General features: G+C 31.5%; 2 protein-coding genes across 2 annotated transcripts in view; both read left to right on the plus strand.

The window, feature by feature from the left end:
* Positions 1–14,696: 14,696 nt before the first annotated feature.
* Positions 14,697–46,888, plus strand: LOC127735931 (kinesin-like protein KIF2A). The gene is made up of 21 exons (XM_052246378.1): positions 14,697–14,860; positions 19,539–19,633; positions 21,684–21,767; positions 22,213–22,270; positions 24,164–24,274; positions 24,894–25,041; positions 25,663–25,766; positions 26,201–26,363; positions 28,046–28,136; positions 28,504–28,570; positions 32,802–32,890; positions 33,960–34,177; positions 34,655–34,701; positions 34,957–35,045; positions 36,305–36,415; positions 37,506–37,573; positions 38,747–38,873; positions 40,103–40,204; positions 41,313–41,385; positions 42,167–42,229; positions 42,596–46,888. Exons 1-21 carry the CDS (start codon positions 14,803–14,805, stop codon positions 42,670–42,672), a joined length of 2,043 nt encoding a protein of 680 aa, XP_052102338.1. The 5' UTR covers positions 14,697–14,802; the 3' UTR covers positions 42,673–46,888.
* Positions 46,889–67,603: 20,715 nt separating this feature from the next.
* The window catches only part of LOC127736100 (transcription factor 21-like), a 19,783-nt gene continuing 15,297 nt past the window's right edge, over positions 67,604–72,089 (plus strand). The window contains exon 1 of the mRNA XM_052246646.1: positions 67,604–68,193. Coding sequence (XP_052102606.1) covers positions 67,882–68,193 — 312 coding nt within the window. The 5' untranslated portion in view covers positions 67,604–67,881. The remainder of the gene's footprint in view (positions 68,194–72,089) is intronic.

Here is a 72,089-nt window from a genome sequence, read left to right on the forward strand (position 1 = left end):
TGCATATTTGTCCCCAAAGAAACCCCTTTCAGTGCGTTGGGTATTCTTGTAAATTAATGATTTGCTCTTATATATACTGATACTCATTCTTCCCCCTCTTTCTACAAAAAGGACGAAATATGGTATATTCGGAACGATGTAACTAGTTGTTCTGTTCCGCCAGAACTATTCAACTAGCTACATTGTTCCGGGACTTTTTAACTAGCTACTTTTTTCCGGAACTTTTCGACTGCACTCGAAATAAAACAACTACGTAGTTGGAAAGTTCCATCGGAACGAAATAACTAGTTGAAAAGTTCCGCCGGAACAAAGTAACTGACGGAACATAGTGGCTGTTACATTTTTGTGTGCCTAATTAGTTTTTTTTTCTCCCCATCAAGGGCATATATTCGAAATGTAATTCTTTGAATACACGTCACAAATGAAATAAAACCAACCAAAAACAAAAGCCGACTTAAATTCTTAGTTGGTCGTAATTATCAAACTCAATATTCAAACACACCCTTGATGGCAATTGCTCAAATTAATATAAAAGTTTCCATATATATTTAAACAGGTGAATTTTACTACATGATTTAATTTCACGCTTCACTGCGTAATCGCATAAATTGATAATAAAGAATGAATTTTTAAAAGACTACATTCTAGAATAAAATTTCTTTCTTTTTTTTTTTCTTTTTTCTTTCTTTCTTCAAATATTTAAACGTTTTAATCAAAAATGCTCGACAACGCTTTCAAGCCTCTAGGCGCTGTTCATATAAATGTAACTTGTTCCCTTAGCGACGACGCTATTACATACTTTCAGTACATGTATATATATATATATACATATTCATAGTCAAATCAAAAATGTTCCTGCACTGAAAGAGAACCTGTCGCAGTAATAGGTATACGAGTATAATTGTTAGACTTTGTTGTTTTTTCGTTTTTTCAAACTTGCCTAATTTATTTTTGTGGACTAGAGTATGTTATTCAAATTTATGTTATAATCGTATCTATTGTTATACATGAATAATCATACAACATTTTTAGTACTAGTATTTAATACAACGAAAATTAATGTCTATTAAATGATAAGGTAACACTCGGAAGTTCTATCTGAATAGCCTATCTTCACGAACTTTCGAAAACCATTTCCATAATGAGCTTTGGACTTACATCAATACCATATGAGTGTTGAAATTTGTATATAATAGTACGATTAATATATCTATGTATTTGTATGTTTGTACGTCTGAATGTGAGTATGTATTCAATGTGGATGAATGTATGCATGTTTATATGTAAGTTTGTAAATTTATGTGATTGAACTCCTGCTATTTTCTTTTGTAAATAACCTCTTTTTTTCTGTTATACACATACTATTGTATCGTAAGTAAAACTTAACTAAAATGATTATATCCCATTTATCAAAAACACCTGATTCCATACCAAATGGTATTAAATTTTCTTTCAACTTTTTGTAGATTTACTTGTAAAGTTTACATAGTTCACTTACTTACGTTTTGTTCATACTTTATTCTTTTTTACGACTGTGGACACGATGGCTTGTTTATCACTGCACTGAAAATGAAACAGAACTTTGGTCGCTCAAGATGTTTAGTCATAGTCTTGTTACCGAATGGGTAACAGCCTAGAGACATATAGAGCGGCCATAGGAATGTTTCATGCTCATACGAGGAAATCAAGAAGATTTGTAAATCACCCTCCTTCTTCATATACAGATATACTATTAACTAACCTGCGTTGCTCGTTCCTCTTTGCTGCCCTGCTCTGTCTACAAAGCTTAAATCCAAATGTAAATGCAGTATTTCTTCTCTTCGTATTGAATTTCATACTTATGGTAGGTAACATTGAAACTAATCCGGGTCCAGAAAGATCAAGTTCGTGCAGTTCACTAAATAATACTTTAGACAATACAATCTCACTTTGTAATCTTAACATTCGAAGTATAAGGAACAAAATAGACTTTCTCCATGACTTTGCTGAAGATATTGATATTCTATTGTTAACCGAGACACATCTTGACGAACGGATTGACGATTGTACTATTTTTCTAGAATGCTTTTCAAATATAATACAGCGAAAAGATAGAACAAATGCGGGTGGTGGTCTACTTATATATGCCAAAGACGAGATTCGAATGGTACGAAAACATGAACTAGAAAATTCCATTGACGAAACTATTTGGGTTGAAATAAATGCCAAAGGCAAGTCTTTCTTACTATGCAACTCATATCGAGCACAATGGACTGACCCAGATTATTGGCACAGATTAACATATGCAATCGAGTTGGCCACCCAGATAAACGAAAATATCGTGCTGGTCGGTGACTTTAATTCTAACTTATTTTGTGAAAACAATAACAAACTCGTTGATATATTGAATTCCTTTTGTTTTCTAAATGTTATTGATAAGCCTACTAGAGTGACGGAAAATTCAAGCACTTTATTAGATCCTATTATATTGAGTGAAAATCTTGTATGCGCTTATTCTGATGTTATAAAAATCTCAAAAGATATAAGTGACCACGATGCAGCTATTGCATACATTAACTGCCCAAAGGGAACATCAACTACATTCAAAAGAGAAATATGGCAATATGACAAAATAGATTTGGTTAAATTTAATAACAATCTGGACGAAACTAACTGGAGTGACAAGATAGGAAATTTTGAGGACGTCGATGATATGTGTGATGAATTTACAAAAATATTTTTGGAAATAGCTAGGGAATGTATACCCACAAAGAAAATAACAATAAGATGTAATGACAAACCTTGGTTCAATAATCAATTAAGAAAGGAAATTAGAATTCGCGATAGGTTACGGAAAACAGTTCTAAAAAATAATAAAGAAAGTGATAAAATAAGATTTAAAAAACAAAGAAATAAGGTAAATAATATGAAAAAAACTGCCCGAGAAAATTTTGAAAAAAATTTGGATAATTCTTTACTGGATAATTCCAATCCTAAAAATTACTGGAAAATAATGAAGATGTTAATAAAATCTAATAAGGGGAATAACGCAATTCCACCAATTCAAAATATAAATAATGAGCCAAATTTTGACCATATTGTATATGACGATACTGACAAATGTGAACTAATGAATAAATACTTCGCGTCAATATCAAAACTTGAGGAACAAAATGTTGAGATGCCCCCATTTGAGAATAGAACGGAAAGTATAATTAGTGATATTCAAATAACAGAGAGTGAAATTGTCGATATACTTCTTACACTTGATCCTAAAAAAGCATCTGGGCCAGACAAAATCAGTCACAGGATGCTTAAAATATCCCCCCAAAAAATTGAAAAACCCCTTAAAATTATATTTAATAAATCCCTGTCCCAAGGTAAATACCCTTCTTCATGGAAAATAGCCAATGTAATTGCCATATTTAAGAAAGCAGATGCATCCCTACCATCTAATTATCGACCGATATCCCTAATTAGCTGTGTAGGAAAAGTAATGGAGAGGGTAGTCTACAAACATATTTATAACCATCTACATAGGAACAAACTTATTTATATGTATCAGTCAGGATTTTTACCTAAACATTCAGCTGTACATCAACTTATTGAACTTTATAACACAATATTAAATTCTCTTGAAAAAAAAGAATTCAGTTGCTTCGTTTTCTGTGATTTTTCCAAAGCATTTGATAAAGTATGGCATAATGGACTTATATATAAAATGAATTCTTATGGAATAAAGGGAAATTTACTTGCTTGGACTAAAAATTATCTTTTTCAAAGAAAACAAAAAGTAGTTATTAGAGATTCGTCTTCGTCATTGTCCATTGTTTCTGCGGGGGTTCCCCAAGGCTCTGTTCTCGGTCCCCTTTTATTTTTGCTGTATATAAATGATATTGGCGAAAATTTAATTTCACTGACTAGACTTTTTGCTGATGATACGTCGCTGGGATATTCCACCGCAAGCATTACAGACTTAGAGGTAGTAGTTAATCATGATTTAAACAAACTCAATGATTGGTCAAAAAATTGGTTAATGTCCTTTAACCCAGATAAAACGGAAATAATGATTTGCTCAAATACTAAGATTCCAAGTAATTTAAGTTTTTCTTTCAATGGAAGATCAATATCTAACACATCAAGTCATAAACACTTAGGTGTAACTCTCTCCCAGGACGCAAAGTGGAATGAGCACGTAGAAAATATTTCCAAAAATATTACAAAGCATTTAGGAGTCTTAAGAAAATTAAAATTTAAGATGAAAAGACAGAACTTAGAAAAAATGTATCTGGTATATATTCGTCCTATATTTGAGTATGCTTGCGAAGTGTGGGACAATTGTGGTATTTGCTATTCAAACAAATTAGAAAAACTTCAACTGCAAGCTGCGAGGATTGTAACAGGACTGCCAATCTTTACTAAAACCGAATATTTATATTTAGAGACTGGCTGGGAACCCCTTCACAGTAGGAGGCACAGAAGAAAACTCCAATTATTTTATAATATGTACAATGGTCTCGCTCCACAATATTTATGTGATTTAATTCCCCCAACTATACAAAGTACAACTGTTTATCCACTGCGTAATGGCAATGACTTAATAGTCCCCTTTTGTCGACTCTCCTTAACAAATTCTGCATTTATTCCCTCGTCCATCAGAGAATGGAACAAACTTGATAATTCTATCCGTACACTTGATACCCTATCTAAGTTCAAACGCTATTTGTTGAATAATACATACGAAGCAAAGACTGTACCTAAGCATTTTATGTATGGTCCGCGGAAATTGAGTGTAATTTTAACACAGCTGCGATGTTCAGCCTCATTTCTAAATAACGACCTATTTGAATCAAATATAATACAAAGTCCATATTGTGCTTGTGGCGCTCTGCGTGAGGATTCATTTCATTTCTTCTTTAATTGCAATAAATACGCCGATATAAGGAACGATCTATTAACCAACATTCATCGTCTACAAGTGACAACAAATCTACAGTTGCTCACTGAGGGTAGCCAAACTTTAACATACGAGGAAAACTGTGAAATCTTTAAAGAAGTCTTTAGATATATAAAAAAATCAAAAAGATTCCTTGTAGTATAATCAAATAAGATATGACTGAACAAAAAACATCGTGTCCACAGAATTTCATTTATTTTTTTTTCTTTATATTTGTATTATTTAATATTTTTTCTTTTTTTTTTTCTTTTATTTATATTTTTTCTTTTCTTTTCTTTTTCTCAATTCTCTATCCTTTTCCTTGTTAATTGCGTTAGGCTTTTTTTTTTTTTTTTCTTTCTTTTTCTTCTCTGACTGTGCAAATGCTTCATTTTACTATTACCTTTAATATATATATACTGAACTGTGCATGCTCTGTATAATTGTTATTGTAATATTATGTAAAGGAGAAGACTTCATAAGTTGGTTAAACTTGTGTCCGATCCTTTTTGTATCTATGAGCAAATAAAATCGTTATAAACTTTAAACACGTAACTTGGAGGATATGTTTATCTCTATGTATAGTTTTCAGTAAACAATAAACAAGATATCTTCAGTTATGAGATACATTTTATAAGTCATATTTTATAAGAACCATTAGTAAAATAATGTTATATGTTGGGCATAACAAAAGTATCCTCCGGTAATGTTCTTTTCACATCTCTCAATTTTGTGTTCTTTCCATCACAATTTTTCTTTTCTTGTATTCAAGCTGATACACTATGTTAAAAGTTATTTCACTTAAAACTAGATATAACAAATTTAATTTCGAGATGTCTCCATTAAACGACTTCGTAAAACAGTTTACTACTTAAAGAGTTAACAATGTTAGGGAGTTGACTTAAGTCAAATAATGTCATCAACAGTATCCTCAAAATTCAATATTTCCACTTGAACCGCAGTGTTTGATTTTGAAGGATTGATGTAAATTAACCCATCATAGATACCAGGAATCAAATTTTGTACGCCACATTCGCGTGTCGTTTACAAAAGACTCATCAGTGACACAGAAATTAGCTCATACTTTGTATGCACCGCTGACATATTTCTTTAGTACTTGTAAGCCCTGTCGTGAATGTTTGTTGACAGTTTGTTTCTTGTGCTGAGTTGAAACGTAAAAAAAGTTTGTAACAGTTTCGCGTATTTATTCTTGCGATAATTTCTTGCGTGTGTGTTATTTCATATTCTCGCTTTCGGTCAGATACATGCCAAGAAATTGCCTCCGTTGAAATTTTGCAAACATCCCATAGAGCAAATTAAAACGGATGATTAATATTGACCATTTGGTATATGGCTGTGTTCTAAGCGACACGTATATGCAGGTAATAAATTAATTTGTTGAATGAAATCAAATCTTTAACTACTAATGGGTGCCGTAAGAGGTCGACCGGAATTTTTAGCGAGGATTTCTTGGCATGGTTTATTAGAATTGGTATGCAGCCCATCCGAATTATTTGACCGGTTCATACGTAATTTCTTGCCATGTTATCTAACATACACTTGTATCTTGATGCGTGGGTGTCTTAATATTTGTACTGTTTCTGTGTGCTACTGTTCGATTGTTGAGCAATGTATGACAGAATCTGTAAGATTTCTTGCCAGAAATAATTTATAATTTGTTGATATTACCCCACAGCTGTGACCAACATTTAGCAAAGAATTCAGCTCAAACAGGTGTAATGGACCATCTTGAACTTGCGTTGAGATGAAAGTTTTTGCTCATTATTCAATTTAGTCCGAGATGGCTCTGACGTCTGACTGCCTTTTTTAGGATTTGCCGGGGCCTAAAAAAACCATCAGATGTCAATGGAACCACGGACTACTAGTATACTAAAGGCCTCAATGTGACTTCTAGATGAAGGACAGCAATAAAGACACTGCTCCTTTGCTATCGTGTTTATGTGATGTCGTATGCTCTTGTATCATAGATTGGTACATCATATCCTTTCTTTTCCGTTTTTTTTACGTAGTTTGTTGAATTTATTCTGAAAATCTTACAAAATACGATATTTTATCGCATTTAAATGGAACACAGATATATTTTTTGTACTTTACTGAATGTTAAAAAAGTAGGCGTCCGGTTTTCAAAAATCTACTCGCCACGTAGAGGCATATACCAAACTTTATCTTTAACGGGAAGCTTAATACCAAAATTTATGATAAAAGAGACTTAACGGGAAGCTTAATACCAAAATTTATGATAAAAGAGATGATTTTTCATTTCCTATTGTTAATTATCCATTTTTAGATGACGTTCCCTTGTCGCCATCTTATGGTGTTTATATATCTCAACTTGTTCGATTCGCTCGTGTATGTAATAACGTATTTGATTTCAACGAAAGAAATCTCTGTATTACTGAAAAATTATTACACCAGGGTTTTCGATATCACAAACTAGTCAAAACATTTACTAAATTTTATCATCGGTACAAGGACATCATTCGTAAATATAAATCAACATGCAGACATCTTATACGTTCAGGTATTTCACATCCAATATTTTATGGTAATATTCTTTACAAAGCACAAAAATGTCGGCATTCACCTCAAAAGCTAACAAAACCTTTAAACAGACTTATTCGGAAAGGATATATTTACGATACTGTTGTCAAGTCATTAAGGATTGCATATTTTGGTATTAATATTGATTCACTCACAGGGTCTTTGCATCGGAAATAAACACATTTATTCTAAAACCAGTTGTTGGCATGATATGGGTTATGTTCTTCTCATATATCTTATGATGGTATGATACTAAACCCCTAACGGGAGGGATTGTACTTGATTTTCATATGATGAAGACATAATCTTTCACTCAGTTTAATTGAGGCCTTGAGCTGGCATGTCAGTAACTGTTAGTAGTCCTTTGTTCATTTATGTATCATTGTCATTTTGCTTAGTTTCTTTTGTTACCTATTCTGACATCGGGCTCGGACTTCTTTTAAACAGAGTTTTACTGTGCGTATTGCTATATGTTTCTTTATTCTACATTGGCTAGAGGTATAGAGGGAGGGTTGAGATCTCACAAAACATGTTTAACCCCGCTGCATTTTTGCGCCTGTCCCAAGTCAGGAGCCTCTGACCTTTGTTAGTCTTGTATGTTTTTTAATTTTAGTTCATTTATATGTTTTGGAGTTTAGTATGACGTCCATTTTCACTGAACTAGTACACAATTTTATTTAATGGCCAGCTGAGGACCACCTCCGGATGCGGGATTTTCTCGCTGCGTTGAAGACCCATTGGTGGCCTTCGGCTGTTGTCTCTTTGACATATTCCCCATTTCCATTCTCAATTTTATGTGCTTAAGTTACAATTCCATCGGCTATATTTGAAGACAGGAACATAAGAGATGTAGTTTCTTTGATAGATTGTTGCTTCGATCGAAACTTTCTACTCTATGCTCCTCAGTATGATATAGTATACTTACTCCCTTTCGTTGTTAAAAAAAATATATATCCTTTATAATTTTCACTCGTGTCGAATTCGCCACAACAGCAAAGATAAGATCATTAGCGTTTGGTATAACAGAGCTTACTCTAATATTATTGTGGTTTTCCAACGTTGTTTTCTCACTTACACTGGACATTTCATATTGAACCAGACCATACAGTTTTTCTGTCCGATTTTGACATATTTTCGCTTTTGTTGTTGTTGTTGTTGTACTAATTGATGTGAAATAACATGAGGCGGCTGCAGTTGAAAACGAGAATTAGAAAACTCCAGTTAACGTCACTTGCAAGAACACAATCATATGTTTTAGATGTCTCACAACCGATGTTACACGAAAAATATACCTGCAGAGGGTTTGATTGTATTACTTTGTGAACTGCTTACTGAAGTTTTGTGAACTGCTTACTGAAGTATGTCAATATTTATTGGTTTCTTGTGGTTCGCAGATTTTACTGTTTTACTGGAGTGAACCATGTGAAGTATGTTAATACCATTGGTTTCATATGGTTCACGTATTTTGATTGTATTACCGTTGGGAACCATCGGCTCTTTTCACACAAAAAAACATGATCATTTGAATCGTAAGATTTTTTTGTGAAAATGGTCGCATTTTCTCTGGTATGTAAATTTTCTTGGTTTTATATGGTTCAGGGAATCGATAGTATTACAGGTGGGAACCATTTTCTCAGGTTTGTCCATGTCATTGGTTTCATGAGGTCCACGGCATTGAATGTATTACCGGTGTAACAATTTTCTCAGATTTGTTAATTTCATTAGTTTCATGTGGTTCACGGAATTGGAATTGAATGAATTACCGGTTGGAACCATTTTTTTCAGATTTGTTTAATTTCATTGGTTTCATGTGGTTTGCGGAATTGAATGTATTAGCTGTATTAGCGATGGGAACCATTTTCTCAGGTTTGTCAATTTCATTGGTTTCATGTTGATCATGGACTTGAATGTATTACCGGTGGGAACCTTTTTTTCCAGGTTTGTCAATTTCATCGATTACATATGGTTCACGGAATTGAATGTATTAATTAGCGATGGGAACCAGGAGGTTTGTCAATTTCATTGGTTTCGTGTGGTTCACGGAATTGAACGTATTACCGGTGGAAACCATTGTCTTAGGTATTCCAATTTCATCGGTTTCAAGTGATTCACGGTAATGATTGTAGTACTTTTGGAAACCGTTTTCTCAGATATGCGATTTCAATTGTTTCGTGTGGCTTTGAAAAATGTTCCGACTATCCATCTTAATTTAATTGAAGTTTGGGTTTACAAGGTTCGAAATGTGTAACCATCGACTGCTGCCCTGAATACTCATACGAATCCTCGTTTACACTAAATGTTGATCTTCATTTGATAAAAATTGCGGTGGATTTTAAAAGCCTGAATCGATACATTGATATGTATGCTGTCACTTCTCCGTCGATGTTAGTTGGTATAACCTTGTATCTGCCTTCTCCTCCTTAAAATTTAACGAACTGAAGTATCTGTTGTCCTAGTTATTGGAAGAGGTCATGGCATTCACAGACAGAAATTGTCGTCCCTTTTTGTTTGTTTTTTGTATATAGAGGAAATTTAATATATGTATTGAGTTGTATACCACAATATGTGTTTCTATAAAACATAAAAAGGATAACATGAACTTCCAGAAACATTGGACTGTCTAACACAAAAAACAACTTCCAAAAAAAACGTCCAAAACAATTACATAAAACAACGGGGAACGCATGGTCCTGATAGAATGAAAGACATGCACAAAGTGATGTTAGCTCTCGGGTTTTAAAAATTGTAATAAATAGTTTCACGGAAATATATCTGTCAAAAAAGAATATATTTTTTTTTCATTCATGATTAGTTTAACATTTTGTACACTTGTTGGAAGAGTTCCTTAGTAAGTGTTAGTGCTTCTTGATTAAATAGGGTTGGAAACAAAGATGGCTATTTTATCAACATTTGTAGAAAAAATTCAGATTCTATAAGATGTCTATCGTAGGTTTATATACTAAGTCTAGATTAGGAAAATTCATGTCGCAAAAACGCAACTGTTTCGAAGTATAAAAATAAATAAGAATATCATTTTCTTAAGACATTGTATTGTGTATGTATAATTCAAGCACAACATTTTAAACTATGTGACAACACATGCATTTGCAGACAATATAAATACAATGAAATTGACCACTTAAATTGTAAAATTAGTGTCTAATTCTCTTTTCTTCTTCCTTATTCTTTCTGTTTCGGTGTTTTTCGTCTGTTCTTTTTTCTGTTGTTTTCCCTTCTCCCTCTTTTCCATAAACCGATCTCGGATTTTTGTCAGAGCATGTCCAAGTAAGTTCTTTCCTTTCCAAGTTTCCTTATTTAAAGCTCTAGGGTCGTCAGCTGATAGTCCTATACCCCATATCCTATCAAATGGACTGGCCTCGGCTAGTGTTTTAGGGAACGTTTTTAAAATAGTTCTCATTAGGTCTTTGTTCTGTTCGAACTGTAAGTAAAAAAAGTATAATGCTGTAAATCGATCATTTATAAATTACTATCAAAGTAAATATGACAAGATATTTGATAGCTAGAATAGTATACCAAATAAGATCAAAAGTAATCCCAAAAATTCTGGATAACTAGAATAGTATAAAAACAGATAACAGTCCTCAAAACCCTGGATAACTAGAATAGTATAAAAACAGATAACAGTAATCCTCAAAACCCTGGATAACTAGAATAGTTTAAAAACAGATAACAGTAATCCTCAAAATCCTGGATAACTAGAATAATACCAAAAAAGGATACCAGTACACGATCAATTAAAATGGAGTTTGTGTAAATAATGTAATGGTTCGCTTTAGTTTATGCACGTTAATAAAATTCATCTTATGCGGCAGTTGAGAATGTTTGGTAGTGCTTAACCAGATCTCTAAACAATAAACTATACCTTGGCTATGTTCCCACATATAACTATATCCATACAGTTGTCGTCCCATGTGTGCTGGTCGAAGTTTTTCACCTTACGACCCAGTTTCTTATGTTCACGGGGATCGTGTTCTGCTAGAATCTTAGATGCTGTGTCTTTATCTTTGAACAAAACTGAAATAAAGCTTTTATTGATCAGTTCAAAACATTTAATTTGCAAAATAATACATATCAATACCCAAGGATTTTTATAGTACTATCTTATAACATATTTTCTTTCGTGTGATTTACAATCTTTTAAACTAAAAAAATGTTTACATTAAAAGGTTTTCGAGATGTACTTACGAAAAGGTGAAAATATCCTATAGAAAGATTTGTTCATCTGCAGGAAACTGTCTGATTAATGTATTAAAAGGGTTTAAGCACACGAAGATTCAAAATATTATAGTATGTTGGCCTCTGCCAAAATCATGGACATATGGGTAATTAACGTAATTATTTATGGTAGTTTTTCCTTACTTGCTTTACTGTACATCATGTATTGTTCTGTGCAATTAAACGTGATTCCATCGACTGTGAAATTACTTAGATACCACTGACTGTACGGAGAGTGTGATTTCCAAAAGAATTCAAATTCAGTGTCATTCGCTGTGTCATATCTCCTTGGTGTCTGGTTGTCTTTGCTGGTTGGCCAGCTACTACGTTCTGATGTTCTCCTACTTGCCGGGTTCCATTTGTTGTCTGACCAGTTGTGGACACATCTTTCTGTCTTCTTAGGTGGCTGAATGTCTATTCTAGCTGACCAACTGTCATGTCCTCCTGAATTTCTACGTGTATGTTTGTCTTTACTAGATGACCAGCTGCAAAATTTTCTGGGACTTCTACGTGTGTCTTTATATTTACTTGCTGACCAGCTGTCACCTCTTTCTGCTCTTCTAAGTGACTGACTATTTTTGCTGGCAGACCAACTGCCATGTATTTCTGAACTTCTACGTGACTGTTTGTCTTTGCTGGCAGACAAGCTACCATGTCTTTCTGTACTTCTAGGTGACTGTTTGTCTTGACGTGTTGACCAGTTGTCATCTGTTTCTGTATTCTTAGTACTATGGTTGTTTTTAATGGATGGGCAGCTGTCGCGTCTTTTAAGTGTATGACTGTCTTCACCGAATGACCAGCTGTCATGTCTTTTTGTATTTGTAGATGCCTGATTGTCTGCATAGGCTGACCAACTGTTAAATCTTTCTGTTCTCCCAGAGATTTGATTGTCTTCAAAGCCTGCCCAGCTGTTTCGTCCTTCTGACCTTTCATGTCTGTGATGTCGGTTTTGTTCTTGTTGGTCTTTCCTGTGCCTTTTGGCCGGAGTATAAACATCGGCAGAATAAGAATTTTCTCGTTTCCCTGTGGTATTCCGTTTCTTCGCTTCTTGTGGTTCCATTCTTTATTTACTGTAAACAAAGATACATAGACAGTAAGGTAAAATGTTTTAAAAAATAACGTGTTTATATTCATAGCACTTTTGTTAAATAACAATGGATTTATCAATTTCATGTGAAGCCGGATTATTTATATTTACGCATATGTATATTCTAAACATGTATGCTCCGTGTTGAAGGCCGTACCTTGACCTATAATGGTTTACTTTTATAAATTGTAACTTGGATGGAGAGTTGTCTCATTGGCACTCATACTACATCTTCCTATATCTATGTGTAGCTGAATAAAACATCAATGTTACCAATGTTATTGCACCAGACGCGCATTCGACAATTAAAGTCTCTTGATGCTCCCGCTAATGCATTTTCTAATGTGGTTGAAAGTAAAATAACAAAAATACCGAACTCCAAGGAAAATTCAAAACGGAAATTAAGTCCTAAATCAAATAGCAAAATCAAAAGCTCAAACACATCAAACGAACGGAAAACAACTGTCATATTCCTGACTTGGTACAGGCATACAGCAGTTAAAGTATCGGTAAATATCGACGCCTAAGTAGTCGCTTGGATATGTGAGTAGTTCGAACTTTAATATTCCAGTAGCTGTTTAATAAGCATGAAGAACAAGAATAAAAACGCTGTTTCTTATGTGAATGGTGACTTCCCAGTTTTCCATGAGCTATTGATGTCATGAGCTAGATGTCTCGCTTAAAACTACCCAATATTAATGTGTCCTCTCATTTTACTTGTGGGCACTGCCTTGTCAGTTACAGCCATTGGCAATCTTTCCCTTATTGTGTTATTATGTGTGGAATACCGAAAATACAAACCGAGAAAAAAAAATTGATTGACTGTTGAGTTCTACAGTAAATTGTGTTATTAATTATAACGATGAAAAAAAAGTCATCTACTATTTTTTTTGTTTTCTAAATGTGTTCATACCATTCAAACAAACCTTGAATGACGGTATTAATCCACTCAAATTTATCGACTTCTATTCTTTCTCTTTCAAACTGATATATATATATATATATATATCCGCATATGTTTAATGACACCATGCGATACAAAGCTTTATATGTTTTTATCAAGAGTAATTAAGTCAATGGCTTGAGACATTGTGAGTTCATTACTCGACATCCAAGCTCAAGACAACTTCGTCACTTGTCATTTCATTTCAGTAATTATTTGATTGTTCTCAAAGCGTAAAGGATGTATCAAATATTTCAAATTAATTATTTGTTTAATAACTAACACGTTGTCAGTTTATTTTCAACTTATGAGTTTCATCATGGATGTCCCTATGGTATATCATAGTTTCGCCTTCGGTCTCAAGTTTACACAATGATCAAATAATATTCAAATTTAAACTCTTGAATCTGAAATCCAATTCTAATAAAACATGTATGTCTTAAGCATTTGGTTCTGACATGTGAGTAGCCAAATGCAAACTTTAGACTTCTACAATGAAAAATACATGAAGACTTGTATGTTGACATACGAATAAACCACTTTCAATGTGAACAATTCATTTGAATAGTATTCTTGCAGATGTATCACGATCTCTGATTCTTGTGAGAAAATGGCCAGGTTGCATGTTACAGTATTTATTTATTTTTTCTTTCTTTTTGAAGGTATCTGGGCAAATGGATGTCAAATGAAAGGTGAAAAAACCTCCCATTTTCATCAGAATTAACATAAAATAAGTTTTATATGAAGCCATTTGGTGAAGACGTTACTTAGTTGATCCAATTGTCCTTTTGAACAATAAGATATGTTTAAACGATCAGTGGTTATCTCTTTCCACTATTTGTCCGTTTTTGTTCTGTATTGGTTTTCTCTAACATCGATACGTAGAGGATAGCCGGAGACCAACCGTTCTGTTCATGCCTTTACCGGATATGTGTTTGGTACCAAAACAATGCGCATGCGTACATGCCTTTCAAATTTTTTAACGGATGACCTGAAAAAATATGAAATTTTGATTTAATTTAAAATCTTTCTTGGATAATATATGAGCTTGAACTAGCCATGGATGAAATGGGAAAACTGAAAGTCGGTGTAAATGTCGACATCCAGAGAACTGACGGTAAACAATCAATATAATATGACCCAAATCGGTTGCTAATAAATAACTATTTATGACTGGTCCTGGTCACAAAAACTTTTGTAAACTTAATCAAGATTATAAAAATTCAATTTTTTGAAATTTAAAGATTTAATTAGTCGCTAAGTTGACACTTTATTCTAACTTAACCGAGTTTAAAATGTGCGTGTATGGTATGTGTTAATTTTTCAACTCGGCTCAGTAATGCATTTTATTTGGATATGCATGTTTTAACATCACAATTTATAACAATTTTATTTTTACAGAAGGGATTTGTATTAACATGATAACACTTTAGGTAGTCTATGAACCCAATGCAGACGATAATCCTTAATGAGAAATTGTGATTGTCACAGTTGCAGGAAATGATTGTTTCCCGTATTTTTTTCTTATTGTTGCGTCTCTAACTGAAAGGTCGTAGGCTCTCTCTCCAAGTACTCTAGCTTTCTCCACCATTAAAACATGCGGCCACCATATAGCCAAGAGTGCTGAACAGGGTTTATGCTGACGGTTCGCCATTTTCGCATTTTGCAAAAAAAAAAAGATGTAGCGATTAAAATTCATATATGGTGAAAGAAATATAACTGTTCGACTTCGTCCATCTTGTCTACTTTTTTTTTTTTAGGTTTTTCGTACTTTTTCACTGATCAGACAATTGGGAATTCACATTGAACTTGTTACGATTTTGAAAGAAATCAATAATCAGCTGATTGCATTTTATAGCTTTCGACAACAAATTGAACAATGGACTAATTAATAAAGGTGTTGATTGTATTGTTTAATGAAATGGTATCACATGTCACATAAAGGATTTATTTACAAGTCAACTTTGATAGAAATATTTGTTTTGAAGTGGGTACTTCACAATCGTTGTAGCAACGCACATTTGAAGCATAGTTTTAACGTCTCCTCTTTTTGTCGAGCCTTCGACTTTTGTCGAAAAAGCGAGACATTGCAATCCTACATTCCGTCGTCGTCGGCGGCGTCCACAAATATTCACTCTGTGGTTAAAGTTTTTGAAATTTTAATAACTTTCTTAAACTATCCTGGATTTCTACCAAACTTGGACAGAAGCTTGATTATGATCATAAGATAATATTCAAAAGTAAATTTTGTAAAAAAAAAAATCCATTTTTTCCGTATTTTACTTATAAATGGACTTAGTTTTTCTGCCAGGAAACATTACATTCACTCTGTGGTTAAAGTTTTTGAAATTTTAATAACTTTCTTAAACTATCCTGGATTTCTACCAAACTTGGAAAGAAGCTTGTTTATGATCATAAGATAGTATCCAGAAGTAAATTTTGTAAAAAAAAAAATCCATTTTTTCCGTATTTTACTTATAAATGGACTTAGTTTTTCTGCCAGTTAACATTACATTCACTCTGTGGTTAAAGTTTTTAAAATTTGAACAACTTTCTTAAACTATCCTGGATTTGTACCAAACTTAGACAGAAGCTTGTTTATGATTAAAAGCTAGTATCAAGAAGGAAATTTTGTTCCATTTTTTCCGTATTTTACTTATAAATGGACTTAGTTTTTCTTCCAGTTAACATTACATACAGTCTGCAGTTTAAGTTTTTAAAACATTTATTAGATTCATAAACTATCCTGGATTTTTACCAAATTTGGACAGAAGCTACTTACAATCAAAAGATAGTATAGAGAGGAATATTTTTATTATTTTTTTTCCTCATTTTTGCTGAGCCTGTGATTAACAGCAAAAAGTAGGCGAGACACTGGGTTCCGCGGAACCCTTACGAATTTTTTCTTTTTACGATGGTCTGGAAAATAAAACTTTTTATGACGAAAAAATGTTCTAGAGTAAGAAAAATCTCTGACTTTAAATTTTATCCCTTAACATTAATAGAAATAACTGTTTTGAAGTGGGTACTTTACAATCATTTTAGTGTTGCATGTGTTAGAAGCATAGTTTTATGTCTCGACTTTTTTCTTTTGACAATGGTTTAGAAAACAAAACTTGTTGTCATGAAGAAATATATTCAAAAGTAAGAAAAATCTCTGACTTTAGTCTTTATCCTTTTATATGTAGAATTATAATAGACAAAAATGTAACAAACTGATTATTTTTTTGTTGGAAGGAATTTCTAACGAAAAATGTGTTTTTTTATTTGGCGCAAAAGAAAATTGATCCAGGGAGAACCCTGGTGCTGAAAGTAGGGTTACATACCAACAATCAATTCTTGCGTCAGACATATCTTGTATGACAACAAAATATGTGAATGCCTGAAGGCCAGAAATGGATGACAAATAGCGATACAGTGTATCATATTCCCAATGAAAAGCATTGATACCTCAAGTCCTCGAAATTCCCGGAATAACCTTTGATATTGGCAAAAAACCAAAATGTATATTGCAAGAATGGGTTTGATATTCAGACCATAATGTAAGGAGGGGTACATGCATGTATCTTTTTACTTATTTATTTTTGTTTGAGAATATGAAAGCAGTGATATTGTTTGCCTCAAATTACCTCCGAGATACAGCTTTTTCGCCTAGAGAAAATTCCCAATTACTAAAAAAAATGGCATAAAATTCCTCCCAAAAAGTTATACATTTTCCCCAAACGGTGATGGCATTGGTAGTAATGGACGTAAATTTCGTAATCATGTTAATTTTTTGATATTATAAGCGCTTTTGAGATCCGGGGTTTCTTATTAGAATCATTGCAGTGTTTTCGATGTATTAAGTACCGTCAATATCTTCGTTTCCTTCCCCTCCCCAAAAAGTTCCTTTCCGTAAAATATCTCACAATTCAAAATGTTACGTGAAAAAAACTGTTTTAAAAAATTCCCAATTTCCCTAATTTTCCCAAAATAAAAGGGTCGAGGTAGTTTTGAAAAAAGACAACAATATCACTGGAAAGTTAAGGTATTGGGTCCGTTTGCCCTAGGTTTGCTTTGCCCATATAGAGTCTTTCCCCCTATTACAAATATATATATCAATAGTAATGGTATTAAGGTTTATATATACATGTACCTCTGCCCATATTTATTTGAAAAATATTAAAGAAAATTCATTAATATTAAAAAATCGTGTACAAAACATGGAAATATTTAAAAGTTAATTGCTTGTTTTCTCGTAATGATTGGCATCATTGTTACAGTCGTTTTTTATTTGGAATTAATTTTAATGATTTCATTGATTGTCAACGAATTGAATTGTCTTTGGTGTTGTTACAAGAAAGCTGAGAATGAGTAAAAACAAAGCATATACAAATTGTAATGAAATTTATTTTCACAGCTTGTCTCCTTTAATCTCAAGTGTGTTTTCAGTGACAAATTTGTTATATATGGAAGTGGATTGTGGAATCAATCATTCTTTTATAAACTATATACATACAGATAACTTGGTAAAACATGTAAAAAGAAAAGAAAAAAGAGGAAAAAACAACAACAAAAACAAATAACTTGCATTTGGTCTTCAGTTGTTTTAAATACCTTGCATTCCTTCTCACTTCAGTGCAAACCAAAGGAAAATAATTATCTGGTAGCAGCAATACAACATAGATATACTCAATTTTCAACACACACTTGAACATACATTATTCCAATAATATGTTGTAGCATAATATTATAACAAGACAATAAAATAAAATAAAACTCAGGGTGAACGGACCCATGTCGAGCAGGTTCTAGGGCGAACGGACCTGGATTTGAAAGTTACCTAGCTATGCCATTTTGATCAGCCAGATAAAACCAAATAACTAAAATTGTCATCTTGTTGGAGTTATTTTCTTAAATAACAATATTTAGCCTTTTTCATCATGCCTCAATCATGTGTCATTGGATTTTAATACAACTTTAGGCAAAATATTGGCATCAACAGGATATTGTTGAGTCTAGCATGTCCTAATTAAAAAGGCTGTTACATCTCAGACTAGCTAGTTATATATATAGGTTCTTTGGTTGAGTTTCAGGTATGTTTATATGTTATAATTTCAGGTTGATGTGATTAGTAGTGAACCGTTTTGAGTATTGTAACTATGGTGTGTTTAATGTAACTATCATGTGTTTAAAGACTTAAAGAGGGAATGGGATATACCTAATGCTTTGAATTGTAGAATTGATAAAATTAGTTGTATTTGGTATTCCGATGGATTTTAGACAGAAAACTGTCAAGTGCCAAAAAAATCTGTATTTACATGTCATGTCTGTGTCTATATACATGAAATTTAAAATATTAATTGAAAATATTATTCCTGTAACATGGTTAAACATACTTTTTAATAACTTCTACCTGTCTTGAAATAAATTTTCCTTTCTCCTCTTCTAAGATTTTATTTCTCTTATTTGTATCAGCTAGCAGTTGTTTTGACAATTATCATAAAATTCCAACAGTTTTACAGTACATTTTGAAGTTGATGAAGTTTATTGTCACACATGACATGCCTTTGGTATTATATAATTATATGACTATGCTGTTGACTGACACATGATTGATTACACAAATGTTAAATTAATAATTAACTGAAAATACAAAACAGTTGGTAATTACCAGAAATTGAGTGATATTTATTCTAATATACCAAGAATTGAAGTGTCAAATAAAAGGTACTGAGTCAAATAACTATTCTTTATCAAAATGCATAACATACTTTTTTATTGAATTTCTTCATTGACAAGATGTGTTTTTACAGGAAGAATACATTCAGCTGTAATCAGTGGAACCAATCCAGAGTCTAAGAGTGTCACTGTAGAATGGTTTGAGAAAGGAGAGACGAAAGGAAAAGAAGTACGATTTTAAGTACAACTGTCAGAAAGTTCATTCTGATCGGTTAAATCCTTATTCTTTATATAAGGATAATTTATTTTATTAAAGTGTCACATATTTGTCCACAAAGTTATATACACATTATATAATATACATCGTACATTAATAAAATAAGACAAATACTCAACCAAAGTTGTCTTATGAGGCACTATATATATATACATTTTCTAAACTATTTAAAAAAAATAATTATGAAATCTAGTTAAATGTCAATGATATTAATTATCAGAATTTTATCGCATAAAATAAGTAAGAATTTAAATAAAAATTTGAAAGGGGTTCAGCGGAACCCTGTGTCTCACCTGCGATTGCTGCAGTCAGTGTAAAAGTGTAATGTTGACTTAAAGAGTGAGTCCATTTATCAGTAAACTGCAGAATAAAAAAAATATTCAAACTTTTCTTTAGATGCTATTTCATGGACTTGAAGATTAGCTTCTGTCCAAGTTTCATATAAGGTTTACAAATTTATCATGTCAAAAAAGTTTAATCCCAGACTGTCATGACTGTCTGTAAATGTTAACTGTAAAAAAACTAAGTCCATTCATCAGAATAATACTGAAAATGAATATATTTTCAAAAGTTTGCTTCAGACATTATCTCTTAATCATAAAAAAGCTGCCATTGAAAGTTTCATAAAATCCTATGAAGGTTTGATGAAGTAATTGATGTGTATCAATTTTTAAGCCTAGACTGTATCTATTTGTTTAGATAAAAAACTAAGTCCATTATCGGATACGGAAAAATGAAAACAAATATTTTCAAAATTTTGCTCTGAATACTGTATTTTGGTCATAACTAAGCTTCTGTCCAAATTTCATAAAATTCCATGAAGGTTTGACAAAGTTATTGATGACTGAAAAACTTTAACCTCAGACTATATCTACTTGTTAACTGTAAAAAAACAAAGTCCATTTATCAGTAAAATACGGAAAATGAAAATAAATATTTTCAAAATTTTGCTCTGGATACTGTATTTTGGTCATAAACCAGCTTCTTTCCAAATTTCCTAAAATTCCATGAATGTTTGACAAAGTTATTGATGTCTAAAAAAAACTTGAACAACAGACTACAACCTTAATGTTAATACTGCCACCACTGACGGAATTTAGGATCTCTATGTATGGCTTTCGCTACAAATGTTGCAGGCTCAACAAAAATGACACAATTGAGTCTGGTGTAAAAAATAAAGAAATATGATGAATATAAAAGAGGTATATACATGTACCAATAACAATTCAATCTTTCTATACTTTGTTAAATGTCATTGTAACAGGTCTTGAAATGTTTGTATTATTACATGTACATGTATAAATCTGTATTCCTCAGTTTGTAAGATAGCATAAATCACAATTATAAATCATATGTGAAAAATAGACAGCTCATGCAAATACACTTATTGCTTAGAGAGGAAATAACAGGGTTGTAGAAAACACATCTACAAATGATTATGATAAAAGGAGATGTTGGGAGGCAGCAACCCAACACTGTTCCCTTAAGAAGCAAGAATTTTAACCATTCAAATTAATTTCTACAGATGATTAATATGGGTAAACAGATAGTAAGTCACAATTAATTAGTTTATAATTGATAAGATTCATAAGAGAATTTTATTGAAACAATTTGTTTTGGATACAATATTTCAATAAATTTATTGTACAGTTTATATGGGAATGACATAGTTAAAATGAAATTTATCTAATTTTAATCTTGCAAAGAATATGTTTTCTTGCACCACAAATTCAGTCTATAGATAAGACACTGACTGGAACTGTTTTTCATAATAATAGCTTGATAATTATTGAATTTTTGACAAAAAAAATTTTAATTAAAAAGTTGTTAAATAAATAACTAGAATATTAAAATACAAAAATGGTTTTAGAAATGCTATTCTTTTGTTAAGCAAAGTGCACAGAATAAATTTATCTTGAAACTGAATTACTATTTTTGGACTTTCTACCCTACATTAAATTATATGTTTTCATTGCATTATGTGATTATCTTGTTATTTTAGATTGAAATAGAGGCTATATTTCTACTGAATCCAGATTTAGCCTCTGTCCCTGCACCTATAGGGAGGGAAAGCAAATCATCTAAGGTAGATTATTATTAACAATTTAATCTGTGTGCTCAGGATATATATCATATCCATGAAGAATCTTAATTATTTCATCAAGTTGCTTAGTATGTAAAAATTTAAAAAAGGTAAAGCATTTTTATATTATTTTTCATTCATATTAATAGCTTCCAAATGAAAACAAAAGGGAATATTATTGTATTGTCATGGTTGTAACTATAAGTCTAATTAGTAAATCTGAACTTGAATGTATATTTAATTATCCTGAATGCCATGGGAAAACTCTTTATTGATTATTAGTTACACTTAACAGTACTTGGATAACTATTTGACATAATGAACTGTTCTGTGTCAGACAAACGTGTTCTTATTCTTAAACTGTTCTTATGAAAGGACCAAAATCTTGTGTGTAAAGTTATACATATTATTGTTGTTAGTAATGAGTACTATGAGGAACTCCTTTCAGGGAACTAAACCTGATGGTGATGGACCAACAGCTAGACAGCTTAATGTTGTAAAGAAAGGTAGGTTATTTGTTTTCACCTGGTGTCATTCTGTAGAGAAATGGAAGATCTACTAAATATGGATGGACAGTTTCAATCTATAAGCTTTCCATGTATGAACTGGGGGGGAAATGTTAAAATATTGTAACTGATATCTTATTTATTGTCCATCCAGTCTTGTTAGCACCCCCACGTGTACAGTTCTTGCCAGATTTTTATGAAACTTATATCATTGGTTTATATCAGCAATGTCTTGGACGAGTTCTAAAATCATTGTCAATTAATTTTTTTGAAAGAGTAATGCCCCTTGGAAACATTAATTATATGGAAATTTCCATTGTTAGCGCTGTCAATTGTACAATTCTTGCCTGAATTTTATGAAACTTATATCAGGTTTACATCAGCAATGTCTTGGACAAGTCTGAAAATCTGTGTCGACGAATTATTTATAAAAAAGTTGTGCCCCTTGGAAACATCAATTATATGGAAAATTGCATCGTTAGTGCTCTCATTTGTACAATTCTTGTTAGATTTTTATGAAACTTTTATCATAGGTTTATATTAGCAATATGTTTGAAGAGTTCGAAAATCAGTTCCAATCAATTATTTTTAAAAGAATAATGCCCCTTGGAAACATTAATAATTTGGAAAATTGCATCGTTAGCACTCTCATGTGTACAATTCTTGCCAGATTTTTATGAAACTTATATCATAGGTTTATATCAGCAATGTCTTTAAAGAGTTCGAAAATCAGTGCTGATCAATTATTTTTAAAAGAATGATGCCCCTTGGAAACATTGATTATATGGAAAATTGCATTGTAAGTGTTCCTCGCATGTACAATTTTTGCCAGATTTTATCAAATTCATATCAAAGGTATATAGCAGCAATGTCTCAGACAATTTCAGAAATAAGTGCCAATCAAATAGTTTTAATGAGTTCCCCTTGGAAATATTAGATATATCGGAAATTGCTCTCAAGTCTTCTAACTCTCTAGTACGATAATTTTAAGAAGTTTTAAAAGATCAAAAAATTTTTTTTTAGTTATTGTTCTTGGACAGAACAGATAAAATATGTGCAACGCAGGATATTGGAACTCTGTTCTTTTATTGGATAAATTTCTCTGCCATCGTGTTTTGTATTTTCAGTGGGGCGTTAAAGAAGCGACCAAAACTGAACATAGTCTTATATTGAATCGGATATAAAAATCAGTTCACAATGCACATTTTCTGTGCTTTCTAACTAACTATTAATCGTTTGCTTGCTATGTGAGTTATTGTCAACACTTGGTATTTGTCTGACATCCCAAACTTTTATAAAAATAAACTCTTCTCTGTCCTCTAAAACCAACATTACCCATGGATAATTTCAACCAAATTTATGCTGAATGATCCTTCGAATAAATATCTTGTGAAAATAGCAGCACTAATATTTGATTTTGCTTCATAAATATAAAGTGAAACTTATACTAATGGAGGTGCTAGGAACTCAACTAATGCTCAAGGATTGAGAAGCAATATTATCGGGGCGTCATTGAGATATAGATAACGGTTTAATACAACTGTGATGTAAAATTTCATTTAATGGCTAGGATACAGTCTTGTACAGTGTTTCTCCTTTAAGGGCTGTATGCCATGAAATACCTACACACTAGGACATAAACAAATGATGAAGGAGATTCAGTTAAAGACCACAGTGAATGTGACTAATTCACTCGGTACATATGACATGGCTGTAAATCTGGTGTCACCTACATGTACATATGACATGGCTGTAAATCTGGTGTTACCTACATGTACATATGACATGGCTGTAAATCTGGTGTCACCTACAGTCACCATAAATGTCCCTATTTCACAGTGAATCACATTGTGTCTACTGTATGAGTAATATGTATCTTAATGTATTATACAGCTGCTGCTCCATCTTCTGCCAAGTCAAGACTGAGTTATCAAGCACAACAACAGCCAGTATCTAATGGACACCCAGTAAATAAACCTGATACAGATCCAAAAGGGGCTGCAGGTAATCATTTCTGTTCAAATGATCCATATCCTTATAATTTTAAGTTGTGTATTCTCTTTAGGACATAAAGTAGGTTATCCACAGCCATTAGTGCAGCAGATAATGTGGGGAATACCAGAGGGTAGGTAGTCTTTCTTATTCCTTTTAATGCGCTTTCTATTTCCTTTTTATACGCCCGTCTAGGACGTATTATGGTATTAGGCATGACACGTATGCTTCTACAAATCCTGAAATTTTAAACTTTATTTGTAAAGACAAGCTACTTTTCATGCTTTTGGATGTTGATGATTTTCAGATTAGTGGTTCCAGAGCCACAGGACTTAAATAGTTAAAAACTGGCTGGTGATACTTATGTGATAAGTTTGCTTTCACTGAATACATGAAATCTTTTGACAATGTCACACAGATAATGATTTAGTTTTTTGGCTGAAAAAAATAATTGTAACATAAGGGACAGTCAGTTCTGCTAATTTTATAAAAAAAACAAAAACATTGTTGATGGTAATGAAACAATGAAATGAACAGTATACCTTTCTGGTTTAAAGTGTTGATAAAATTAGTAGTGACTAGTTATATAGATTATTACTTATATAGCTATTTATTGTCAAATTACTTTCAGCTCGGAGGAAATCCAACTGTGTAAAAGCTGTTGAAGGTATACAGAAGAAAAGAGACGAACGAAGAGCTAATCAGGAAGCAGCTCGTCTGAAAAATGAACGAGATTATGACATGTCTGATCCTAATTGGGAGTTTTTGGCTATGATTAAGTAAGTTTCAAAATAGTCTTAGCGGTAAGTTTAACACACTGAAAGCTCTTACTAGTCTTTTTTAAAATGCTCTGTAAGCTTGTCAGCAATTTTCTGGCTCAAATAGCACGACAAATGTTTTCCTCCAGTTTAGTAGAAAGTTTTCTCAAGCTTAGCTCATTTATACTTTTCCTGAATGATTGATTATTTTTCTATAATCAACCTGTGGTTTATTTGATCTCAATTTTTAATTGGTCAAAAATCAATAATGACTTAAACAAATCTCGTTTTCCTATAAAAAAAAAGGTGACTATGTCTGATGACATCACATAGAGGGAGCTCATATTTTTGAAGTCATTGAAAAAGAAAGATGTCTACATATCTAAATATCACAAGAGAAACCGATTTTACATGCATTCAGACATTTCTCAACTCTTGACCTTTAAATTTTGATATTTTATCTGTCTGAAGTGCAGTGGTTGAATCTCTATATATATATATATATATATACTGTCAGTCCATGAAGGACAATTAGATTTTTTTCTTGCCTACAGCCTTAGTTGCATACTATTTGATATATTTACATGGAATATCTACACGGAGTTGAAATCAAACCTTAATACTTAATTAATATATTTGCAGGGAATATCGAGCTGGACTTGATTTCAGACCATTAACTTCTTCTGATCCTATTGTTAACCACCAGATTTGTGTCTGTGTCAGAAAAAGGCCTCTGAATAAAAAAGGTAAAATCAACCCAAAAGAATATTAAAATATACAACATCTCCACTGACTGGTTGCCTCCAAGTCCAAATAATAAGGGTACTATAGTAATCACTCTGGCTCTCTGTCCATCTGTTAGCACTTCCATGTGGTACAATTAGTCAAGATTGCCTCAAACAATTTCTAAAATTTTTATTTACCATGTTTATATATCTTCAAAAGAAAGGTCTTCAGATTTTGTGTAATCAAAATGGCAGACGATGTAGTTTTCAGACATGAATATTTTGAGGAATCGGCCTTGAAAAATTGACCAGCTTTTGCTTGATCAGAAATGTCATGTTGTAGAACAAAATATCAGGAATGTTGTTGGCTATTGTATATCTTTGTTCATGAATCTGAAATGCATTTACATATTCAAGCAATATCAAGTCTTCCAAAAATCAACGTTCTTTTTCAGAGCTTTCGAAGAAGGATATAGATGTATTAACATTACCCAACAAAGAAAATGTCCTAGTACATGAACCTAAAACAAAAGTAGACTTAACCAAGTTCTTAGAAAACCAAACATTTAGATTTGATTATGCCTTTGATGAAAATGCTACAAATGATATGGTATACAGGTAAGTAAACTAGAAGAAATTTAGAAATTTTAAGATTTGTTAGAAAACTTGTCATAAACACAAAGAAAATGTAGACATTTAAATATATTGTCAGAAAACTTGTCATAAACACAAACAAAAGGTAGAAATTTAAAGATATTGTCAGAAAATTGTCATAAACACAAACAAAGGTAGACATTTAAATATATTGTCAGAAAATTGTCATAAACACAAACAAAGGTAGACATTTAAATATATTGTCAGAAAATTGTCATAAGAACAAAGAAAAGGTAGACATTTAAATATATTGTCAGAAAACTTGTCATAAACACAAGGAAAATGTAGACATTTAACCCTTACCATGCGGGGCCGTATTTTGGCTCCAATGCTCTTGATACTTTTAGAGGTCAACTGTCTGACTTTATTTTCAAAGTTGATGCTTGTTCCATCAACCTAAGGCTATTTATTGTCATGTTTCTCAGGTTTAAGGTGCATTTAGAGCTCAAATACGAACTTGGAAAATTGAAATCTGCTATAAGTGGTTTTTCTGGAGGGGTGGGCTTCCCTTTGGTGCCTGATGCACACAGTTCAGAGGCCTAAAACTTCCCAAAATAGTGTAAACCCGTGGGAATATAACTACTTATCGTGTTTATTATTGAAATTCACTTGGTGAACGACTACTTCCAGTTGCAGGTCCAGTTGAAGCCAAAAATCGGTAAAATTCAAGAAATTCCGGATTTTTTTTGCAAATGACCTTCTTTAGACTGCTGTACCCAGATCAGTTTCACTCCTACCTAGGTTTTTGTTGTGGTTAATGTGGTCACTTGTGTCCACCCTACATGCAGACTACAATGGGATACATTTATCAGTATCCCTCTTACTTCCAGGTAAAAAAAAAAAGGAAGAAAAATTGTCAAAATTGACGCTTTTTGCACCCAATGACCAACTTTGGGGCAGATTCCCACCAACTCACCTCCTCACACCATCCACGCGGTCCTGTGATCCCCTATCTTAGCTTTAATGGAATCAGTATGCATCAGCAGCAGGATATACCTCATTTGCATATAATTTGCATAGTTATAGAAACAATTCAGCATGGTAAGAGTTAAATATATAGAGAATATCATATGACTTTTTCAATATTACATCCGTATCAACCTGAGAGACCAATATAATCCCAAGAGCTCTGCTCGAGGGATTATATTGGTTGAGGGTTGATACGGTGTGTGATATTGAAAAAGCCATATATACACTTTATTATATACCTCAAGTAGATTTTTTTTATGTGACATGACGTTATACAGATTAGGGGTTTGATAAAGTCTTTGCAACAGTGACTGCTATCGATGATGTGACGTCATACAGATTAAAGGTGTGATAAAGCCTTTCCAACCGTGACTGATATCAATATCATCACGGATGGCTGATACAGCACGATTGCCTTTGACCGTATTACATATACAATTTATCTGTATTTACTACTAAGTATATGATAAATTGTCAGAAAACTTGCCATAAACACAAGGAAAAAGAAATTAAACTTGAAATAATCAATAGAGATGCAATTTGTCCAATAGGACAGCAGCAAAAGGCAATAGGACGGAATAAAGCAGAACTAAAACAGCCCTGGGAGAACATATTAGATACATGTGTTTTTTTATTTTATTTGTGCATTTTTAATTTTTATGAGATCTCCATTATAGATTTACTGCCAAACCATTAGTGGAGAGTATATTTGAAGGTGGAATGTCAACATGTTTTGCTTATGGACAAACTGGGAGTGGAAAAACACATGTAAGATATTAACTATACCTCTGTGTGTTAGATATAAAATTTTGCACTGTTAGTACAATTTTACATCTCTACTTTGTCACATGTATTGTATTTTGGCCCCACCCTGACACAGATCAGGGGGCAGACAAAAAAATACATGTAAAAAAACACAACTTAAAAAAATCTATTTATAAAAGCGTAACATGTATTTTATAAGATTTGTACTGTAATGAAATGCTGTCAAATTCCAGTTTATCAAAACCATAGAAAAATGCAATGCCTAAGTTTCAAATTGAAATAAAATGTAAAGTAGACATTTTTTTGTTTCTTTAAATGTTGTAGTACATGACGGTTTATAGTACAAATGAAATTCCATTGTAATTTTCAGACTATGGGTGGAGATTTTTCGACAAAAGGACAGCAGGACTGTTCCAAGGGTATATACTGTTTAGCAGGTAAGCTCTTATTATTATTAAACCCCCATTTCAAAGCAGGGGTATACAGTTTTATGGTTGTCCTTCTATATGTGTTTCTGTCAATCCGTCTTATTAATATTTTGGTTGCATTTTCCTAAGGAATACATGCAATACTGTGTGATGCATTTTCTAATTAACTTATTAACCTCCTGTTAACAAAATTCTAATATAGTCTTACACATAATGACCATGTAGGAAATTTTTGTTGCATCTTTCAGAAATCCAAAATTGTAAAAGGAGTTGGTTCACTATTCGTAAATTTGGCCCTAAAAACCTGATTTTCTTTTAACTGCAATGATGTTGTGAAAATTATATGAAAACATATGTTAAAATGTCCAATAGTTTCAGTTCTAAAAGATTTTGACCAATTACATCATTAGTGATATATTTCTGACGTCATAAATGTAGGGGAATTTGTGAACGTTTGATTTTTGGCATAATTTGGTGAAATTTATGTCAGTTTTCTGAAAAATTAAATGTGGCGCCACCCCTCGCCACAAATATTTTGCTGAAATATTTTAAATATACCATATTCTTTACTTTTCAACCAAAATTTCAATGGGGGAGGGATCGCGCCACAAATGAAATCACGAAATAAGGTCGAAAAGGGTGTTGAATTTCTAGAAAAATGTACTAAAATGAAATCTATTCCTATTTCAGGCTAATATATTTATAATATATGTAGTAGATATTTTTTCTTATTATACTTACAAAAATAATACATTTAGCAATACATTCACAGTAAATTTACTTGAACAATTGATGTTTTAATATTGCAACTTTACAAGACCGTTTTTTGGGGTTAATAGCTCTACTCCTTTGATATCCAGCTTCAGGTGATCATGATATTCCATGTGATGGGTTTTAACATTCATCCCTCATGAAATTCTAGTTTTCAGAACACTTAGTCGGCAAAAGATCATAGTTCAACTTTTGTTATATCTCTAAAAAAAAATTTAATGTTTTATTTTCACCCATATTGTAATGGTTGAACATATTGAGTTAAAGACCAAACAGCCTATTGTTGATGCGCATCAACTAACGCAACTTGGTAGTGACATAAAAGCTCTATGACGTTGTTTCTAGCCATGAAAAAAAAACGTCAAATTATAGGTGAAATTTATTTTTTTATTTATCATATAAACCTCTTCCGTTAGCCAGTTGTACATATGTTATGAATTGTCAATTATAACATGACTATATAACTGTTGTCCCCTGCTCACAAAGGGGAGGTGGGAGTAGAATTTCGAGCAAGATAAGTCAATTTAAAAGATATTTGTGCACTCTGTTTACATCCACTAAAATCACGGAGTAAAATTCTATGTACAACATTTCAAAGCACCACAATAAAATCCATAAAAATGTAATACTAGTACAATGAATTATTATCTTGCCGAGAATTTATATGCCACACATCTGATATATTCCTTTCTTGTCATTTTATCTTTTCTATACTTGTTGTACTTGCCAATAACGAAAGCCATCTTTTCTTTCTCGTGTCAAAACGAAGTTCTCGTACAATATGACCAAAATTATCTTAAACATAAGGGAACACTATTTATATCCATATATTACCATGCAATATACATTCTAGGTTTACTACATGTACATGTATTTACTCGTATAGCAAATAAAGTATCGGGCTAGTGATAAAAAAAATAAAATAGGCGCTAATGAAAGAATCAAATCGGCGCAAATTAAAGATCGATTTTTTGTTTAAATCGGCGCAAATCTCGTACGCCCGTGTAACTTTACACTGGTAAATTTATATGACTTACGCTTAGAATTTTAACTTAATATGTGATTTTCAAAACTGAGTTTTCAGAAGGATAGGCCGATAAACAATACTTTCTAGAAGTTTCGATATACTGGCAACGTATGCATGTTGAGATTATCTTATTTCTCGTAAAATAATGGTGATCTTGCAATGAAGTTAAATTTTATCTATACTGCTTAATTGACAAAATCTTATAGTAAAAATAAAAATGATAAAGGTTCATTGTCTTTTGTCATTTGTTTCATTTCAAATTGTCTCAAGGAGAAATGATAAAGATTTCGCCTGATCTCACAGAAGCTTAAGGCAAAAAATATAAGAAATTAATATACTCAGTGAATGTAAATTAAAATAAAAATTTACGGTTTTTAAAACTAAAATTTAACTTATGACAAAAACAATTGCTTCAAGAATAAGATCAAACATAAAATTTCTCACTTTCAAAAAGCTACAATGACCGGAAAGATTGAAAACAAATTTCGATTTTCAATGCCTGCAATCTATACATACAACCTTGTCTTTGTTTTAATTTCCAAAATGAGCTATTTAGATTCATAATATTTCATCCTGTTTTGAGAAATACTTTATAGTTTTCAACGGAAAATTATTTCTTAAATTCTAAATCATTTTTTGAATTAAAAACTTATTTGTATTTTATATTTACTGTCTCGTTTATTCAAAACACGTGAGGTAGTAATAACGGGGATCGTATTTTATGATAGGTTAAATGGATGTAAAATGTTTTAGAATCAAAAAATTTAATTCATATATTATACCTATAATTTTAATTTTCTTATATTTTAAATATTCAGAAATAATGAATCCACGAACTAGATGGAATAATTTGTATACGCTCGTCTTAGTCGGGACACATAATAGTATAAAGAAGTCCGTCCGTGCTAATGTCTGTCCGTCTGTCAACAGTAGCGAAAGAGTGCGTTAGGGCGAAGTTCTGAAATTGACGCGACAAAAAAACCCACACATCTGGTCTAATATAGTCAAATAGTCTGTAAGTAAGCCAGTGTCGTCTTTCATTTCTCTTTTTATTTTCAATGATTTTGCTAATGAGAGGGAGAGGACAAAAACAGACTTTCCTTTCTAAAGCGTCGTAAAAGGTTATTTTGAACAATTTTTCATTCCGACGGATGGTGTTTCTGAAGGTTAAATTTGTGCGGCAACAACATCATGAGATCTGATACTGATACATACATGTGATCTCTTGTATTACCGGATAATAAAGTAGGTGAATATAGTTGTTATTCTTGATTATTGAAAATTTAAATGTGGGTTTCAAACGTCCAATTTGCATTTTTTTTCAAACAGTGCGCCAGCAAGGAAAACTTGTACTATGACGTCAGATTGAATGTTCTGAAGAAAGACTACTCTTTTCTTCAAAACGAGCGAGAAAAAAACATGAAAATTAATCACAACTTTTTTGAAAGGTCGGTGACATATACATTTTTTTGCTTTATTTTGAAGAGTACACATGGCACTTTCTTTCTTGAAATTTTTATGAAAAAAATCACTGGTAGATATTTTTTAATACTTGAAACGTTTTTCATTCTTGCGTTTTATTTTTGGCGGGAATGAAATAAATCATATTTTTTAAGATCAAAACAATAAGAGTCTTAAACTCTTGAACCTGTATTTGATAGACACAAATCTACTGTTTAACATGAAACAAGAATTATGCTTGTAGGTTTGATATAATGGGATTTTTTGAGAGTTTAAATAACAAGCAAATATCATGTTAATATTCGGGAAAACACGAAACTGAGGTTGCTATAGTGACAAAACTAAGTCGGTGACCCCCAATTTTTTTTATCATATTTTGTTCCTCAAATCATGAAATACCTTCACACAAAATTTTAAGGAAAAATCACTGGTAGAACTGAATAGGCTGTTTGGTCTTTAAAGTATGATTTGACAGCTCTTTAAACATTGACCACAAGCATAGATAATCATAATTTTATGTGAGGTTTTGTATTTTTCCCATTTCAGAGTTTCCTGTTTGATCTTGAGACATAATCACATGACTTTATAATTAAGAGACATGTAATAAATTTGTTTATCATTGTCTTACAAAGATCATAATCACATGACTTTATTATTAATTAAGAGACATGTAATAACTTTGTATATCTTTGTCTTACATAGACCATAATCACATGACTTTATTATTAATTAAGAGACATGAAATAACTTTGTATATCTTTGTCTTACATAGACCATAATCACATGACTTTATTATAAATTAAGAGGGGACATGAAATAATTTTGTATATCTTTGTCTTACATAGACCATAATCACATGACTTTATTTAAAATAGAGAGAATGTAATAACATTGTTTATCTTTGTCTTACAAAGACCATAATCACATGACTTTATTTAAAATAGATAGAATGTAATAACATTGTTTATCTTTGTCTTACAGCTAGAGATGTGTTCAAACTTTACCATTCCAAGTATAAGAAATCAGATCTTACAGTTCATTCAAGTTTCTTTGAGATTTATAGTGGTAAAGTAAGTAGTTTGTCACAGGTCAATGAGATGTTAAATTATTGGTAGCAAAATATTCAAGGTCAAATCGTAGGTACAGAAAAAAAGGTTAATTTATTTAGAAGCAGAACAAGCATGACAAGTTTTAATAATAATCCTATCATTACAGAATTTAATAACGAAAATCACAACAACACAATGTAATAGAATTGTCTTCTATAATGATAAAAGTATACCATTAAATGCTGTAATAAGTAAGAAATAGAATTATAAATGCACTCATTAAAAAGAAGCTTTACACAAGGTCCCATGTATTCCAATCAGATTCAATCTATTTTAACCTAAACACCTGGTAGGCTTAAGAAAATGAGTTATGTACGTGACTGCATTGTAAAATTGATTACAGAAGTCTATATGACTGTGTTTATTGCTTCTGTTTATGGTTTACCTGTTGCTGTTTTCAAAAAGAATCTTACAAGAAAAAATACTTGTATGTCTTGAATATTTTATTATAAATATTGTCAATTTTAGTCATAAAATGTCGACTTATCTGCCATCCTGAGGTAGAAATCACTTCATTGTAATTGAACCCAAGAAAAGCAAAGGAAGTTATGATGCCATTTTGATGCAAGATCGTGTAATAAAGTATTCTACTCAGAACAATATTCATATAACAACCATATAGTATCAAGGCTTTGCTATGTCACAAAATTTTTTATATGACAATTTGAGATGAAAGTAAGAAAAAAATTGTTCCAACTATGTATGATAAAACAATTTTTAAAGACCTAATAAAATGTGTTGAAAAACTGATAATCAGTACTCATTTATATGATACATTTGCATAAATGTATACCACAGTATATCTGGTATGACTACTGATTAAATACTTTGATTGATTGTAAGCAGGAAGGAAAAACAGAACAGTATCTTTGTTCTTTAAAATATTTGTTGACAAAGGATAGATGACATTGAAACTTAGAGGATAATTTATATATATAGCAAGATATAAGTTAGTATTTACCTTAAGAAAATGCATAAGGAGAAAGAATTCACATTGCCTTTTTAATGAGACCTGTCCTATCTTTTTCAGGTGTTTGATTTATTGAATAAGAAATTAAAATTACGAGTATTAGAGGACCACAAAGCTCAAGTGCAAGTGGTAGGACTTAAGGAAGAAGCCATAGACAGTGTCGATGATGTTTTACGACTTATACAACATGGTAATAATGTACGGACATCAGGACAGACATCGGCCAATCAACATTCTTCTCGATCACATGCAGTATTCCAGATTTTTGTACGGAAAAGGTACATGACATACAGAAAAAAGGACATTCCACGAATTTTAAACTATCACTTTTTTCTACGATTATCACAATTCTTAATCATAAAATCTGCTGTTAAAACTCAATTTTCCAATAAATGGATAAACAGTCAAATATGGCATATGAAAACTGCTGACGAGGTTCTTGTCTTGGTATAGGCACACGAAAATGTTGCAGGGTTTGTGGTTCAGTCTTAAAATACCTTAGATATAACAGTTAAGAATAATAACATTAAGCAATTTGTTTCATGATGTGTATGTTTTTCATGGTATGAAAGTCAACATTAATATCACCATCAAAATCATGTATGAATTATGTAAACCAGCAGAAAACAGAGTAAATGTTTACTTTCAGTATGTATATGTCATTGAATGTACATAAAGATACTTTGAATTCATCATGGATCAGATGTAAATAAATATGAGAAAGTCTGTAAAATAATGACTTTATAATATTTCAGGAGTAATGGTAGATTGCATGGTAAATTTTCTTTAATAGATTTGGCAGGTAAGTTGTTATGTCTAGTTTGTAATCTTTATTTTTTTCTTGCATTGTTCACATTTTCTGTAAATCATATAAAAATTGCCATTATGTTTTAATCATACAGGAATCAACGATACTATTTAGATTATTAATATTAACACATTTATTTTATTCTATTTGACATTTTCTCTCATGATATCAGAAAATTGATTTTTAAAGATTTTGCAAAATGAAATAACTTATTGGATTTGATCTTGAAACTTGTAACTATATTTTCAGGTAATGAACGAGGTGCTGATACATCAAGTTCAGACAGACAGACAAGGATGGAAGGTGCAGAAATCAACAAAAGTTTGTTAGCATTAAAGGTATTTATAATAATAAAGTTTGATAGCATATTCTGTTTCTCCATGTATATTTCAATGAAAGTTTGTAATGTATATTCAACTATGTGGCCAGGTCAAATATAATGGCTTAAAGAAATTAACAAAAGGTTTTTACAATAAAATGTATAAATAATGTAAGGTTATGTACATGAAAGAATGTGAGAAGATGATTAGTGGATAAGACATATTAAGAAATATAGATTTTACCACTACAACAAATGTTAAGATATTTCTCCACTCGAGGCAGTTAAATTTTAATTTTTAAAGCGAGAGGCTTTCTTAGCTTTTTAAATAATCAAAATTTAGCTATTGAGAGTGAGAAATATCGTAACACATGAGTTATAGGGTGGAATCTGTTTCTCTTATGATTTTTAGACTATATCTAAACAAAGTTTATCCTTCCTTTCCAAAGATTTGCAGAAAGTTGTGTTTTTTATATGTAACATCGTCAGGCATGGTCGCCTTTTTTCATGACGTCACAATAGGAAACTCAGAAGAAATCAAGAAAATTTGACGTCGTAATTAAATTTCGACCAATCATTTGCCGAGAACAGATATTTCACTAGTGAGGAGAACATTTTTTTCACAATCAGTTGGGAAATGTGAAAGTAGTGAAAAAATTAGAAAAACATATGATACTCATAAAAATGAAGTATGGAAACTCGACAGTAAATAAATTTAATGTACATTCCTTAAACCACTGTTCAAATCTATGGAAGATCGTTAGTTTTAAACAGATTATGGTTTGTGATTAGGTCTTTGTGAACATTTCACTGGTTATCCTACCATTCAGTAGTCCCTTATTGGACCAAACAGTAATAAAGTTTTTTTCAGAATTTTTGAATTAAATTTGCATTTTTGGCATTGTAAGTTTTTAGCATTACACATTTTTTAATATTTTCTTGTAGGCTTTTGCGATTATGCTCCATAAATAAGTCATAAAAGACTTTCCACTTTCCTTGTATTTTATCAGCCCTGGCAGTTTACAGCAAGTCCATTATGTTTCTTTTACATATTCTAGACAATCATGTTACTCTTTGTTTTCTTGTCAGTAACCTATGCATTTATTACATTTATAACATTATTATAGTAGCAGGTTTAAAAAAAGGAAATATATTATTTTTGGTTATTTTTGTCATTGGGGTACTGTCTCTGAATAGTTTTATTGATGTTTTCAGGATTTAAGATATTTGTAATTTTATTTATATGAATGTGACCATAGGTTATGTTTTGCATTACAGGAATGTATAAGAAAATTGAGCCAGAAAGGAGCTCATCAACCATTCAGAGCTAGTAAACTTACTCAGGTCCTTCGGGATTCATTTATTGGAGAAAATTCCAGGACATGTATGGTAAGTTATTTACCAGTTAAGCATGTTATGTGAAGGGCAGTGGAATCAGTTTTACCTTGTCTTGTTATCTTTGTCATTTTATAATACCTGTAGGGCCAGTTAAAATCTTTGAAAAATCACAAAATAAAACACAGGTATCGTGCTTGTTTTTGAGAAAAGTAAGACTCAAAATTGTGAATTTTTGTAATTTCATTGAAATTTTCTGATAACCTTTAGATTTCTAATTTATTTGTATTTTTGGCAATGAGATAGCCTAGTTGGCTTTATTATAAAGTTCTTATAATTGTGCGTTATTTCTTAATATTCATAGAAAATAAAAATAAATGTCAACAGTATTGTTTCATTTGAAACTTGATTAAATTTTCATATTACACTGTGTACTGCCTAGATTTTGCAATTGATGGGTGAACCTTCATTTGACTATGACTCCTGGGTCAGAGAGTGAAATTTTTTCAGGATAAAACAGGTTGAGACCAATACTCAATATTATCATCCCTAAATTGAATATAAATTTGATTTTTTCTGATTTCTAATTTAATGCCTTCTTCAATATTATATAAATGCATTATATTTTTTTGCAATAATTTCAAGATGCATAAGGGGTCATCCATAATTGTCAACCATTTTCCAAAGTGTACAAAACATACACTTTCTCAGACCCCCCACCCTCCCTCAAAAAGTGTACATTGACCATTTTCAGATTTCAAGACAAGAATTAATCATTCTTAATAAAAAGAAGATCCTATCTATTACAATTTAGTTTAATATAGAAATTTGCATTGAAAATAAACTGAAACATATCTGACTGTTTTATTTGATGACATCTATCTGTGATGCTTGTGTTTTGTCAGAATAAAGAGTATAAAGATATCGTTTTGTTGATTTGTTGGTTTTAATGAATGGGAAAAAATTCCGGAAATAAAAAAAAAAGCGTACGGTAAAAATGTTGATTTTTTAACCCCCTCCCCCCAAGTGCACATTTTGTACACTTTGGATAATGGTTGACAATTATGGATGACCCCTAAGCCATAAAGGTGGGCATATCATGTGATCCTGGGCAGCTGTTCCTATGCTTGTTTATTTTCTACAGATTGCTATGGTATCACCAGGGATGAGTTGTTGTGAGCATACATTAAACACACTACGTTATGCTGATAGGTAAATATATACACTTATTTCAACAGTTACTATTTAATTGGCTCTAATTTTAGTTATCTTACTTGTAACATAGTTGAGATGGTTAAACAGGTCCACTTGACAAATTTTGATAAGAAAATGTCAGCATTATGTCTTCAGATAAATTCTGATAAGAAAATGTCAGCATTATGTCTTCAGATAAATTCTGATAAGAAAATGTCAGCATTATGCCTTCAGATAAATTCTGATAAGAAAATGTCAGCATTATGTCTTCAGATAAATTCTGATAAGAAAATGTCAGCATTATGCCTTCAAATAAACTTTAGGAATGTATATCCTTCAGATAAACTTTAGGAATGTATATCTATGATGCGTTGTCTACTGTGAGAAATATGCATCTGAGTTATAAGTTTCCTTTACAACATAAACAACACTTAACCATAGTGTCTCTCGGCAGCAATTTTCACATAAATTTCTTACAAGAAAAAATACTTGTAAAAAGTACAGAAAATTTCAGTTTAAAGCATTTGTTTTTGTTGCGATTGTTGAAAAATGGACAGAAATGTGAGTTTAATTATTGCAATGTCAAGAAATGTGGCATACAAATAATGCTTTGAAAAATTAAAATCCATGTTTTCCTTCTTGCTATTAAACTTATCCTGTTACAATTATCATAATAATAACCATTGATAGAATTTGTGAATTTACAGTATATACTATTCAGCAGTTCAGTATGGCTAGCACAGAATATTTAACGGGATTTTGTGTGTTACAAATTTTTGTAAAAGATGCAATTAATGGATTATGTTTATAATAAGAACAATTAAATTGTGCCAAGATTGTAAAGGTGAAATTGACACTGCATTTTATTTGTATACATAACTGATAGAAAATTATATACTAGTGTTGTAATATAACTGCCAATATCTAGGTAATACTATCTAGTGAGGACAAGTTTTTAATTTGTTTAAATATTAAAATTACAATATTTACTACACTAAATTTACAACTAAGATTGAGAAAGTATGAGATCTATGTGAGGATATGAATGCTTCTTATCATCTAATTTGTTAAATTCAAGTGATCACTATCATGATTATGGTGTTCTATGTTTAATACCAAAATGCAAGGATTGGAACATTTCTTGTTCCCTGCTAATAAAATTAGGTTGAAATGTTATACTTTCCTTTATAGAGTAAAAGAACTTGGTCCAGGAGGGCCAGTGGAGGGAAAACCAGCTGAAGTAGCTTTACCCAACAACTATAACCTTGGAGCAATGTCTCCTCAAAACAGTGATCTGGTGTTACTGAGAACCACTAATGTAAGTTGCACTCCTCAGAATGATTTTCTGAGGGCTCCCTTGTTTACATTTCAATTTTGACATTATTTATTTGTTTTTAAATTGCTCATTTACCATACAAATTAACCTATAATGTGATTGGTTACATTACAATATGTGGGATATAGAACTTTCTTGCTGTTTAAACTTTCAGTCAAATTTCATGACTATATTGGTGTTGATAACCCCTTGTAATTGGTTGGTCAAATCTTGTTTATCATTGACTATTATATGATGGATGTTGATTGGTCAAATCTTGTTTATCATTGACTGTTATATAATGGATGATGGTTGGTGGAATCTTGTTTATCATTGTCTGTTATATGATGGGTGTTGGTTGGTGGAATCTTGTTTATCATTGACTGTTATATGATGGGTGTTGGTTGGCCAAATTTTGTTTATCATTGACTGTTATATGATGGGTGTTGGTTGGTCAAATCTTGTTTATCATTGACTGTTATATAATAAATGTTGGTTGGTCAAATCTTGTTTATCATTGACTGTTATATAATAAATGTTGGTTGGTCAAATCTTGTTTATCATTGACTGTTATATAATGGATGATGGTTGATGGAATCTTGTTTATCATTGACTGTTATATGATGGGTGTTGGTTGGTGGAATCTTGTTTGTCATTGACTGTTATATGATGGGTGTTGGTTCGCCAAATTTTGTTTATCATTGACTGTTATATGATGGGTGTTGGTTGGCCAAATCTTGTTTATCATTGACTGTTATATAATGGATGTTGGTTGGTGGAATCTTGTTTATCATTGACTGTTATATAATAAATGTTGGTTGGTCAAATCTTGTTTATCATTGACTGATATATGATAGATGTTGGTTGGTGGAATCTTGTTTATCATTGACTGCTATATGATGGGTGTTGGTTGGTCAAATCTTGTTTATCATTGACTGTTATATGATGGATGTTGGTTGGTGGAATCTTGTTTATCATTGACTGATATATATTGGGTGTTGGCTGGTCAAATCTTGTTTATCATTGACTGTTATATGATGGGTGTTGGTGGAATCTTGTTTATCATTGACTGTTATATGATGGGTGTTGGTTGGTCAAATCTTGTTTATCATTGACTGTTATATGATGGATGTTGATTTGTTTCTACATCAGTTCATATCATACAATAAATTGTTATTATGGCAATGGAAAATCTCATATGAATAAAGTAAATGTTTTATATCTGTTGACAGCAAGAAGAGGTGACTGATGATATGTTAACATTCCATGAAGCTGTAAATCATATGCAGGAACTAGAGGAAGACATTATAGACGATCACAAAACTCTGATAGAGGTATGTTACACAAAACCCTGATTGAGGTATGTTGTATTCAGGATCATGTCTTATTTAATGTTTTGCTTCAATAGTGATATCAAAACAGAATCAGTTGGAAATAAAACTTATTATTGCATTAGCTGAATGAAGTTCTATAATTTTACTCCACAATAGGTGTTGTCAAGATATTGTTAATGATGTTGAAATTAAACAAAGTCAGAACTTGTTGAAAAAGATATAGTTCCTTGCATTTTGTATTTAAATACATTAAAATTCCACGTAATAAAGGATAACTATTCAAATGTAAAAAAAAATATTCACGTCATGACCGAACAACAGTGATAAATTTGATGACAATTTTGAGAACATTTATAGAACTTTCCAGAGAACATTTGAGAATGAGGTAAAAAAAAATAGCTATCAGCCTTGGTCTTTATAGTGATGAGATAATTATTTTATGTATGTCTGTGTAAAAAGGACATATTTTGGTATCCCATTGTTAGTCAATGTGTCATTTCATTCAAGCATGTCTCAAGATAACTAAAAATCTGTTTTAACTTATCCTTGTGAAATATTCACATAGTGTTTGGTTCCATAAAGACCAGCTGCTCTTGATTTTGTGATTTTGAGTTAGGCCATTAAAGAGAGGATGTGAACTATTTTAAAATGATAATAAAATATTTGGTTCCAAGAAAACCAGCTCCTTTTGTCATCAGGTTAAACCATTTTTGTTCAACTTTAATATGATAATATTTAGTTTTATTTCATCTAATCTCAGGAAATTTTGACACATTATAATGAGTGATAAAATTGAGTCCTTCCATTTCACAATTGTTATTTAATTTTTAAGTAAAATGTAGTGTTATCTCACCTGACCCTAAAGGACAAGAAAATGTTATTATAGAGTAAAAATGAAAAAGAATTTAAAAGTGTTACGGTAAATCAATGTTGTGTACAATTATTATTATGAAACTGTGATAATTTATCATATGCAACATTTAACACATTTTCAGAAAAGTGTAAGAAAAAAATTATGCTATCCATAAGAAAGACAATAACCGACAAATTTACAACATATCAGTTGTGAAGAGAGTATGAGAACGTTATTTTATTGTTATATTTTTAGAATACCCAAAAATGGACGACAGAAGATAAAAAACTTGCAAAAATGACGGATGAAGTGGATTATGACGTTGAAGGTATTATTGATTGTAACAAGATCACAATAATAGGAAGTTAATCCGTGATATTATAAAATCAGGAACAGGACTCCTTATAAATGATCTTACTTATTTATACCCAGATATGGGTCAGGAACAAGACTCCTTATGAACGATCTTCACCTATTTATACCCAGATATGGGTCAGGAACAGGACTCTTTATAAACGATCTTCACCTATTTATACCCAGGTATGGGTCAGGAACAGGACTCCTTATAAACGATCTTCACCTATTTATACCCAGATATGGGTCAGGAACAGGACTCCTTATAAACGATCTTCACCTATTTATACCCAGATATGGGTCAGGAACAGGACTCCTTATAAACGATCTTACCTATTTATACCCAGATATGGGTCAGGAACAGGACTCCTTATAAACGATCTTCACCTATTTATACCCAGATATGGGTCAGGAACATATAAACTATTTTCATCTGTCTACACTTGTCCACACATAAGTAAAGATAAAAAGTATGTTTGTGTTGAATGGGCTTTGTAACCACAATGGGATATGTATATTGGATAGGTTAACATGAGAGAAAACACATAAAACACCATGATACTATCACACAAAGATACCAGGACTTATTATAAAAATAGAGATTTTAGTGTTGATTTTTTCTGATTGTGGCTTTATGATTTTCTGTATAATTACCAAATAGAAAGTCTGTGCAGATGAAATACTGTTGATGACATTGTGAAGGTTGTGTTTTATTTTTTTGTGCTTTATGTATATATGAAAGTTTTATATTTCAGCATATGCAAAGCAATTAGATACATTATTAGCAAGAAAGATACAGGCTCTTACACAGTTACGAGGTAAGAATTGTTCTCTGCCATGTAGACATTCTGTTTAAAAAGAACGGTTTTATAGAAACCATTGAAACTGAAATAGTAAATTTTTTTTTAAGAATTAGTATTACTCATAATGCATAAAGCTAATATTGTAGTAAAATACAATCATCTAGATTTAGCCTTTCTAAGGTTTTGTCAATTTTGTCTAACCATGCTAAAATTTAAGTTGGTCTGTTGGCTAATTTTGCATCACTTTAATGTGCAATGTTACGCTCCATTCTCTGCATTTCCTTGATCAGTAACACAACAGAACAAAAATATTCAAAATAGTGTTAGATAGCCATGTAAAGTAGAAATATTATTTTATTGTACGACTATCTGTATTTACAGAAAAGGTAGCAGGTTTTAGAAAAGAGATACAGGAAGAGGAAAATCTAAGTAAAAACATGAAAGCTAAGAAGAAATGAATCATTTGCTGAAGGACCAGTCATTATGCAATCTGTCATCTTACTCAGTATTCCTAATGATACAGCGCCATCATATCATTTGATAAAACTGCACATGTAATAATTCACATGTAATCAAACTGGTATATCTGTCCGTGAGGTCAAATCATGTGATGATTGAGAGAGAGGGAGAAAGAGTTTTAGAGGTTGTTCATCTGTGATACTTTAAGCTTATTTTGTAGTAAAATACAATCATCTAGATAGTTACAATTTTTCTGCTATCACATAAATATGTTATCACAATCATATGTTGTAGTATAAGAAAAGATCATTCTTAAGGTGAAGTGACAGACAATTATGCTTAATTTTGAAGAAAGATTAATAGTTTCATCTGGACTAATATAAAACTGTAGTAATCTTATATTTTTACAAGAAGTCACAAGATCTATTGCTGCAAAATCTTCTTTAAATCTTCGTGTTACCAGATTTAGTTCATAATTTACTATGTAAATGTATACATTGTTAAATAATTAAGATTTATTTATTGTGTATATCTCAAAACTGTAGCATAATCTTGATATTTATATTACATTTAATTTTTTTTATTTTATTTGAATGTTAGATCTATGCATTTATTTTATATGTTCTGTCTCTGTTAAGTTTCAGGTAAAACTTGTTTTCCCTTTTGCAGTATTTATAATCTATTTTTGGAACAAAATATTTATTGTGTCACTAACTTATATTTAACGTCAAAGACAAAACTTGACTATCTTTACACAGTAAGATATCAGTATTGCAGCAAAGTTGTCTTGCCATAAATCTGTGGTTTCTGCTCAGGTTTTGAATGCTTGTTGTAATTACTAGATAGAAGAACACAATCTGCACTATGTACTTTTTATTATTATTATGTATCACATAAATTTTACATATTATTTTTTATTTTGACAATAAGTGCTTATTTCTTCATGTATTATACCTATATTTGATCAAACCAGAAAATAAATTGAAGGCAGAATTTGTAAAAATGATTTTATGTAATATGTATTCCTGGAGCTTGTAAACGATCTCTACTGCTAGTCAGAACTTCTGTTTAAAGGTTTTGTGTATGTTCAAGTAATTTACAAACTCTTGGTACAGACATATTACTGAGCAAACATGGTCTCATGACCATCTCTAGAATGTTATATGGTAAATTTATAATACTTACGATTTTTTGATTAAAAAAAGTTGTTATTAATTTCATGGGGATGCGCTATTAAAGATTTGAGATTTTTGCATATTGAATAAATATATTAAATGCAGTTATATGTATAAAGTTTGTATATATTGTATTATATTGTACAGAGAGTCCATATAGAATATTGTGATCTGCATGGCTACTGTCGTGTTTCAAAGTCCTTTGTAGCGCTTAAATGCCATAGATTTACACAATCATATGTGATTTTAAAAGTGACTTTACTATTCATTAATTTATGGTCCTTATCAGAACAAAATATTTTTCATCTTTATATTCTCATTTAAAATCAGAACAAATTGAAAATAATATCCATATTTTGATTCCATTATTTTCAATTTGGTTGTCGCTCTTTGTGATATTTTACATATTATAGTATGAATTCTGTTTGTTTTGTTTATAATAATCATACTGACTTCATTAGAGTAATCACCGTAATTCATTGGGGAGTTTGTTTCAGGGAAAGTATCTACAACAAAGTATTCAATATACTTTTATTTTTTCTTAAATACAAACTTCTTTACATCAAGTATTTATGGTATTTATTTGTTTTCAAATTGGTGGGTTTTTTAAGTGAAATAATGAATTTGGAGTATTTTGTTGATAAAGACATTGAACTGTTTTATCCTGCAATCAGCCAACTAATGTGCAAATAACAGGTACACAAATTTATTTTTGTTTATATGTACTTGTAGAAATAAAGTCTCCTGTTACCCCGCTTCCATGTTAAGCAGGCTGTAATGTAGATATTTCTTTTTGCGTAACAGTTCATTATTGGATCCTCTTTGCGGTTTGTGTTTAAACGATGTTGATTTCTTTGAAAAATCAGAGATAACTATTTGAATTTAAACAACTAAAGCTTCAAGTGCCAGGTGTAAATTGCAGGATGAAAACAATATATGTACAATGTCTGATATATAAACTTGACATTTTCCGACAATGTACATATATTGTATATGTATCTTTTTTAATCTAAAAGAGTTTTTCCCTTAAATTGAATAATTTATCGTTAGTCATTGGATACAGAAAAAAACCCATTGTCATTGATTTCAGACTGAAAACTATATAGTTTAGAGTAGCACTCCTACTTTTCCAGAAATACACTCCCAATTATAATTGCTTGTGTATCATTTCATTTTAAGTTTTTGTTTACCTAATTTAAACCATAGTTATCAAGAACCAACAAAATTTCTGTATATATTTTTTTTGTGAGCTTTAAAAGTTGTCCATCTACTATATAACTTATCCTATAAGTAATGGTCAGTGTTCTCATTATAGAATGGCGACCTTTTTGATTGGACAAGTGTCAAAACCAACATTTATACCTATTGTATCGAGTTGATTTATACAATAAAAGGATCAATGATCAATTATTTATAACATTGAAAAGATAGAAAAATGAGTACTTTACATTTAAACCAAGTGAAATTAGCACCAAACATTTTTTTTATGCCCTGCCTATCATAGTAATGAGGACATTATGATTCCATTCTGTGCATCTATATGTTCATTACCCAGAAACTTTTTTTCATGCTTTAACATCCTGATCTAAACAATTACAAGTTATAGAGGAATGATATCTTGTCAATAGACATTCTGTGGATAGTTTAGAAGGTGGAAACAGAAGGAGTCTCCTTACCTTCATTTATGCATGAATGATTCTATATTTGTTTTGGCTTAAGTTGCATATCTGTAATTACAAGGTAAATAGAAATAATATTATATCAGTGGAAAAGTCTTGGATTACAATGAAGTTATATTCAACAACAAAAAGTCACATTTTTCTCCATTTTATTCCTAAATGATTCCAGTTAACATATATATATATATATGGTATGATATGATTAACTCATTTGCCCTTGCTCCTCTTTTTTTTTATCAAATTTTATTTATTTTCATATAAATCTTTTTTTAGTAGCAAAGCTGTCATTGATCCAGTTCATCTTACAGTGACCCCATTTTTTTTTTTTATATTATTTATTTAATTAAGTTCCTTTGTTAATTCAGTATATGTTTGAATAGGCCATGTTCACCTTCACAGAATTTTATTTCATTTCATCCTATAATAAATACAGTGAAATGAACAAAGTAATGATCAGTTTAAGGAATACATGAAATTCATTGTTGTTCAAGCAAATATTACAAGTTTTTCATTTGTGTTCTGATAAACACTTGAGTAATGTTTCTCTCATGTATTTAATTAGATCTAAATGCTTGTATATTTTTTGCAGTATATAAGATGTTCTATTTAGAACAGTTCTTGTCTTTCAGTCTTCATATTTTGTGATTAGATTAAATTGATAAGCTTTACTGCCATATTTTATTTTGACAGTAAAATGAATGATTTTTGTTTGGGTGGAAGTGAACAATAAATTCACGAATATAAGGTGTAATGAAAATTTGTCCGTCCATATTTTATAAATTTTGGTACTGGATAAATGCTCAACGAACTAAACTGATAAAAGATCAAAGTTTGCAATATTCCTGAACAATTTTTATTTCCAGTTGTGTCAATGTTGGTATGTAAATGTTATGAACAATTAAATAGGGCATTATTATGCACTATAACTTAGGATTTTATTGTTTACTTTTCTTCTCCACGCAAGTTATAAATGTGTGTCAACAAAAATGTTTAGATTTATTTAGAGAAATGAACACACCTAAAGAATAAATTTATATTGATTTCAATATTATATGATCTATAAAACTTCTCAACCCGGTATTTTATCTTAAAGAAAATATTAACATCATGAAAAAGAAATGGTACTGAGAAAGAACACTGCAGAGGATTTAGATTTTTTTAAAGATTTGGCATGAACCAATATGTTACACATAAAAAAGAAATTGTTTGGTTATGTAAAGCATATCTGTTAATGTTTTGGAGGAAAGTTATGATATTGATAAAGTGTATTGCTGTCATTATAATAATGCAATAATTCTTAATTTTTTGTCAGGAATTATGTCTTGCTTCTGTCACCAGACAATACAACATACTTGTTGAAATATATGGTCTTTGTTATTTTATTATGCCTTTAATACTGACTTACATACCCCATAATGTTACTACAGTGGTACCTGTGATATCAAATAATTGTAATTGGCAGTCAGAACATCAAGCAGTTGTCTAAATAAGGGAAAATAGATAGATCCCAATTTCATTATACTGTAAACCAACTAATTTTCTCAAGCGATTTATTTTCCCCTACTTTCTCGGGTCGGAAAATAACGCTAATATAAATCGTCTGGAATATGTAAAACTTTCCTAATTTAGACAGACTGTTTTCAGGTTTAAAAATATAAGTTTTCAGAATTGATTAAAATTTACCAAAGATACAAGGCTTACAATCTATAAAAAGGTTCAAGATAGGTAAGTTTTGATCCAAAATTCCACATTTTCTACTCTAGATGGATGTGTATCAAACCAATATACAGTTTCTGTCAATGTTGGACTCCGGTAATTTGTTTTTCCAAAAGAAAATTGGTCTAAATACATTTTATTACCAGATTAATTAAGCAACCTGACAAATATAATGTGGATTCATTGTTCTTTGTGGGTAACTTACTTTCCTAATTGATTTGGCCTCCCAACTGTTTTGAGGACGACTGATGTGAATCTGTGTAGAAGGAACGTGTCTGTGTGGTACCAAATTGTACTGGATCATTGCCTCTGCTGATGGGTGTTTTCTCCGGGGTAAGACCGTCCCAGCTGTCCCAGTTGTTCTTCTGACATGAAATATCATTTATACATTATTTTATGTACTGGTAAATTCACTGCTCATAAAATTGCCCATCCCCCCAAAAAAAAAATTATATAAAAAATTTTAAAAAGCCCAAAATCAAAAGGATGAAAATAAGTACCCTGCAGTGGGATAATGTATCCACAGTATGATACTTTGAGATCTTTTCCTTAATCTTAATCTGGTTTTTAAATTGTATTGAGACCAATTTACTTTTGGAAAACAATACACTTCCCAATTCTAATGTTTTAGCCATAGAAAATTTTGGCTATTCTGTTTTTTGAAAATTGATTGATGGTTCCTTGCTTGCCTAATGTCCCGTGTTAACTATTATGGTTCCTTGCTTACCTAATGTCCTGTGTTAACTATTTCATGCATATTCAGGACGAGAACAAATAAAAAAACTCCTTTAATTAGGTAGGTTTACCGAGGGGGGGATTAGGCTTGCCACTGGTAAATGAGGGTATGTTATATTGTGGAAGACTTTTTGCCTGGCAACGAGGCATCAGATTTAATATCTTCATTCTGATCTGACCTGAATGCATATTTATACACCCTGCACAACCAAAGGAACGCCCAACTTAAGCAAATATTTTACTACCCGCCTGGAGAAGTTCTCTGTCTACCGTTGGATTTCCAGAAAATTGAAGTTGTAAAATATATTTTATGCTTTTCAATTTTATTGATGAAAAAGAAAAATAAAGATTTGCTAATTCCAATAGGAGTTAGGATAAATATGGATTAATCAAAGAGCTTATATAAATGATTGTATGTAGGATATTGTTATTAAATTTTTTCATTACCTGTGATTAATGTTGCTATAGGTGAGTCATATATGCCAATTCAGTGATAGCACAAGTATGTATAGAAAATTATTCCATAAATAGAATTTGGTACACTCTTTCTATTGCTAATAAAAATAATGATTCCTGTCTTTTCTCCGGGAATGTTTGTTAAGCCACCAACAATCCACCTCGAAAATATAGTTGGTTGTAAGCCAAGAAGTGGAGGATTGCAAGACTTAGCTATTGCCTTTCAGTTTGACATGGTGGTGGATCGATACGACGACTTACCGCACTCAAAGCAAACACAAAATTATATTTTGATTTATTTTTTTCACTGGGTCTATAAATACAGCTTAGATATGAATAATTGTATTGTTTTGAAACTCTGCAACGTGCTGAAATAACCTCTAGTAGCACCCTTCCAGTGAATATATTGTTTTCGTTGCAGACCAACCAAGATGGCCAGCATTGCCTAATAAAAGTATAGTTGATGCAGTGAGCCAACTAATCTTAGTTGATTACAAGAGGCAGCATATTTATACAAGAAAACTATTCCATTAAAACGATTCTTATTCAGGGCCCTGTCAGAAAGAACACTCAGGAATAACATTTCCTACGCATTACTTTAAAACATGTAAAATATTTGCGCAATTTTTGTATCAAATGAAAGTTTAAGGATCGATGACCAGTCTAGAACCCTATATGATTTTTTATGTTAGATAATATAGAGTATGAAATTGAAAGAGCTTTTCCCAGTTTCTACGATTTTGTATTTCAGAACCTGCAGGAACCAGTGCACTCGTAAATGCAGTTAAATATATATTTTCAACCAGCCCAAACCAGGTAAAATAAGGTATATGGACTGTCAATTTGTTGAAGAGCAATGTGTACTTAAAATCATGGATTAATAGAAAGGAATGAGATCATAAATTAGGTTTCGCTCCTAAAGCATACTCAGTAGTAATGTAAAACTGTTCAGGTTGAGGTTATATATATAGTTTAAACATTATTTTATATAATTGAGACTGAATTGTCACCCTTTGTATACAATATGAAATTAGCATTGGAAGTCTATTGTAGTACCAAAGCTTGGTTTTGTTTCGGTTATGTTTTTTTTCGGGGGGGTAACTGTATCTCTACAAGCATTATATACTAATAAAATGCTATCATAATTTCTTATCAAAACTCTTAGATTGATATTTTACCATTTTGGTTTCAAATTATTAAGTGCAAAATCTGATAGATGTTGATTTACATTGGAACTATATGCAATTTATAGTCAGTCGGTTTCATTTAAACAAAAAATTATTTTATTAAGGGCAAAGAACATGTTAAAAGTTGGTGGTAGATGATTAAAATGGCGTTCTTAATTTCTTCTTGTTATTTGCATAATTACGTTTTTCTTTCAAAATCCTGTCCTGTCTTAAAACCAGGAGTTTGGATAAAGAGCCAAATACTGCAGGCTTAGAAAATTAAATTCTGTAAAAATAAGTCTTATAAAAAGCAGTGGTATATCCAATTTTATAACATCCAGTGAACATAGGTAATAGTTATGTATCTTAGTTTTTCGGTTTGTTCAGCATACTTTAATAAACTCAAAAGTTCTCGTTTCTACCAAATCCTGAAGTTGGTATTTTTATTCACGACTCTTGGTCGTAAATAAGTTTTTTTTCAAATCTCTTATTCATGCGACATGATGCTAGCAATTACTCACTGTTTTGTTCTTTTTAATCTGACTATAATCAAGTTTGAAAATGAAAATGAAAATAATATTTTATAAATTTGGTGCGTCAAAATACAAATGAACCAATAAGTATTTATTTCCCTATTTAGATTGCTGTTTTGTATTTGATTATTTTAAATAATCTTTCTGTGCTTTTAAATTATAATAAAAAAACTTTCTATGATTTTTTTTTTAAAAGTATATGCAAACATTGTATATTTTTGAAGTGTAAAAATCTATTTGGATATTTTAGATAATTACGTGTTTTATAGCTTATGGAATCACTATTTATTTCTGAAGTGTTAAAAAACTGAATTTCAGATAAATTACGTGCTCATCAGTGGTCCTTTTAATTCCCGTTGATACTTATGACTTTTTTACTTAAAAAAGATAAATATGCAATTGACAAGATAAACTTACTTGAACTGTGATGCGACGATTTAAGCTCTTGATTTTTCTCGTTGACAACTAAAAGTTTTCGGCAATTAAGTTTATCGACAGGTTGTGTGTAGTCCTTTTTGTCACTTAAAAAATGAATTTGTTCCTGTAATGTTTAGAATCACATTTAATGGACAAATTCATAATCTGTTTGAATCCTCAATTTTAATATAACAAATTAAATACACAGACTTTTCTATTGCAGATAGTTACCCATGGAAGCTGACTTCAAAAGTAAGTCTAGTATGAACAGAAAAACTAAATTTATTTGAAATTGTTCCATAATACTCTTTACTTAAACTTATAATGAGAGAGACTTTTTTTCATATTTAAATTTCCCTCTTTATGGGATTGTTGATCTTACGGTATGTTTATTTCCAAACTCGTTCGCTATTTCGCGATTGTAGTGATGTCTTGGATTTCAATGATGTAAATCTGGAAAATTTTAAAGTTAGGGATTTTTTTACAATTTTTTTTAACTTTCACTTAATTCTTCTATAAATGCAAAGCCTTTGCTTGGAAGTATGACCGTACCTGCAGAAATCTTGTTACAAATTAGTTATCACATCCAAATTTCTATGAGGTTGTTGTTCATAGATCTCTTTATAGTAGTTGACGTCTGTTTTCTTTTATGGGTTTTGCTTATTGTTGGAGACCGTATGGTTGTTTACATTCTTGAACTTTGGTTTGTGGTGCATAGTTATCGCAATGTCAATGAAACCACATGGACTTATTTTAATTACCAAAGTTCGATTTAATAGACCATTTAAAAAAAAAACAAGTGGCATAAAAATCATGAATCCAATGGGACAACTTTGGAAGAAAAAGAGAAGACAAAAGACACAGTAGTCAAAAGAAAAAGAAAAGAACACTGAAGTTTGAGCAACACAAACCTCAATCAACATACACCAGGAGCAACACAAACCTCAATCAACATACACCAGGGGTTAAGTTGCTGAGGAGAATGTATGGCGTTCACCATTAGTGAAACCAATGATATTATGCTCATAACATCCAAGTGTCTATAAAAAGAATTCATCTTTTTTTTTTACTTTTTCGGAGAACTGCTGATTTCTAAAATAAAACCTTTAGGCTTCTCTTCAACATATCGAGCGCATGGATTGAATGTCTGTAATGATAACAGACCTAGGTAAATACTAGCAAGCTTTGATTTAAAGACCCTGAAAACCTCGATTTCATGTTAAAATGTTAATATTATCATATACACCAAACTTTCACTTGCATCAGTATTTTTGTTTTAGTTCCACTTAACAACTGGCTGCGGTTGATACGACTTGGTTAAAGTGAACATGTGTACTAATTTGGAAAAGGAAAGTGAATGAATTATGTTCGCAATTTACATTTTTCTCTTTAATAAAACTAATGAAGTAATACACGTATAAAATAGTTTTAACATATAAATTCACTTTTCTTATGAGTTGATGTGAAAAGGGACATGCGTCCATGGACGGTCCTATGTATTGGTTCTGTTCAATCAGATAGTTCTAATTCACATATACCATTTGCAATAGCTATCCATATTATTCTTATACACGGAAAGACAAAAGGTTTGCACATATAACTATGATCTGAATATATTTTTATGTGATTTATAGTTTGTCTAAACTCATTTCAATGTACAGATTAGCGACTTATTATATTAATAACAAATTACATAATCTTATGCAGCCTGTCAGCGCAGGACAGCTTTGTTATTTCATACAAATTCACTGTTTATATTCAAATTTTGAAATAAATTTGATAAGGCAAATTCTATATTCATTTTAATGTAACATTAAATTACATGTTTACCAGTTGTAATCACTCAAATAATTTGCCTTTCCTATTTGGATGTTGACATATTTTTCTTGGTGCCGGTCTTTTGCATTTTAGTTGAAGGGACTTTCCTTTCTACCGGTACAGTCAATAGAGTTTTAAAAAGAATTTAAGTTATAAAGAGAATAGTAGTTACCTTGGAACTAAAAACTATTTAGATTTAATAGAATTGTAAAACTGACATGGTCAGGAATTACAAACGCTCAATTTTTAAACAATAATATATTCCGATATACTGAAGATTCCTACTGAAGTTTTATTTCATATGCTTATAGAAAGTTTTCCAGGATTTTATTTTTTTCTCAGAATTTCCCCTCAATGATATTTTAACAAGTATAACACTGTTTGATGAACTAATTTTCCAATTTATGATTAGGGGTTGCACAGTTCATCCTTCTTTAAAGCTTATAACAGGTACTAAAGTATATAAACTGAATTTGACAGAAACTAATCATGTGCCTATAAAACATAAATCTAAATACAAATAAGGTTAATCTTGGTCATGTACTTATCTGCACCTTTATTTAAATAAGTTGTACTGAAAGTGATAATCGAATACCTGTTTTTTCATATATCCCTCCTACAGTACACGATGGATAACGAAATGCAGAGACTTCATAGGCAATATCATTTTCATAATTAGCAACAATGATTCAAAAATTGATAAGAGTTCGTACACCAATTATAGATTTATTAATTTTTTGCTTGCATAATGCCGAGTGGCACATATTTCGTGAATATTCAGAATGAAACAATTTAAACATACCAAAACTTTTAAATAATCAGTTTTGAAGATTTATATTACTTGAACTTTTTTTTTACTTCACTTGACCTACTTTTGAACTAGTTATGGCCCTTGAACTTTAACAAAAAAAGACTTTTCTTCTCAGCTGTCAAATCTTCTTTTTGTATTTGCGGAAGTTAAAACTAAAAATATGTTAAACGGCCTCAGTTCACGACAATGTGAGAAAGAGGCGACTAATGAATGAAATGGAATCGGCTTAATAGACAGCAAAGAGATCGATCTTTTTTTTTAAATACACAACCACTCACTAATAATAACCATAATCTGTGGTGAACAAATAATAGCAAATACACAAAACACCACCTAGACGACCACCCCAAAAACCCCATTTAGATGACAAAACAAAATCTAGACGGCAAAAATATAGGGAACGAAATAATGCTTCAACAAATGTGGAAATAAATAGTAGTACACAAGTTTGTTCATGTCCTTAAATAAGATACAAGCATAAAAGAAAACTTTACAAAATTACATGGCATTTCTTCTTTTTTTTTCTTTTTTTTTAATATTCCCGCGCATTTCAAATTTGATTTAGTGTGACCAAATGAGAAAAGTGTTTGTAAAGTATGTATGACATACATGGAATATCGATTCAAAGATAATTCTGATGAGGGATTTTTCTTACCAAAGATGTAGTTATTAAATAATCTTATACTATGTACAATGAAATAACATCAGGTTTTATACCGTGCGACTTGTACAATATTATATCATATGGTTTCTGTAACGTAGCTGTCAATATGATATCATAATTTACAAACATTAATTACCAGAAATTACATAAAATTCATGGTAACACGGGTTCTTGCGTTATTTTGGCACGTGCGAAAACTTGTTTACAGCGGATGTTGTGTTTTATATAATCAAACCTTTGACATATAACTGTTGTGAAATATTGGTGTATCAATGAAAAAATGCATCTGGCCAAAGCTTAAGCATATGGAAACCTTAGTAGGCGTTTTCTAAACATGTAGGTTTTTTCATTAATGTGTCACATATCTTCATACCAATTAGATATTCTTAATATTCATGATTTGTTTTGAAAATTCTTTTAATTACTTAAACTGGAAAATAGGGGTTTTGTTTCAAGCTGGAATGTTTAAAGTTGATTTTGTTCATCAAATATGACTTTTTGCTTGCAAAATTATTCAGTTACTTTAGTTTTCATTGTGTACGTTTTATCAGAATACGAATTATTTTACCTTTCATTAATTTAAGACCAACAAAAAACTTGTATGACATATTTATAGCAATGTTATGTACGTTTTTTGCATGTTTATGTTTGAGAAAGTAATTAGCCTTTCAATTTTAAGAACTCCAAAATTTGACAGCTGTATTGGAATATGTTCACCCGTCCAGCAATAAAAACCAGCTGCTGAAGTGTCGTCCGTTTTGATGAACGCAGTCCAAATTGGTTACTTAAAACTTAAATCCGACGCCTCGTACAAGGGAAAAGACACGCCATATTGCACGTTTAAGGAACAGTAAATTGGCTATGTCACAGATTTTGGTAAAATTTTGCATGCAACTTTGGCTTGAAAAAAATAATTTTTCTTTAAAAACATCGGTGACCCTATTATTATTTTACATCATTAAAACGAAACATCATATAGTTTTTAAGAAAAATCTATGGATTCAAAATTGGAAATTTTATAATTTTAACAAAAATTCTACAACGTTTTTCGTCGATTTTCTGTGCTTTCTATACAAATGTTCACGTATTTTGAAAGAATTCAATCAGTATTATTTCAAAAAATAAAAGAGATGAATGCATCATTTTTTGATTTTCAGTTGAATTTTAACGATCCAAAGTTGTATGCAAAATTTTAAGGAAATCTGTGACATAGCCAAATTACTGTAAGTCTTTGAGGGTTACGTAGTTACTTGATCTGTTGCTAGCAAAATTTCAACCGCTTTCTAACACTCTTCCAGTATGCAAACATATTTTCCCACCTTTTATCCTGTTCGACCGACTCTTGCAGAATCTTATAATTGGATTTACTGATAATTTCTTCTGATAATGAACAAGCGTGACAAATTTACCACTGGACGTTTAGCAAACAGCAATCAATCAATCGATTTTTGAGAGGCTGATGAATGGTTATTTGCTATCAAATTTGAGGAATAATAATCCCTTTCTTTCATTTTTAAGTTTGCAGCTTACGTTACAAAAACCAGTGTCCTTGTATTTACTTAATATTCAAAGTATTTGAAAAAATATAGATAGATGATAAGTACTTAAGAAAAACATTTAGTTGGCAATCAAACAGACACAGACCATCAAGATATATCAAAAAGTCGTTGTCAAGTGTTTAAAGTAGTTAAATACGTGCTGAATAACATGCATGTTCCATAACGTTCCTGATATCACAGGGGCTCTGTAATCTAAAACTCAGTACTTCCTGATATCACAGGGGCTCTGCATTCTAAAACACAGTGTTTGCATTGGGTAGAGAGCATATCTAGTTCTTAGATAAGATTCCCGAGCCTTGTGTGTAAATTCTTATTCAACAATCTATCAAATATTTCATGGATCTCTTAATTTTTAAAACATTCTATCTTGTTTTCGGATGTGAATTTCATGGTTTGTTGAAGAAACCATTGAAAGTAAAAAAGAATAACCTAATATGTCCAATATCCCATTATTATGTTATCTACCAGAGGTTGTTTCAGCTGTACCTGATTGTGCAGTTACATATTTTCATGTAATTTCTATATCTTGATGTGGATTTCATCGGTAAAGGGGCATCTGGGCGAGTTCTGATCACTTAAAACCCTCAACACACACATATACACAATTTTCAACTATCTTGAGGTATACTGACCTCAAACACGTCGAACCAATGTCAACGTTACGGACCTTTTTCATGATTTTCTGTCCTCTGTGTTTTATCTCGTCATAAAATTTGTGTCCTTAACTCAAAAGTATAGCCGCCTCTTTAGCGTTTTAAATCGATTTGTTCATTGCGATTTGGACATTAAATTCAACGTTCGTCGTTTTCACTATACATAAAAGAATCCCGTAATAACAAAGTTGTATGTTATGACATTTACCAAAGTAAAATTTCTGCATTTTACAATATACACTCTCTTTCAACGAAAGACAACTTTTCCCGCCCTTCATACCGGTCGACAGACACTATTTCCCGCCCTTCATACCGGTCGACAGACAATATTTCCCGCCCTTCATACCGGTCGACAGACACTATTTCTCGCCCTTCATACCGGTCGACAGACACTATTTCCCGCCCTTCATACCGGTCGACAGACACTATTTCCCGCCCTTCATACCGGTCGACAGACTTGTAGAACTTATCTTGATGGTTTATTAAGTCTCCCAAACGAAGTTTGGGAAGACTTATTGTTTTTGCTCAGTTCTTATTATTATTATTCTTCTTCTTCTTCTTCTTCTTCTTCTTCTTCTTCTTCTTCTTCTTCTTCTTCTTCTTCTTCTTCTTCTTCTTCCGCCGCTTTTAAATTTGAACTTGTCCGCACCCGTTCTCCAAAACCGCTTGTTGGATTAACTTAGGGTTTCACAATATGTTAGACTAACATGTCTAGTGGTGCAATCAGGGTTTTGTTTTTGCAATGGGGTTTATAAAGGGGTACTTTGAGGGGCAAAAAGAAAAGAGGGTTTTACTATAGAACCCTACGGGATTTTATTTTTTAAAATTTTCAAATGATTATAAATTGAAAACCGTTCGTGATAGACACAAACTTTTTAATTGAAAATGTTCTAAATGATAAAGCCCATTAAATGAAATACAGGGTTAGTCCCCAGGGGTCACCCCCACCCCCTGCCATTTAAGAAAGTTCTAATACCTTGTAAGTGGTCAAGATCCCCACCCCTAAACCATATATATTCTGGTTTGTCATGCTAAGATGGTTTGAATGATATACAGGGTTAGTCCCCAGGGGTCATCCCCACCCCCTGTCATTTGAGAAAGTTCTAATATCTTGTAAATGGTCGAGATCCCCACCCCTAAACCATATATATTCTGGTTTGTCATGATAAAGCACATCAAATGTTATACAGGGTTAGTCCCCAGGGGTCACCCCCACCCCCTGCCATTTAAGAAAGTTCTAATATCTTCTAAGTTGTCAAGATCCCCACCCCTAAACCATATATATTCTGGTTTGTCATGCTAAGATGGTTTGAATGATATACAGGGTTAGTCCCCAGGGGTCATCCAGACCCCCTGCCATTTGATAAAGTTCTAATATCTTGTAAATGGTCGAGATCCCCACCCCTAAACCATATATATTCTGGTTTGTCATGATAAAGCACATCAAATGTTATACAGGGTAAGTCCCCAGGGGTCACCCCCACCCCCTGCCATTTAAGAAAGTTCTTATATCTTCTAAGTGGTCAAGATCCCCACCCCTAAACCATATATATTCTGGTTTGTCATGATAAATCACATCAAATGAAATACAGGGGTAGTCTCCAGGGGTCACCCCCACCCCTTGCCATTTAAGAAAGTTCTAATATCTTGTAAATGGTCGAGATCCCCACCCCTAAACCATATATATTCTGGTTTGTCATGATAAAGCACATCAAATGTTATACAAGGTAAGTCCCCAGGGGTCACCCCCACCCCCTGCCATTTAAGAAAGTTCTAATATCTTCTAAGTGGTCAAGATCCCCACCCCTAAACCATATATATTCTGGTTTGTCATGATAAAGCACATCAAATGTTATACAGGGTAAGTCCCCAGGGGTCACCCCCACCCCCTGCCATTTAAGAAAGTTCTAATATCTTCTAAGTGGTCAAGATCCCCACCCCTAAACCATATATATTCTGGTTTGTCATGCTGAGATGGTTTGAATGATATACAGGGTAAGTCCCCAGGGGTCACCCCCACCCCCTGCCATTTAAGAAAGTTCTAATATCTTCTAAGTGGTCAAGATCCCCACCCCTAAACCATATATATTCTGGTTTGTCATGCTGAGATGGTTTGAATGATATACAGGGTAAGTCCCCAGGGGTCATCCCGACCCCCTGCCATTTGAGAAAGTTCTAATATCTTGTAAATGGTTGAGATCCCCACCCCTAAACCATATATATTCTGGTTTGTCATGATAAAGCACATCAAATGTTATACAGGGTTAGTCCCCAGGGGTCACCCCCACCCCTTGCCATTTGAGAAAGTTCTAATATCTTGTAAATGGTCGAGATCCCCACCCCTAAACCATATATATTCTGGTTTGTCATGATAAAGCACATCAAATGAAATACAGGGGTAGTCTCCAGGGGTCACCCCCACCCCTTGCCATTTAAGAAAGTTCTAATATCTTGTAAATGGTCGAGATCCCCACCCCTAAACCATATATATTCTGGTTTGTCATGATAAAGCACATCAAATGAAATACAGGGGTAGTCTCCAGGGGTCACCCCCACCCCTTGCCATTTAAGAAAGTTCTAATATCTTGTAAATGGTCGAGATCCCCACCCCTAAACCATATATATTCTGGTTTGTCATGATAAAGCACATCAAATGTTATACAGGGTAAGTCCCCAGGGGTCACCCCCACCCCCTGCCATTTAAGAAAGTTCTAATATCTTCTAAGTGGTCAAGATCCCCACCCCTAAACCATATATATTCTGGTTTGTCATGCCAAGATGATTTGAATGATATACAAGGTTAGTCCCCAGGCATCACTAATGCATATAACTTTACTGGACCAAACCAATTTTCAATGGATGTTGCCCAATGTCAGGCGACCCTGGGAATTACGAATTATGGGAGCTTCGTTTGGGAGACTTCGTAACAGCATCCTGTTACATTCATTTCTTGTTTTTAATTGGTCTCGTCATGAATATGCATGGTAGATTTGCCACTGGACAATTAGCAAACTTTTATCAACAATCCTTTAAACCTTTTTAAAACATGTAAAATTTGCAATATTGTATCCGATTGCTTTCGAACAAATGTTTATGTATGGATGTTTGTTAAAATGTTGGACATGAACTCAGACTGTCAATAAATCTGATGGATGTGTATTGGTTGATATCTAAGTGTGAGGAAACAGGATTTATTTGTCAGATGTAATTGGCTTTGAACTAGCTTTCAGTAACTGCGAGAACTCTTTTCTTTTCTTTTGTTTTTTTTTTGTTAGGTTTTTTTTTGTGCTTCCTTTCAATCTGATGAGTCGAGTCTTTTCCAACAGATTTTTGCAATTTGTTCTTATACTGTGCTGTTACACTACTGTCCATGGTTAGGGGTTGGGCGCTTAAAGGCATGTTTAACCCAACCACATTCTGTATGTGCCTGTTCCAAGCCAGGAGCCTGTAATTAACAGATTGTCGATGGTTGCTCTGTCATATTTGTTTTTATCTTATTGTTTTACCATAAATCAGGACTTAGTTTTTGTTATTTCGGGAAATTTTATAGCTTACTACACGGTATGGGTTTTGCTCATTGTTGAAGGCCGTACGGTGAACTATGGTTGCTTACGTCTAAGTCAATTGGTCTCTGATGGATAGTTGTCCCATTGGCAATCCTGTCACTTCTCCTTTTTTCATACATATAACCTTTTAAGTATATTTTTAGATTCTTTGATATTCCATTTCCACAGTTTTAGATGTTGTCTCGGTTATTGAAACAATTTATTTTCCATCTTCATACTGACAATTATAGATAAAAAAAAGACTGATTTTATGTGATATTTTATTGTTTAAATCATATTTAATTATGTCCGGCTACTTTGATCATACTTAGCAACTGACTGCTTCAGTTTTGAAACGGGCCACACAGAACCATTTATGGAAATCACGACTGAAATTTTTAGTCCAAATATCTGTCAGAATATATTTAACAACTTTAATATTAGATAATTCAATTAAAAGTAACTTTCATGTGGTATCAATATTTAATTGAGGGTTTTCAACTTTTGCTCCAAAGTTTTTATTTCAAGATACTACGAAAAATATCGGCGCCGGATTATCGGATCAAAGCCGTGTATGAAGACATTATTCATTTCACGCCCATAAGTCATAAGTTTTAATTTGCTTCAAAGTGAATGTAAGAAGATAACTGCCTACAAATTACGCAGTAAGCACGCGACTTCGTTGGTTGAACTTTTATTTAATACTCATGTGGTATACCGAGATAAAACACAATCTGTCGCTTTTTTGATAAATTAATTTTTCATAACGATAACTCCAGTGCTGTGAAAGGATATTAAAATTGCATGAAACTTTGCCTTAGGTCTATACTTTAATGAAATCGAGGCAAATGATTCATATGAAAGCCATGTATATTTTATGATTACGGACTATTTTCCTTTCAAATTTAATTCAGATGTATATTTAACAAAGAACAATTTTGAATAGTGAAAAAAAAAATGCCCATTAATCAAAACTTTATCCTTTTATTCTAAAAGAAGTTACTGCCTTCAATAGTACTCTCTAATTTACATGAGAATGGTACTTATTTTAGAAATGTTTATCTAATACGGTTTTAATAGAAAGAATGTGATTTTAATGTTTTCCACTGAAAACAAATTTTGTAAATAAGTAATTTTTCTCCCATCAATATATTTCATAGGTTGCCATGTGTTAGGCTGATATCACCACCTCTGACACTTGTCTATGTTTTTGTTTATATATCTAGTCAATCTAATGGACATTTACACAGTAAACTTTACAATCGAACATACGATCTTTCCTATTTTAACGGTATTAAAGCTATCGGAACTATAATGTATATATATATATATATATATATATATGTTACATCTTGTGATCCGTTTATTTGGCAATCGCCAATGACAGTCAGCAGGGTTTAAGAACATCAGTTGTTCGACCTGCTAGTCAAATGCGTTTTGTTAAAATATACTTTTTCACTCATTTGGTCTTTTGGAAAATGTTGTTTGTGCTGTATTTAGACCCCTCTACCAAGAAATTTGTTTTGCATGCACACGTATAAAAATTGCGGTTTTTATCCAACGCAATCATAGGTTTGAACGTTGTTTTCAATTTAGACTTGTTTATATATATATATATATATATATCTTAAGAAAAAGAATAAGAATATTTATTATTCCAATCAAGGGCCCTTGATGGGCAGCATAACATGTACACATAAAACAATACATCATGATTTGTAACAGAAAAACATTTTTATATATTAAAATGAAACATTAAAAAGTTCAGACAGATGTTATTATCTTCATTTTATAAAAAATCATATACATTTAATTCCAGGCAGGATCAGAACTATAAAATCATTACAATTATCATTGTTATTACATACATTAATTATCATTTCGTCTAACATCTAGACATGTAATAATATCGCTCCCTAAATATTTAAGTATAGACAAATTTTCATTAGTAAATAATCAAACAAATTTTGCCTCATTTGAAAGATATATAAAATTGGGACAGATACAGTTTATCTCCTTGAAAAATATCTCCCTATCATTATTGTATGCTGGACAACTAGTAATTAAATGTTGTTCATCTTCAACCAGATTTAGAGTACATTTATATATTTATAAATATTATATATTTTGCACAATAAATAAATTTGATTTTATCTAATAGGGACACAAAATTGATAGTTATTTCGGATTTAAGATGTCATAACTACAAGAAAAGTTGACAAAATAAATAATTAAGAGACCATAAGTGACGACATTCTTATGTTGAAGCTTGTCACGAGTTCACTAACACAACATTTACAATGTAGGCATTGCAGCAAGTTCAGAAAGAATTTACAATGTAGACATTGCAGCCAGTTCTGTAAGCATGTACAATGTAGGCATTGCATCCAGTTCAGAAAGAATCTACAATGTAGGCATTGCAGCCAGTTCAGAAAGAATTTACAATGTAGGCATTGCAGCCAGTTCAGAAAGAATTTACAATGTAGACATTGCAGCCAGTTCTGAAAGCATGTACAATGTAGGCATTGCATCCAGTTCAGAAAGAATTTACAATGTAGGCATTGCAGCAAGTTCAGAAAGAATTTACAATGTAGACATTGCAGCCAGTTCTGAAAGCATGTACAATGTAGGCATTGCATCCAGTTCAGAAAGAATTCACAATGTAGGCATTGCAGTCAGTTCAGAAAGAATTTACAATGTAGGCATTGCAGCAATTTTAGAAACAATTTACAATGTAGGCATTGCAGCAAGTTCAGAAACAATTTATGTTTTCAAAAAATATCTGATATTGTATGCTTTGCCAGACTGAAATAATCAAACTATATTTTGTTTTGGAGGAGGGGACAGAGGTTGTCAAAAAATGAAATGATACCTAAGAATTCACTTCCTAACGAAGGATAAAAATCGAGGGAAACACATTTTCTTCTTTTTTTCAGAATTCTTAATTGGTTTAATGCGTGTTTCATTTGTCTTCTTGGATAAACGACGCTTCACTATATGAAAATAAACAACAAAATGCATTGACTTACAGTTCTACAAATTATTCTAAACCATTTTAGATGTATTTGTTTTAAGTTGCTGTGTGTATTTTGTCTTCAAGGAAACAATAAAATCTATTTTCTAAAAGCTATCTTTTCGTATCTTATTTCAGAATTCTATCGTTCAGTTTTCTTCCTGGTCAAGAAACTATGTTTAACTGCAAATCTATCTCATTTATTATAAAGCGAGAAAACAAAAACAGTGATCTTATATTTTTAATAAGTTTAGAAAAAATTATCTTCTCATATCTTATTTCGAAATTCTATCTACTTTTCTTTCTGTTCACACAATGAGAGTTTTACAGCAGTTTAAATACAAGGTGGGTAATTTTTTACTTTTTATCAGAATATCGAAATTAGCATGATGAAAGCTAAATTTTGGCAAAATATATAAAATGAAATTATATTCATATTATAACCACATACTTCTTTAAGGTAACAGGTACGTAAATTGGCGATCTTGTGGACTTTTTATGAAATTTTGGGGCATGAGGAACTGCATTATGTATATCGAATAAGTATATGGTTTATCTATATCGAATAAGTATATGGTTTATGTATATCGAATAAGTATATGGTAGCATAATACTCGTTTTAAGGTTTATGGTACTATTATCGTAGAAAGTACAAGTTTTTAAAGTTTCAGCCTGTAGAGTTTCTTTAAAATATCAAAATCTATTTAATGCTTTTTTTAACCCATTGATATATGCAGTACGTCTCTGTGCTGGTAGACAGTTAAAACGATTGATAAATTGATTTTTTAACGTCCAGTGGCAAATATTTCATTCATTTTCATGATGATTTTAATTACAATGAACAATCTATCCTGTAAATTGGAAAACTATATATATGGAGATCACACAACTATCCTCCAGAGACAAAAATGGCGTGGATCCAAGCAACTATAGATCACCGGTCGACCTTCAACAAGGTGGAACATTTCTGGCGGAATATTGCTGTTCTGTTTTGGATATTTTGGTCAAGAATGTCCTCTACTGCAAAAATTTACAATAACATGTACTTTCTTGTAATAACTTGTCAAATTTTCTTCAGTAGCAATGTACAGAATTGAATAACATTTTGATATAATGGGGGGGGGGGGCTTATTTTCTAAGTCATATCTATCATATAATAAATCACAGAAGGTACTATTCCGATCCTAAATTGCTCAACATCACCGGGCGTCTCCAAGACGCCTTTACGCATTGAGTCTAGGAAATCACACCAAAAACAATTGAACAAATTACAACAACAGCGTACTTTTAGAGACTTATACACGAGCGCACTTTAACTCTCAAACGTGTTGACACTACCGAAAACACATTACGGAATTGCAGATTAAAGAGAAACAGGGAAAAATGCACGAGCTCTACTAATACTGTAGGCATTTTATTTTCAGTTGCTTTGTCAGAGACCGAGACTTTAGTCTTTTCTAAAGGTCTAAGTTTCTGTACAACGCCGGGTAAAGTTGATAATTTGGTATTGGAAGATTATCTTAAAAACTAATCAGATCTCTCAAACATGATTACGGAACACGTTTTTAAAAAGGAAAATCTAAACAGTTAAGTCGGGACATACGTAGTCTTGATCCAGACGAAGAAGACACCGAAAATCCAAGATTTTAAAAAAAGTTAATCAATTCTTTATCCCAGTAAAGTTCCACTTTAAAGCATATTATTGACAAAATGAGTTTTTACTAATGTTCATACGACAGAGAAAATATTAGAATGTATTGACGTTCATTTAAGACCACACGTGGAGCATATGCCACCCTACATAAAAGATAAAACACATTTCCCTTAAAAAAAATGAAATCCTTAAACCCTATCTTATCCGAAACTACAATTGTCTCGCTTAACGTTACTTCCCTCTATACCAACATACCTCATGAAAATGGCATAGAAGCACATAGTGAAATCTGGGCCCAGCTACTAACTTTGGTATTGAAATGTTAATCACATTCAATGGTGAACAATATATATCTCCAGGTTTATGGAACAGCAATAGGAACAAAGATGGTCCCGTCCTATGCCAATATCTTTATGTGAAAATCAAAATACCAATATCTATCTTGGTTCCAATTCAATGCCGATATTGACATGAAGTGGGATAATACTGAATAAGAACTAAATGTTTTCATTCAGCATGCCAACAACGCTCATTCCTCAATAGTATTCACCTATGAAACATCTGCCTCTAAGATCACATTTCTGGATACAACAACACAAGTGAAGGATGGAATCATATTGACAAATTTCTATAGCAAGCCCACAGAAAAGCAACAATATCTTTCTTCCCTGAGTTGTCATCCAAAATGCTGTTCCAAAAGCATTCCCTACAGCCAGGCTCTCAGAAATAAGTTTTTTTTTCACCAAAGATACTGTGACAAAGCAATTACAAGAGGTTCGCCACCACCTAACCAACCGGGGCTACATAAGAAAGTACACTAATAGAGGTTTTTCTCGTGCAAACAACGTCAGCCGAGATTCATGTGTAGTATAAGAAGAAAATAGTTTCAACAAAAGAGTCCCATTTTTGTTGATTTAACATCCAAAATTTGATGAATATTCACATCCCATCCGCGAACGATGGAAAGGAATTGAAAAACATTCTTAACTGTCCAAGTTCTTCATCGAGACTGGTATTTACAGACCCAAAAACCTTAAAGACTTGATGGTGAGGACGTATTTAACCTCGAAACTACGCTCTTCGTCCGCAGACTATTGCAAATGCTGTAAGAAAAAGACGATGTCCATCTTGCAAAAATATGATGCCCAACTTGCAAACAAATTCTGTAAGAAAAAAACGATGCCTAACTTGCAAATAAATGCTGCATGACAAGACTTTCACAAGTCACTCTACTGGTATGAAATAAACCACGTATTTTAAAATTTCAAACCCCGTGAATCTGCTACAGTGTAAATGTAGCAAACAATAAATCACTTCATTGGGATGAATATTAATAAAAGATTTGACCAGTTAATGAATGTATCTCTGCTTTAAATTTTTCATACTTTTAGATCATTTTTTAAATATTCTTTTCTCAACATATTTCATTGTAATAGAAAAAAAATAGGTGTTCGACTGTCCTTTGCATGACAATATTCCAAATATATGTGACTTCAGCTCAACGCCTGGTTTTCAGCGGTGACCATAGATTAACACCATACAGAGAGTTATCAAGTCGAAGATTATATATATAAACAAGGCTGGGATCTAATTAAAAGAACAAACGCATTCAGTGTTTCTTCCTTTTTCATTTGTGAATTTGATGTTTTACCTTGAGCACTCCCCCTCCCCTTCCAAAAAAACCTTACAGCAATGATTTTTTTAGCTTAAAAGTGAAAAGATATATGGAGTATTTCATTATGAAAAAAATATCCTAGATATACATAGACATATATATATTAAACACAAACCACTAGCTGAAACTTTACAACATGGTCTTAAACAACGGGCGTAATTTCATGATAATCTGATAGTTCAGAAATATGAATTAAAGGACATATGGATTAAAGGACATATGAATTAAAGGACATATGGATTAAAGGACATATGGATTAAACAGAAACTCAACATCACAGAAAACTAGAAAACATTTAGAGGTTATGTTATTGCATATAGTCTAGTGCATTGACCATATTAATAAAATCGAGAATGGAAACGGGAAATGTGTCAAAAAGACAACAACTCGACTAAAGAGCAGAAAACAGCTATATACGAAGTCGACTATCTACCCGACCATAACAAAACAGCAACCTAATATCACAGAAAAATAGAACACATTAAGATGTTATTTCGTACAATCTGGTGCAAATACCATATATATATATACATGTAAAGTCGACAATCTACCCAAAAACAAAACTCATTTAAAAAAAAAATTAAAATAAAGGTATATACCTGTTCAAAGGTCAGTTGTAAACAATTAATGAAAGCAAATGACAAAATCTTAGACAGTACTTTCTTAGCTAGAGATCAATATTGTGTTGAGATATACATAGATCTGTAGAATGTAAAATGGCTTTAGTTACTGAGAGCGCCAGAACACAGTCTTGAAAATTCGAATCGATCTCCAACAGAAACAACTTATATAAGCTCAACAAATTTGTGTGTAAAACAAGGTTAGAAAAAACAACGTAAAAGCGTAATTAAAAGTAAAATATTCAAAAAACGAAATTTGCCGCATTTCATTAATGGTTGAAACGATAAGTTATTGACATAAATGATCCTTGTAAGTTGATCTTCTAAATTTTTGATCAAACTATTGACATTTATGTTATTTTTGAGAAGGTGTATTTTCCAGGAGCAACTGCGGTATACTAATTATATATCAACAAATGATGCACTTCAACCCTGAAAAGTAAGAGAAACAAAAATAAACATTTTGCCACTGACGATTCTTGTCACAGTATATTGATATTGTAAAGTTATATCACTTAAATACATTTTAAAATGAAAAAAAGAAAACAGGTACTCTGCTTCCCGTATTGTTCACAGCACAATTTTAAAAAGAAAACCTCATAAACGAAAACAAAACGCACACACGCACTAGAATATTTTTCTGGAAAAAACTGATATCGATATTGAGCACTGATGCTGCCAAATGTAATAAAGCAATTCAATAAAAAAATATTGTATGTAAATACTTCAGTGTTTTTGTTGGAACGTGATGAATAGAATAAATAGAAAGTTCTTATGAAATTGAAACTAAATATCGGCTTAAGCAAAAAGTAAATATTTAGCTATTCTCGGCTAACAAAACTTGATCAAATTTTGGCGTGTGCATTAAAATGTTATAATTTATTAAATTATTTTTTGGATTAAAAAAAATAATAGAAACAAGTTTTGAATTGAATAAAACATGAAAAAATCTTATATACAATGTTTTAATATTATATTTTGTAGACAATAAAACATAAGGATGTCTAGTTTTACACCTATCACATTCACTAAAGACAAGAAAGTAACTCCCATTAGTATCACGTGACACAAAGGTCTTCTACTTTTGACACGAGGTTGATGATGGATACATATCCTTACTTAACTTCTTGTATATCTTATATGTAGATAGTATAAAATAAACCATGGATCATAAGTGATCGCTAATCTGTTGCAGAAGTACAGAACGTTTTGGATAAAAAATATTATCTTTAGTTTAGGTTTTATTAAAAGAATGCATGAATTTCTGTGAGTAATGTCTCAAGAAAGTGAACGAAGTGAAGAATAAATGAAAAACAAAAATGCCGAGAAGAAAGAAGGACTATTATAGTGAAGATGACGATGACAGTGACTATGCTTCTAAAGGAGGCAAATTCGGTAAACCTCCTATACAAAGGAACACCGCTAATGCAAGAGAAAGGGCAAGGATGCGTGTGTTAAGTAAAGCCTTCTCTAAACTGAAAACCACACTGCCATGGGTACCAGCTGACACTAAACTATCAAAATTAGACACTTTAAGATTGGCATCTAGTTATATTGCACACCTCAGACAAGTTTTGAATGGAGAAGACGATGTTGATCCACAGACATCATTTATACATCCACTCAATCTGGTAAGGATTCAAATATTGTTATATTTATCTATAGTTTGTCTATATTTAGAAAAATAACAATGTACAAATATTAACAGATGGCATTCCAGAAATGTTTTTATTATTATTGGTTAATATTTTCTAATTTAGCAATCACTCAGGTGTCTAAGAATGCGCACTCTGTCATTCCTTTTACTTTGTTGTTTAATTATTTTTTCTATATTTTTTTTGTCATATAACATTGAAATTTGTGTGAATTTGTAGGGCAAAGCTTGTTGAAATAATTTTTGTATATAATACAAAATAATAGTTGTGTTTTATACAAAGGAATGTAAAAAAAAACATTCAGAAATTATCTCAAATGTGCTATCTACCGATCCATTTTCACTTTTTTTTTGTGACGCGTATACTTTTATTGTGTTGACATTGTCATACAAAATTTTCCCTTTTCGGTATTTTTATTTGGAATTTATATTGAAGGATGCATACGATGCCAGTAATTAAATTTACTGCGACTTATTGTATATTAACTTATATTCCCTGTGACATTTTTATTCCCTGTGACATTTTCTTTTCTGTACAAAAAGATAAGGACAGTTTATGTTTTATGTTTCATGCTAATTGTTATTGCTTTATCATCATCTCTCGCAACTTAATTGCTTTGTTGCATTTTGCTGCAGAAACATGCAATAAAAATGCAATTACATAACCAATTAAATGATATATACATTTATTTGATGATGTTTTTATGGACTTTTAATGTGCAGTGGAGTTATAAACCCTGTTAGCGTGTGAAATTAGAAACTTTACACAAATATATTTTATCAGTGTAAACTTATCTACGAGAAAGGCTTGTTTAACATCATTAATTTTTGTAAGTATAAATTTTCTTCGAATGCTATCCGAAGAAATTGTCAATTTGCACTTGATTCTTTCATTAAAGTTGATTTCCCAGTCAGATAAAATACCTAACTATGTAAACTTCGATATGGAGATGATATCTACCCACAGAAACCTCATATCTTATATTCTGTCATCGCTTCATGTGCTCAACTAAAAACACTTCTGTATCCTCATAAATTCAATGTTGTTTTAAATCCAGCAAGTTATTTTTTTCTCTAACCTTATGCTTTGATATAATCGATTGGTGAGGTAATATAATAGACCGGACATGGCATACATGGGCTATAAAAAGTCAAAAAGTAGATGCAAAACATATCTGCAAATTACATTTTACTGAACAATTTAAATTAGTTGAAACAATAATATATATTGAATCTATATTAAATGAAAATTAAGGAGAAATACATCAATGAAAATGATTTTTGTTAAAAAAGCGTCGGAGAAAACTTTAGTATTTTGATGCGAGATACTTTGCCAAATGTATATTTTTATGACTATATATATATATATTATTAACTCAATTTATATTTCATGTTTTGAGTTGTTTTTTCCTGTGTATTGTCTATATTGCAATTGTTTGATATTAAAATCACTGTACTGATTATGCCCATGATGGGTCCTCTATTGGAAATAAAATTTATCTAATCTTATATTAAAAAACTTATTAAATTTAAAATAACGACAATTTCCATACTTATTCATCTCTTTTAGTTATTTGTTTTATCTTAATTTTTTTTTTAATTTAATTATGTGTTTTTATTTGCAGAATCTGCTTCTTGTTGAATGTTTTCTTTTCTTTATTCTGTCCACAATCTTTTGATATTAAATAAATAGATTTCATTGGAATATTTTATATCATTTTCAATACACATGCATTAAAGAACGCTACAATACCAAAATTGAAAGATTACAAAACTATGTTTCTTTTCTCCTAATATATAAACATATGAAATTTATAAAATTTTTTTTATTTGAAATTTATTGAAATCTTTTGTAAAAAAAATATCTAAAATTAACTAACAATATATTGAATTATGATTTAGAAAAGACAATATTTTTCAAAATATTCTGACTATATATATAGTTAGATAAGAATACAACACAATCTTATTGAAACTATCATAATGCTAACCGTACAAACTTCTAAGTTCTATATATATATATATATACATATTTATATATCTCGCTTTAAATCTACGTCATGAAATATACTCATATTGTATCTATATAAGAGTGAGTAAGAATGACTTTAAGTGTTAAAACTATTTCGACCCAAAATGGTTCTTTTTAAGATAAGATAAAAGGACTTGAGGTTAAATGGTCTTACTAGAATATAAGTGTTATGCAATTCCAAATCAACTTTCGTACAAGATGTATAAAGCTTTTAAACCATTCTTGTTTTGTAAAAAAAAAACCAATGTAATGTTCACAACTGAGAACGGCGTAACAATTAATAGTGGTTCACAACCTGGACCTTATGTTGCGGTATACCAAAGTGTGTGTGTTAGGGTATTTACTCGTTAGTTTAAACATATTTTATTTGCTAAATTAAAGAAAAATGGATTAGACACAAGCAAATCATACTTTTGAAGTCTTCTCCATAATACAATATGAATATATGCAATACATTTCGTCGTTATCAATCCTCATAGCATTAACCCTTTTCAAAGCAGGCATTTCCAAGAAAAAAACTTGTTATCACTGAAAATTTTAAAGCTGACTGTTGAATAGAGATGTTAAAAGAGACGTCTGATTTCAAGCGAACGATTCTGCATAATTTTCTTCAAATTATAAAAGAATTTTTATAAGTGTAAGCAAGCAAAAAAAATCTCTAACACAATTTAAAAACACTTAAAAAGAAAGCTTTAAAAAAATGGAACTAAAAAGGGAGGAATATCCGGGTACTCAGAAAGTTTACATTTTCTAGGTCTCTAAAGTGATATAATCTGTCCACTTCATGCAAACAACTCCATGCAAACAATATCAATGATAATATCACTGTGTCTTCTATACATGTCTTAACTGGCATACATTTCATACAAAACAATAGAGGTTCCCTATCACGTCAGAAAAAATTGGAATATAGCAGCATTTTAAGAATCTCTTGTAATAAAATATCTTTTCGGATAACATACATAACTATATATAAATGTGAGAAGATATAATATTTGAGATTTTGTGGCTTTTGCTCTAAGCACTAGCATTTTATTTGATAGTCACAACGGAATCAAGTAAGGGCTGATGATGATGGGAGTTTTTAACGACCTTGACTACCCATGAGGGTCTTGCACGGTCGGTCTAAGTAAGGGCGATACCATGGAAAGGTATTTATTTGAAAAAGAAGATACCAAGACAGCAGACGACACACGATCGAGCACATTTAGATGGTCTCCTGCTAAAATCGCGTTGAAACCTTTTGAATTTCACACAATTCAATGATTACAAAATTTTATCTGTAATGTAGGGTATATTATAAAGAATTTTCAAAAAGAAGCTTAAATGTTGCATATATTTTATAAGGAAAAGTGTTTTGATATGCTTCAATGAGAGTAATTGAAAATGAACAAAACATGACAAGATTCATTTTAAATGGAAAAATAAATAGAAATAACGAAACGCGAGAGAATAATATGAAAGAAATAATATTTAGACACATGCATGTTTTGAAATCTTTGAAAATCATAGCCTTTATGATAATTTTGAGCACGTTATATTCAATAATATTTTGCAATGCTAAAGAAAAAATGAAAAAAAGAAGAAAACAAGTTTGTACTCATGTAAAGTGTTTTTTCGATTATAATTTCTAGTCACTAAACTATTTGGTTATATTATTCGAATGCATCATAAAATTAAAATAATTGTATTCATCAATATTTTATTTTTGTAGAAAAATTTATAAAATGAGAAATTAGATATAAACGACTTTTTACACCAAAGCAACTGGTGGTTAACAAACTACCTTAGGGTTCAAAAGAGTTGTTATAAGGTTTCTTTGGGAGAGTGTTGTACTTTCC

The sequence above is a fragment of the Mytilus californianus genome, unplaced genomic scaffold, assembly GCF_021869535.1.
Source record: "Mytilus californianus isolate M0D057914Y unplaced genomic scaffold, xbMytCali1.0.p SCAF_1, whole genome shotgun sequence".
Taxonomy (NCBI): Eukaryota; Metazoa; Mollusca; class Bivalvia; order Mytilida; family Mytilidae; genus Mytilus; species Mytilus californianus.

Coding starts and splice junctions, on each gene's coding strand:
- LOC127735931 (XM_052246378.1), top strand. CDS start 14,803: ATGGATGAAATGGGAAAACTGAAAGTCGGTGTAAATGTCGACATCCAG. Junction 22,271..24,163: donor GCTTAATGTTGTAAAGAAAG/GTAGGTTATTTG, acceptor TGTATTATACAG/CTGCTGCTCCATCTTCTGCC. Junction 40,205..41,312: donor ATCACAAAACTCTGATAGAG/GTATGTTACACA, acceptor TTATATTTTTAG/AATACCCAAAAATGGACGAC.